At 36.9% G+C, this 72,089-nt stretch overlaps 3 protein-coding genes, 1 long non-coding RNA gene and 1 other non-coding gene across 7 annotated transcripts in view; 2 read left to right on the forward strand and 3 right to left on the reverse strand.

The window, feature by feature from the left end:
- Positions 1-158: 158 nt before the first annotated feature.
- Positions 159-3,509, forward strand: LOC115925953. The gene is made up of 4 exons (XR_004064884.1): positions 159-228; positions 1,718-1,815; positions 2,260-2,399; positions 3,333-3,509. It is a non-coding gene; the product is annotated as an uncharacterized LOC115925953 (long non-coding RNA).
- Positions 3,510-15,650: 12,141 nt separating this feature from the next.
- LOC100888493 (putative methyltransferase DDB_G0268948) lies at positions 15,651-26,811 on the reverse strand. The gene is made up of 6 exons (XM_030990008.1): positions 26,485-26,811; positions 21,109-21,269; positions 19,101-19,329; positions 18,639-18,736; positions 17,609-17,737; positions 15,651-16,060 (listed from the first exon to the last, which is right to left on the reverse strand). The coding sequence occupies exons 1-6, from the start codon at positions 26,590-26,592 to the stop codon at positions 15,958-15,960; spliced, it is 828 nt and encodes a 275-aa protein (XP_030845868.1). The 5' UTR covers positions 26,593-26,811; the 3' UTR covers positions 15,651-15,957.
- Positions 26,812-37,536: 10,725 nt separating this feature from the next.
- On the forward strand, positions 37,537-56,468 carry LOC763581 (polyribonucleotide 5'-hydroxyl-kinase Clp1). Of its 3 annotated transcripts, none has more exons than XM_030990010.1 (12): positions 37,537-37,645; positions 45,975-46,052; positions 46,776-46,889; positions 47,628-47,753; positions 48,647-48,760; positions 51,002-51,200; positions 52,001-52,090; positions 53,151-53,251; positions 53,915-54,053; positions 54,740-54,820; positions 55,119-55,212; positions 55,979-56,468. In XM_030990010.1, the coding sequence occupies exons 1-12, from the start codon at positions 37,613-37,615 to the stop codon at positions 56,088-56,090; spliced, it is 1,281 nt and encodes a 426-aa protein (XP_030845870.1). In that variant the 5' UTR covers positions 37,537-37,612; the 3' UTR covers positions 56,091-56,468. The 3 variants fall into 3 exon arrangements, with proteins under 3 accessions (XP_030845870.1, XP_030845871.1, XP_030845869.1); XM_030990009.1 differs by lacking the exon at positions 37,537-37,645 and adding an exon at positions 44,101-44,351; XM_030990011.1 differs by lacking the exon at positions 45,975-46,052.
- LOC115926246 lies at positions 43,394-43,528 on the reverse strand. Its single transcript, XR_004065040.1, has one exon. It is a non-coding gene; the product is annotated as a U8 small nucleolar RNA (small nucleolar RNA).
- A 7,123-nt stretch (positions 56,469-63,591) lies between the features above and the next one.
- LOC588913 (plexin domain-containing protein 2) overlaps positions 63,592-72,089 on the reverse strand; it is a 44,449-nt gene continuing 35,951 nt past the window's right edge. The window contains exons 12-13 of the mRNA XM_030990012.1: positions 65,781-65,911; positions 63,592-65,001 (exon numbers count right to left, since the gene is read on the reverse strand). Of these exons, the coding sequence (XP_030845872.1) occupies positions 64,714-65,001; positions 65,781-65,911 (419 nt within the window). The 3' untranslated portion in view covers positions 63,592-64,713. The remainder of the gene's footprint in view (positions 65,002-65,780; positions 65,912-72,089) is intronic.

The following is a 72,089-nucleotide window of genomic DNA, read 5'->3' on the forward strand; positions in this document are numbered from 1 at the left end:
CCGCCTCTTTTGGATCATTTGAAGACAAAATAAGCACCCGAGGCGGCTTTTTGATTGGATATGAGCCTCATGAATATGTATTTTATCGATAGTATCGTTTAAGAAACCGGATAATATATTTGACCTCATTACAAAACAAAAAAAAATTGCGTCACTTTAATTATGCAGATTTATGCACGACGCTACGACACTCGCACAAACTGAGAAGAGTTAGTTCATTGAGAATGGGTGAGTAATTGATTGAAATATGAGTAGATTAAGTGACTTTAGTCATCAATTTTGAAAAAGCTGCAATAGTCTTCGTGATGTACGGTAATTTCGTTACATTTGGAGACAGTTCTCAACAGATTTTTGGGGAAAAGACTAGTAAAATATTGCTCTTGAAATTGCACTTTGATTTTCATCGTCATGAAGTAGTTTGACTGCGGTTTGCCGTCATTTCACCCTAGTACTCCAGTTAGGGCCCCGGGGTTCCGGCAGGCCCACCCCAAAGAATTTCGGTGCTCATTTGCATCAAGATCAAACTTTCTAATCAAGTTTTAATTGAGATTTGATCGTCATCATGAATCTAATTCACCGATCACCGATTTAATTTAAATCTAGATTTAACGTTACACCTTAAAATAATCTACGAAGCATGATTTTTTTGATAATCCAAGTGGATTAATTATTGTTAAAATCTTTAGTAGATGTGGACTCTGATGGCTTTACTTATCAATATCGGTGCCATCCGTTCGCTCAGTTGCATACGCGGTCATGCGGTGCGTGTCAACTTTATTTAGACCAAAATTATCTGTGACCATTGATAATCAAACAACTCAAAATCCTATTCATTTAGATGTAAACCTGAAACTTATTAATAAAATATATTTAAAAAACATCAACACTAGTAGGATTTGTTTATTTTATATTTAGATTTTGTGTGGGTCCAGCGTGCTTGTCAAGTTGTCATTATACTATTACTAGAGTCTAGGCCTAGGCCTACTAGATCTAGACCCTAGCTATCAGTGGCGTACGCAGGATTTTTTCAAGGGGGGGGGGGGGGGGGTTTAACATTTTGAAATCGGGCCAGAAACTTCGCAACGACTCAGCCAGCCGCTGAAAAGGCGGGGGGGGGGGGGTAAGAGGACTTTTTTTTGGGGGGGGGGAGTCATCTTTTTTAGGTCATCCATTAGGATTTTTTTTTTTTAATTTTATTTAAAAAAAAACAACACTCAAAAAGGGGGGGGGGGTTTCCAGAAAAACATACACATAAAAAGCTCAAGGGGGGGGGGGTTAACCCCCCCCCCTGCATACGCGCCTGACCCCTATTACTTCTTTTAATATATTAGAGATTTTTTTTCTTCTCCAAATTGTGCAGTTCATGTTGATTAATCTATTTATTTGTGTAAGAGAAGACCCCTAGAGATCTAGTCCACAATTATGTTTACTTATGTAGTCCACTTCTTCTTGTCTTAATACACCAATTCTACTTAAGACTACTTTATATGTATAGGCCATATGAAGCACTTTTTGAAGCACAAGTTAAATCTTCCATTTAATTTTAATTTGTATACTGTGGTCCATTAAATTGGAATGTTGATTTCCACACCATATTAAAATTAAGGCCAACCATGACATGAAAAAAAGCTTTTATGCTAGATCTATTTTTATTTTGTTAAGGAGAAAGGGACGCCTTGATTGTCATATTGATTTTGTTTTCTTTTTGTTCCAACAGATTGAAACTGATGAAGATCAAGCTGGAAGGAGTTAACTGATGAGTAGACATTACAGCATTTCTTATATATGCAAGATGAAGCTGAAAGTGCCATGCAGGTAACATTTTCAGGATATTTAGCACACAAATATTAAACGACCACGTATTAATTCACTAAAAAGGAAATGGAACTAAGTTTATGTTGCAAGCGTATAAAGTGGAGGGTATATTTTATTCTAGTTCTGCACTTAGCACACAAATATTGATATCTTTCCTTTCTTTGTTTACAAAGGGAATTTGTCCTTATTTACAGGAGGTCCTGTGTGTAGAAAAACAATGTCTAATGCACATTCAAGGCACTCCATGATCATACATGTAGGGTATACACAGGACCCCTCATTACTTTTTTTTGTAAGTGGTCCTTTCACTTATTGAGCAATGAAGATGAAGAAGAACACAAAATAAGATTAATGAAAGTCTGTTTATAGGATGTATTATGGTTGATATGTATCTATTATTATCACTTTTTAATTGAAGTACCTACATTGTTTTCTCTTATGTAGGATGATGCTTCTCTACGGTGGATGATGAAGGCATGCTGATTACAAACCCAGGAGAGGAACAAAGAACAGATATTGACAGAATCATATCTAGAGATGTGGGCCTACTACACTTCATACGAGCAAGTGTGCTAATATACAATGTAGGTACCCCCAATAAACTATTGTAGAACACATATCGTGCAGAAAGTTATAGATCTGACAAAGATATTTTTCATTGTCCGTTACTTGTAAAAGAATACTTGACTGCATATCAAAATTGTGATTTAGATTTAAAATAAAATGTCGAAATAGATGAAATATAAGTCTACATTACGTATGCTTCAGTAGCATTATTTCCAGCACATTCACTGGTCCAAGTTGTTGGGTCATTTTATGTCCCATACTTAAAGGTAAAGACCAGTATTGGTAACGCCCCAATTTCAAAAAATGAAATGGAAGCTCTCATTACCAATCATGTGAAAGAATATGTTTTGACTAATACATGATGATAAAAAATTTGCCGGGAAACCGCCTACTAATTCATATATTTGGTAAATTTGTTTCTCTCATGGTCCTGTGAGAGATATAGGGTAGTCCCATATACATATTTCTGTGTATAGTGCTTGTAACTTTACGAAGAATGGGCCAAATGTCTTATCATTTTGATGATTCCAGAACCTTGCAGATGCTAGATGCTAGATGATCAACCTTTTCTGATCGATTCCACAACGTTTCTTTCACAATTCAATCGCATGACCATAACTGGTCTTTACCTTTAACCGAGTATTATTCAATTTTGACCGCGAGTTTACATTACAAGTACATTGTACATGTACCGGTATTACTTACAGTTGTATTTCATACTTGTCTGATCCAAGCTCCATCAGACCTATTGTCTTAATGGGATCATCAGAAATAATCTAACATGTGGTCAGTAACTAGTCTTGTAGGAAAAATAGTTTAGGTTTGCCCACTAGAATCCCAAGTGAATATTAGTCCTTCCTCTTTTTGTCAGAGCAGGTATCAGGGTGTATGTTATTAGTTGTTCTTTATTTTCTTATACACTGTATCTTATTTCATTTTCCATTCAACAGACTTGGGTTATCATCACAGCCCTTCTGAAAACTAGCCTACAACTTCATTGATGAATGCAGAAGACATCTACATGGGACTACGTCTTAAAGATGCCACCCTCATATAATGAAAGAGGACAGTAGAGATGGGTTTAAACTTGAATATTTACATACTATTTATTTATTATTTGTATTATATGTTTGTAGAATACCACATTAAAAAAAGCTAATGAATTTATCATCTTGTCAACTTTCAAATAATTAAAGATAACTAATCATCAATGAATAAACACTAACATTTTAACAATGTCAACTACCATCTTATAGGATGAAACTGAGGGCTGGGCAGAAAGAAATTTCCTTGAAATTTGAGTGATAAAGATCTATCAGTCTATATCAAAGATTGAATTAATCAATCATTAGGAAAACATCTCATTTGAGCTCTGCTCACCAGTTCACCACTTTTCCTGGAGCTACCATAATCTGATAGGAGCACTGACCACTGATAAAGGGATTACCAGTAGGGTCCATGGGGAGAGAGACAGTGGTCAATCATAGCCTAGTTACTGATAAAGGGATTACCAGCTGGTATCTGATATCCAGTCCAGATTCATAGTCTTCTCATCGCAGACCCTACACCTATATTTATAATAGGCCTGGATTCAGTGTGTCTAAAGTCTCACTTCATATTGTTTTTTTTAGCAAGTACTAGCTATTTAAGTTTCTTTTACGTATAGAAGAGAACATTGATGTGCTTGGCAATGGAAAAATGCAGAAGGAAAATATAAAGGGAGGATAAAATAGGGAAAGACGGGTGATAATAAGGAAAGATGGAAATGGAGGGAAAGAAGGAAGAGAAAATAAAGAATATAGCATAAGGAAAGATGGAAAAGGAAGATAAAAAGTTTAAAAAGAAATACATAAGTAAAGATGGAAACAGAAGATAAAGAAGGTTAGAAAAAAAAGAAATACATGAGAAAAGATAGAGAGAATAAAACAAGGTGAAAATAGAGGAATACATAAGGAAAGATGAAAAAGATAAAATTAGGAGAAAATAAAGAATAACATAAGGAAAGATGGAAAAGGAAGATAAAAGAAGGTTTATAAAGAAATACACAGGGAAAGATGGAAACAGAAGATAATGAAGGTTAGACATAAAGAAATACATGAGAAAAGATAGAGAGAATAAAACAAGGTGAAAATAGAGGAATACATAAGGAAAGATGAAAATTAGAAAGACAGAGAAAATAAAGAAGGGCATAAGGAAAGATGGCTAAAGAAGATAAAATTAGGAGAAAATAAAGAAATATATAATGAAAATTACAAAAGAGATGTTGAAAGGAGAAAAATAAAGAATAATATCAGCCGAAAGGTATATAGAACAAAGGTGATAATAGTGAAAAACATGAGGAAAGATGGAAAGGAAAGATGGAAAGGAAACATGGAGAAGATAAAGAAGTTAATTGGACAAATAAACTTTAAAAAAACCACCAACCAACAAGCGTTAACTGGACCAAACTTTGATTGGTCATGTTGCTGCATAATAACCTAAAAAGGGCGACTTGAAATAATCGCATTGTCACAAGTATTTTAGTTTTTCTGCATAAATATAATCATTACCTTAAAACATAAAGGTTAGATGGCTTATGTATTGAACCAAATCATTAATAGGCAAGCTTGCCCAGTACCTCTTTGATCAAACGACACGGCGAATTTTTAAGAACACTAAAAGAAAATACACTGAAAAACGGCCGCTCAGAGTGCCGGGCGCATTCACGATACTGCATGTGGCAAGCTGTTCCGAATTGGGTGGTGGAGTAACGCCTTTAACAGAGGCTATATTTGTCTACCTTACCCGACTTTCAAATGGAGAATCTCACTTTTCGGTGAACGGGGACCAAAATACCCCACTTGCGTGTCTGGTATTACAGACCGCTTTCTTTCCCGATATCTTCGCGTACACCAAGCTTCGTGAGAATGAGCAATCTCAGAATCTGGATGAATGTTGTCCTTGTAGTGTGAGGTTCATGAGTAATTATTGTTATAAACTACGACATATAGTATGGATGATAATGTTTGTCAAGTTTATTGCGGACTATGTCATCCTCATAAAAGTATTAGATAAGTAAAAAGGCCTCAATTAAAATAGTTAAACATGACCAGAAATCATTTTGATGTTAAGATATTTTTGACGCACTTCTCGTCATGATATTGAATTTATAACATACAACGAAACGTGGACATCATAATCATAAAGACGTTCGTTGTGCAGATATGTATTTGCTTATTAATACATACAGTGACAAAAAGAATAATGCGCTATAATCATGAGCAAAAAACCAAGAGGTTTCGGAGAAAGGTAAAAAATCATCCGAGCAGTCAATTAGGCAATTCTTCAACAATCTTTAGTATCAAAAAGTGAAAAGGTTTAACTGTCGTGATAAAAATGAGCTTGTCATAGAGATTTATTATACAAGTGAGCATCGAAATGTTTCTTTAACGAACTGCTATAACATTTTGAAACCAAATACACTTGTGCTGAAATTTCATATCCTCAGTATCGAGAAGCATAATGTTCCATTATCAACTATTGTAAAATAGATTAAGTCCTTCGATGTCTTGTAATGCCCTAATTACTCGGCTAATTATTATCTTTCTAAAGGATTGTAGATTTGAGAGTTTCTGTTTCTTTCGTGTTACATGCAATGGACATTCAATCATCACGGCTTGATGTGTTGTGGGGAAATAAATATTGTATCCTATACGTATACAGATCATATTAAATCGAATAAAAGCTTGATGAAATTCAATTCTTATCTTGCCAGAATCATCATTTTTTTAAATACCGTCTTTATAACGAATTCCAAGAAATATGCCGTCTGCCTAAACAACCACCCCCCCCCCCCCTATTTCAAATTTGACATCTAAGCCCCGGCCACTCCCTGAAATCCTTGATCTGCCGTTTTGGGGGGGGGGCAAGAAATAGGCAAAGAAAGTTGAGTAGACCTTGAGATTACGCACGGAATAAATGTAACGAAAACAATATTTACAACATTCTATTCTTGCTTTAATACCTCAAAAATATTTAACGGTCAAACCAACAAAATGTATGTTTTCCTGGCCTTTCCTTATAGGCCTAGGCCTATATATTTACAACATTCTATTCTTGCTTTAATACCTCAAAAATATTTAACGGTCAAACCAACAAAATGTATGTTTTCCCGGCCTTTCCTTATAGGCCTAGGCCTACACCATTTTTCTAAACGCGTTCGAGTTTACTTCGTCTATGCGAATAAATTTGGTGGCGGAGTAACGCCTTTAACAGAGGCTATATTTGTCAACCTTACCCGACTTTCAAATGGAGAATCTCACTTTTCGGTGAACGGGGACCGAAACACCCCACTTGCGTGTCTGGTATTACAGACTGCTTTCTTTCCCGATATCTTCGCGTACACCAAGCTTCGTGAGAATGAGCAATCTCAGAATCTGGATGAATGTTGTCCTTGTAGTGTGAGGTTCATGAGTAATTATTGTTATAAACTACGACATATAGTATGGATGATAATGTTTGTCAAGTTTATTGCGGACTATGTCATCCTCATAAAAGTATTAGATCAAGTAAAAAGGCTTCAATTAAAATAGTTAAACATGACCAGAAATCATTTTGATGTTAAGATATTTTTGACGCACTTCTTGTCATGATATTGAATTTATAACATACAACGAAACGAGGACATCATAATCATAAAGACGTTCGTTGTGCAGATATGTATTTGCTTATTAATACACGCAGTGACAAAAAGAATAATGCGCTATAATCATGAGTAAAAAACCAAGAGGTTTCGGAGAAAGGTAAAAAATCATCCGAGCAGTCAATTAGGCAATTCTTCAACAATCTTTAGTATCAAAAAGTGAAAAGGTTTAACTGTCGTGATAAAAATGAGCTTGTCATAGAGATTTATTATACAAGTGAGCATCGAAATGTTTCTTTAACGAACTGCTATAAAATTTTGAAACCAAATACTCTTGTGCTGAAATTTCATATCCTCAGTATCGAGAAGCATAATGTTCCATTATGGTTGCATCAACTATTGTAAAATAGATTAAGTCCTTCGATGTCTTGTAATGCCCTAAATGATTACTCAGCTAATTATTATCTTTCTAAAGGATTGTAGATTTGAGAGTTTCTGTTTCTTTCGTGTTACATGCAATGGACATTCAATCATCACGGCTTGATGTGTTGTGGGGAAATAAATATTGTATCCTATACGGATACAGATCATATTAAATTGAATAAAAGTTTTATGAAATTCAATTCTTATCTTGCCAGAATCATCATTTTTTTTAAATACCGTCTTTATAACGAATTCCAAGAAATATGCCGTCTGCCTAATCAACCACCCCCCCCCCCCCCTATTTCAAATTTGACGTCTGAGCCCCGGCCACTCCCTATTTTCAAATCCTTGATCTGCCGTTTGGGGGGGGGGGGGGCAAGAAATAGGCAAAGAAAGTTGAGTAGACCTTCAGATTACGCACGGAATAAATGTAACAAAAACAATACTTACAACATTCTATTCTTGGTTTAATACCTCAAAAATATTTAACGGTCAAACCAACAAAATGTATGTTTTCCCGGCCTTTTCTTATAGGCCTAGGCCTACACCATTTTTCTAAACGCGTTCGAGTTTATTTCGTCTATGCGAATAGATTTGGTGGCAGAGTAACGCCTTTAACAGAGGCTATATTTGTCAACCTTACCCGACTTTCAAATGGAGAATCTCACTTTTCGGTGAACGGGGACCGAAATACCCCACTTGCGTGTCTGGTATTACAGACCGCTTTCTTTCCCGATATCTTCGCGTGTTGTCCTTGTAGTGTGAGGTTCATGAGTAATTATTGTTATAAACTACGACATATAGTATGGATGATAATGTTTGTCAAGTTTATTGCGGACTATATCATCCTCATAAAAGTATTAGATCAAGTAAAAAGGCTTCAATTAAAATAGTTAAACATGACCAGAAATCATTTTGATGTTAAGATATTTTTGACAATTTTAGACAATATCATATTTAATTGTGTCCATGTACTATATCGAACTAGACAATTATGATGAAACTTGAAAGGAACATAATTATAACCAGGAAGTTCCTGATATATAACTATGCTTATAAAGTGAAGCAAGGAAGATGAAACTGGCATCTACCGGTAGCTATGAGAATGGACATAATCCGAACCTATATGAGACTGCGAATAAGACTAGAACATCATGGAGGAGTTCCAAGCAGTACTTATCAAGGTTGGGCTGGCGATGTCCTGGCAAAGTTTGTTTACACTGCAGATTAGGGACTCTAACTCTCTCTTGCTCTGTGGTGAGCTTACCACCAAAATGCACCCCACTTTCGGGTCCAAAGTGGGGTGAAGTTTAAATGGACTGTTTTCGTCATGTGATATTTTAATTATAATTATACATGTTGAAATTCATTTACCTCAGTCTATGGACTTCTGTATTTGAAGTTTTGTAGATTTTACATTAAGCGATTATATTATATTATTGCTGCTTCAAGTATTGTATGTAAGAAGGTTTGAAAGACAACTCTCTAAATGCACTAAATATGGAAACTGCTAATCATCATTGCCTTTTGTATCCAAACTGCTAATTTTAATAGAATCATGTTTTGATACTTCCTAGCTTAAGAAAACGGGGGGGGGGGGGGGGGGGGGGGCTTGTTATCCTCTTCCTGGTGCTGTTTCTACATGGACCATGTAACAGGTTGCAAAAGTGTAAACAATATTATATTTGTTATATGTTTATATTAGAAGGATTTAGAAAATGAAAACGTTTTGAATTATAGAATTACTGTTGCTAGAAGTAACGGCAGTATTGATGTGTAAGGGAATGGGGTGGTTTTCCCAGTGAAATTAATGGTATACCAATGTAAAATTAATAAAAAAAGAGAAAACTATTCTTAAAAATAAAAGTATAAAGGACATGGGCCTCCTAACTAGCAAACCACTTCTGGGTTGTTGTTGTTGCTGTTGTTGTTGTTGTTGTTGTTTTTTTTTTTTTTGGGGGGGGGGGGAGGGGGGCAACCCAATTCAAAATTTCCAGCGTTAAATTCCATTGTCTTTAAACAAAAATTATGTCAAGATGTTGAAAAACAATGTTTCACTTTCCGTTTTCAAGTTAGAAAATTTGAATAAAATGATTAACATATTTTCCGATCTCTCTGGTCTCTACATTAAACATGTTCAAAGCTCCTGCAAAGGCTGCAAAAAGGAAAAGTGAAGTTAATCCAAGTGAAATGTGGACAGTAATGGAGTGAATATGGAATGGTTGATCGTAGTTGATAACGAGTAAACGTAAATGAGTGGTAATAACAACTACGACTGAAAGTGAGACAGAATGGAACTGCAACAGGTTGTTCAGTCAAGCAGGCACGTAGCCACGGGGGGGGGGGGGGGGGGGGGCACGTGCCCCCCCCCCCCCCCAAAAAAAAGAAGAAAATTCCACGATCGGTTGAACTTTTTTAGACCCCTTTTTTTTACCTCGATCGATTACATGTATGTGCCCCCCCCCCCCCCAAACATCAAAGTCTGGCTACGTGCCTGCAGTCAAGACAACAAACCGTTAGTTGCAGAAGATAATTTACGAAAGCCAGAGAAAGAGAGAAAGGGAATCATTAAGGTACGATGAGAGTGGGTGGAGAAAAACCATCCACTGTGCCACATAATTTGTCTAAAATAAGGAAACTTTATACATTAGTATATTTAAAATGTATAATCATAGCCAGAGAATGTGTTGTTATATGGCTTATAGCATGTTTTATTTAATAAAACAAAAACAGACCCAGTTATTGATAGACTAAAAAGGGAATAAGATCGAGACATTAAGAATATCAGTATTTCTTATTCAATGAAGTTAAGGCCACTCCCCCATATTGCGATGCATTCTGGGTATGAGGGGTGGAGCTTAGCAAGCTTGAGATCTGTGAAAAATGGATGGTTATTATCATTTTTTGGTCAACAAAGAGATTTTCAGAAAAATTTTATGCTGGAATATTAATAAGTAGAGGTGTAATTATGTTTTCAAAGGCTCAGTTAGTCGGCGTAGATATTCATAAATGAATGATACACGCCATTAAAACTTTAAAAACAACAACAACACAACGAGTGGAATTTTTAAGGTCCACTTCCCGATGCATCCTGGGTACACCAGCTGTTATACTGGTGATCGATAATACAAGTTTGAGCGCGTATTTCACCTAACGGTGATCGCATCAGAATAATCCACGCTGATTCGCTGAATCACTTGCGTTGCTAGCGCGCAGCGTGATGAATAAATTACCCATAATTCCGTACAGTAGATTATTTGACCTCTCTGATTATGCTGATACGCGTATTGTCTTTTACCATGTAGTAAACATCATTACAGTACACTTTTCGCGGGGAGCATCCTACAGAATGCATAATTCATAAGGCTCATGAATTATGCAAGGGGGCTTATTTTGGCTTCTAATGGATCCGGACAAAATGGCGGAGCTTGGGGGGCCTGGCGCTATCTCATTGCGGTTTGAACAGCCTCTTGGAGCCTCGAGTTGTGGCGAGCTGGCGCGATCTTATGGCTAGCAGTTTTATCATTAAAACATATTTCTTGATATTAAGAATTCAATTCTTGATATCACGAAATCGAATTCCTGATATCACTAAATCGAATTCTTGATATCAAGAATTACCATTGCTTTACAACGTAAAATTATTTCTTGATATCAAGAATTGATTTCTTGATATCAATTAATAATAAAACGGCTTGCCATAAGATCGCGCCAGCTCGCCACAACTCAAGGATCCAACTCGGCTAAGTGGGAGCCCTGCTTAACATTACGAACTGGTCAATTGGTGTGTTCTGTAGGTAGCTATGTTATGCTACGGTTACAAAGGTTCGTACGAACGATAATTTCGTACGAATCTCCCTGTTTTTCCATTGTCTTCCCGAATTTCCATTGTCTGAAAATCGTTCGTACGGCATTCGTAGCAGTTCGTAATGGCATTTGTGACCGAGGCTTTAAATTCATTATTACCTCCCTGTGAGGGCCTTCTCTTGCCCCCGTAAAAAATACGCCGGCCAAAAAAAAAAAAGATTGAGAAAGAGAAGAAAAAAAGGAAGAGAACGTAGGAAGAAAAAGGGAAAAGGAGTCGAGAAAAGTACAACGAGTCGTCTTCTTTCTCTAATAATTTGATAAAAATTTGGTTCCAACATATACGGTATAGTGTGCCGAATGAGAACCGGAACTACCAAATCATGTATATAGATGGCTTTAGCTGCTCCAATTTTCATTATAAGGCAGCAAATAATGATAATAACATTCATAGGGCGCTTATAATACGGGAGTTTCTAAGCACTCATGTGGTATTGTCTAACTCCGTATAATTATTGAACATGTTCACTAGTTTAAAAGCAACAAAATAACATGAAATATTACTAATAGGCTACAAATACAATACAATGGAGTTGTGGAATTAACTACTTGTATGCGCCTCCAGTATGCTATAACTGATTACACAAACTGATAATGCTCGTTAACAGGTTAAATATCCCTGATAAGACCAATCCCTGATAAGACCAATTTCTAAAGGGAAGAAAGTGAAGGAGCTTAATGATCTTCGACCCATTTCACTCACTTGTAGTGTCATGAAATGTTTCGAAAAGATCATGATGAAGTACCTTCTTGAGTACACTTCCCCTTACATTGACCCCTTGCAGTTTGCATACAGATGTAAGAGAGGAGTTGATGATGCAGTATTAACATACCTACATAAGGTATATGCCCATTTAGACAAGGCTAAGACCTACGTAAGATCCACTTTCGTAGATTTTTCTAGTGCTTTCAACACTATTATCCCCCACCTTCTGATAAACAAACTCATTGATATGGAAGTCCCACCCCAGTTAAGTCTGTGGATACAGAGTTTCTTAAGTGACAGACCACAGAGAGTGGTCTTAGGAAACGCCTTATCCTGTCCAAGAATTGTGAATACAGGGGCGCCCCAGGGCTGTGTCATCTCCCCTGCGCTCTTCTCCCTCTACACAAGTGACTGTCTATGTAATGTAGGAGAGTGCAGCATCATCAAATATGCGGATGATACTATCATCACAGGTTATCTTTATGAAGATGTAGACCCATACGTTAAGGTTATAGATGAGTTTGTTAAATGGTGCAATGACCACTCCCTAATACTAAACGTAACTAAAACAAAAGAGATCATAATTGATTTTCGTCGAAACCCCTTCGATCATACTCCGATTTTGATAAATGATTCTCCTGTAGAACAAGTTACAGAGTACAGGTATTTAGGTACTACTATCTCAAAGTCACTTGATTGGACTAAGAACATTGTAGACATCCAAAAGAAAGCCAACCAGAGACTATACTTTATTAGGGTAATGAAAAACTTAAAGAGTAGATAGTAAGTTGATAGAACTGTTCTTTAAGTCCCTAATTCAGAGTGTCCTAACCTTCAACCTAATTTGCTATTATGCAAACGCTAAAATTGTTGCCAAGAAACTACTCGAACGTCCCAGAAAGGCAGCAAAACGTATCACAGGAGCCGATCTAACATCCATAGAAGATCTGTATCAGAAAAATGCCCTCTCTAAAGTAAAACAAATAATGCATGACCGCTCGCACCCACTGAATGAGCATTTCAATTATAACAGATCTGGAATACGCCTGTGCACACCACGAACTCAACGTGCACGTTTCCGAAGATCCTTTATCCCCGACTCCATTCATCTTTTCAATTCCAAAGCAAAACGTGTTTGATTACTATGAACTTACCATGTCAATGTATTAATATAAATGTAATATAATATATAAATTTCAAATATATGCCATGAATATTGCATCCAACTATCAATTACCGTTTGAGCCAGTAACTACAATCTATGTGTCATCAATAAACTTAACAATAAAAACGATGCCCGTAATAATTATACTACTCAAAATGGTAATCGATAATAATAATAATAATAATAATAATAATAATAATAATAATAATAATAATAATAATAATACAATAATACAAATGACAATAAAAATTATTTATGTATCTATTATCATTTTAAGATTTACTATGAAATAATCATTGATATTAAATAATTCAGCTTCATATTTTGTAAAATGGAATCTGATATTACCTCTTTAACCACCATATATACCGTGGCTTACATATATATTACCTCATCTATTGTATGTTTATCATATGTGTATGTTTATCACTGTCATGTAATATTTCATTTATATATCTGTATCGCAATACTCTGTAACCAGTGGAAAACAAATTTCCTGAAAAGTACAATAAACTATTATACTTATACTTATTGTTTGGTTTATATGGAGGTACAATGGAAATTTGAAGTGATGACGTAATACATGCTATATAAAGTATATGCGTGATTGTTTTACGGGAAGACATGATTTTGAAACTTATTTGTAAGCACCTCTCCTCTTAATTCTCTCTTTTCTATTCCTCCATCTATTCTGATGATTTATCTTTTCATTTTGTATAACTCTTTCACGTAGGGTCGTTAAGTTTTTATAAAAGTGCCCCTTTTTACTTCAGATAAGTGCCCCTTTTTAAAATAAGTGCCCCTCCCCCTTTTTCACCTCCGATAAGAGCCCCTTTATACATAGGGAAAGTGCGCCTTTTCACTTCAGATGATGGTGATAATGGTATTTATTATTCAGGTTTAGAGAGGTAGAAAAGATAAGTGCCCCTTTTTACAATAAGTGCCCCTCCCCCTTTTTCACCTCCGATAAGAGCCCCTTTATACATAGGGAAAGTGCGCCTTCTCACTTTGGATGATGGTGATAAAGGTATTTATTATTCAGGTTTAGAGAGGTAGAAATCAGAGGGTTGTTAGATTACGTAATACATCAAATCAAACACTCCCGCAGGCCTCACGTGCTTAGTCGCATGATCATACCTTGTTCATCCTACCAACTTTCACACAACATAAATACTATTACTCCCATAGCAACCACAGCAAACATCACATCTAAAACTGTCCCTCTGACAAAAGAGTACAATATACAGTATTTGGGATTAACCTGCCTAGCTACTATAGCATGGAGAACCGGCTTTTATTCAACGTTACTTTCAAAATACTTGTATTGTGAAACCGGAAATGTACTTCGAGAAATGTATATAAAGATAACGATGTTTAAATGAACACCTGATATTTGAAACTCCATTGAAATTAATAACATCAATCTAACTTAGCTAGTGGATAATAAAAAAGAGAGATAAAACTATAGAAGTCTAAAGCTGTGAAAAACCCTATACCTATCTAACCTACATCTCTAACAATTTAGGTTGCTCTTTTTGGAATATTACTATTTACAGGAAAAATTCATATTTTTAAAGAAAAAAGTGGTGTAAATAAGTGCTTAAATATAATAAGTACCTCTTCACCTCATTTAATTACCCCTTTCCTAGTCTGAGAGGTGCCCCTATTCCTTTGAAATAAGCGCCCCTTCTTCTTTGAATATGTGCTTCTTTTCAGGTACGAGCATTTCTCTTTACCACCTTTCATAAGTGCCCCATTCACCTCTGAGTACAAGTCCACTCCAAAAATAACTTACTTTCAATAGAAGCAGAAAAATCAGACAAACCAATCAAAAAAGTTAGAGCAAAATCGGATAACTAATATGAAAGTTATGAATTTTTGAAAAAGTATGTAAAACTATGGAACAATGAAAATCACTACACATATTGCCAATTTGGTTATCAGTGTGTAACGTCATTCCCTCACTATTTATCAATTGCTTTATATAGTTTAATCACATTAATTTCCCTTTTTATCCCCCAAAACTTGATTCCCCCGTACCTTTGCCAAGGTTATATGATTTGTATCATATTGCGTGCATGACATTTCACAAAAATCTTTGAACTTTGAAGAATTGATACTATTTTCTGAATATTGCATATTCATAATTATTGATTTGTATGTAAACAGTTTATCAAATTTCACATTTGTCATCATGATTTAAGTGGAAAAAACATATAAACATATTATTATCAATCTAACTTGGATGCTGGCGTGAAGATATAAAATTCTTAGGGGGAAAATAGGAAATTTATATTATCAATATCAAGAAAATAATTAGTGGAAAGTGAGGACATGACGTCACAGACTGATGAGTGAGTTCCCAGTTTGTCTTGTGTTTTTCATTATTCCATAGTTTTACATAATTTTTCAAAAATTCATAACTTTCTTATTAGTTATCCGATTTTGCTCAATTTTTTTTGATTGGTTTTGTCTGATTTTTGTGCTTCTATAAAAAGTAAGTTATTTTTGGAGTGGACTTGTCCTCAAATATCTGATAGGTTCCCTTTTTCCTTTTCAAAAATAACCTCATCCTCTTCTCTTAATGACCCTGTTCATCTCTGATAAATTCCCCATTAAAATTTGATGGGTGCCCCTTAACCTTTTTTATATTACCAATTTCCTCTTCTCATACATGCCCCTGGGTGGATGTGGTGTGGGTGCGTGTATGTGTGCGAAGAGGTTGTAGGAAATTATCAGTATACCTCTCGCTGACTTTTTGAAAGATAGAGCTATTTTTTTTATATTTTGAGATGTTCAAAGGTTAGTGCCAGGTTTTCTTGCAAATCGTATAAAGATAGGCATCCATGATGTAACCATGGTGACATCAGGGTCTCCTCCTCCCAGGATTGACATGATGCTGCAGAATTAAAAAAAAAGTAATTTTCATTTGTTTTAATAAGATTAATTGTGACAACGCCACAATCACAGCCAATGTAAATAATATATACATGAACCATCATTTTTAAGTATATCTGAACTCTGCACACTCAAAACGATTATTCATTCCATTTAAAATAACAAATATTGCAAGAATGTTTTGATGTAACAATTTCAACCAAAAAATTATTAAAACCACCCCAACAAATATGTTCTTTCTCAAAAGGACTTGTATTCATGTGTATCATTCAGGCCTACTAGCAATAAAACATTTTCGTTTGAGTAATAGTTATAGTAAAATAATCGTTTCATGAAAATCACTTGGACAACCAACTCAAGTATCCTCCGGACAACTATCACCACAGGATAATTTTCCCGCAGAGCGATTATCCTGTTGCCCACACGCATGGCATAGTTTGCAGGCAAAAACCCTTGTCAGTCGTTGTGGGTATCCATGTCTGAACTATGAGACTACCAAAGACTCTGTATTTTAGCAGCTCCTGACACAGTTAGAAACTGACGTATCTAGGCTCTGCTCAAGGCTGTAGATATTGTGGTGGCAGACTAAGCATGACAGGTGGTTAGTTGTCAGGACTCAGGATGGTATTTTCCTCGGGGTTGTTGTCTATTCAGCAAACACAGACTATAAATTGACACCTTACCACATTTCATAAAGCCTTGTGAAGAGCCTAGATATGCCTATCGGTCTCTGCTGTGTCAGGTGTAGTCTAGTTATGGACCCTTCTATTGATTTTTGTTTTATTCGCCGACTATAAGCGTAAAGCCGAGTGATGGCGCGTGCCGTCACTAAAGATCGCGCCATCACTCGGCCTTTGTATTACATAATGTGATAATTCTTTTGTAATGTGAATTTTATGAGGAAGGAAATTTCCGGAACAGGTTGCATGCAGTGTGTGCGTGTGTGTTTGTATGTGTGTCTATGTGTGTGAAAGGGGGTGTGGTGTGGGTGGGCTAGAGGGGGGGGGGGGGGGGGGTGTCATGAGTTTGCTGGTGTAAGAGTGTGTGACAGGATGGTAATATGTAACTTTAAACCTTCCTCTAATGTTATTTTGATTATACACTGTTACATGCAAGAATTTTTTTCTTCTTTTTCTTTCTCTATGTTCATTGATTGATGTAACTCATGAAGTGTCTTATATCAATGATCTTGTTTTCTATTGCTTATTTTGATAATTTCTTGTTATGTGAAATTATGAGGAAGAAAATAAAATATCATTTAAAACAAAAAAAAATCACTCGGCCTTACGCTTATAGTCGGCGAATAAAAAATAATAAATAAAACGGTCCAGAACTAGACTATGTCAGGTGCGGCGAAGGTACAGAGCATATTGTAGTATCATGGTGCAGACATGGTTACCCACAACGACTGACAAGGGTTTGTGCATGCAAACTACATGTAGTTGTTGTCCGGGAGGAGTAGTCGGCGCAAGTAATAAATATTTTAGAAAGTGTTTAATCTGTCTCTGACATGATACTCGTCATGATTTCTCCTTTGTCTTACACATACCTCATTTGGAAATCCATAAAGTAGGATGTACCAGGGTTGTCCTTCATGAAATTGATAGCGGCAGCGTATGTTTTAATACACTCGATGAACTCAGTCACAGAACCATTATATCGTGTGTCAATATCCACACTGCGCAGTAAGATAATGAGAGGGGGGAGGGGGAAGGAGGGAGAGAGAGAGAGAGAGGGGGGGGGGGGGGGGCAAAGAGAAAGAGAGAGAGGGGAGAGAGACAGAGAGATAGAGAGAGAGACACACAGAGAGACACAGACAGAGACATAATAATAATAGTAATAAGATATTTCTATACCGCAAATTGCATAATACCTCTAAGGCTAAGCGGTTTGGAAGGGAAATAGTTGATAAGTAAAGGAAACAGAATTTGCATTACAAATTACATCAATTCAATTAGCATTAAAAATGACATCAATTCAATTAACATTACAACTTTGCAAATAAAAATAATATTTGTTACCAATTACAAATCACTTACTACCAAAATACAAATAGTTCATAAATTATTAGTATCCTACGTTAATCTACAAAATATAAAAGGCAAAAGTTGCGGGGGCTATTCGTGTTTTTAGCATTGTTTTAAATGTATTGAAAAAAGTAGCATTGCGAATTTGAAGGGGGAGATTGTTCCAAAGAAATGTAGCTGCATAAACGAAAGAACGTTGACCGTATTGTTTGTATGAAATAGTGTGAGACCGAGAGAGGAGAGATTGAGAAGCAGATCGCAAAGTCCGGACAGGAGTGTATCGAGGAAGGAGTTCAGAAAGATATGAAGGAGCGATACCATGATAAGTCTTGAAAGTTAGGACGAGAATTTTGTAAGTGATGCGAGAAGTGATAGGAAACCAGTGATTTTTTTTTTTGAAGAACATGGGTAATGTGAGAAGCCCAAGAAACAAGACGAGTTGCTGTGTTTTGGATACGCTGGAGCTTTGAGGTTATCTTTTTCATAATCACTAATTTAAGTTTACCTCAACGCTGGGTTCTGTTATGCCACCCATATGATTGTGTGCTTTACCTTTTTTGGTCAGCAAACGGCAATTGTAGGGTGGTGTATTTCTCCATCGTATGCTGATAGTCAACTGGTGTGCTGGCCTTCAGATCTTGGTTGTTTGTCTGCATACAGAGAGGTATGGATCCAATCATGAGATCATAATCATGTAAAACAAAGCTGATCAGAAAGCAGCCACGATAATCTTCGGGGAAAGGGGTTACCGATTGTAATACAGTTTTTAAGGATTAAATAGCTTTTCACAACTTACCCAAAGTGATTTAAAATACAAGATACTCTCCATGCATTTTATAATTATTTTTTTAAAGTGTATTATATCCTATTGCATGAAATTTTACCTTCACTCAAAGTCGAAATAATCAAATTTCTTGAAATGTTTTCTTTAAAATATATAGTACATAGAAATTAAACATTGCTCGGAAAGGAAGTACAAAATGTCAGCTTGTGTAGCGATTTTCATAGACTCACATAGTCAAGATATGAGTCGATGCAATCATTCAGTTTCTTCATGATGACGTCATCAGGATGATCGATGTAAATGACGTCAAAGGATAAGACAGCCAGGCATCCGTTAGGTTTGAGGACGCGGTTGACTTCCTTCCTAAACTCAGTCCAGTCGAAGTAATGACTAGCGGTGGCTGATGTAATGAGGTCCACCGAGGAATCTGGCGTTGGTAAATCTTCAGCTATACCAACACTTTAAAAGACAAATTAAAAAATTAAAATTTGTCCAAGTCATGTATTTTTAATGTATTAAATAATGCTCGTTTTTTTGGACCACAGTTATCAGCTGTAATGCCATTACTTAGGAATCACTATCCTGTCTCTTTCAAGGAATCATGGACTTAGTTTTGTGCTTGGCACAAGGCTTTGGATTATTAACAATATCTTCAGACAAGCATAATATGACATGATGAACCCTCCTTATCAACACCAGGGGTCTACAAATATAGTGTTGAAAACTTTGAATTCAAGATGTTCACATCGCTAGAGCCATGTGATAGAAGTTGCTTTATGTTGTATCGACTACAGGCTTTCCGCACAACCCTATCAAAAATGTTGTCTGGCACAACGATCAATTTGAACAAACTTTCATATCTAAAAATCCAAGGGACTAAAAGGATCAATTCTCCCACCCATGGAGGTGGGAGGACACCTCCCTGTTCCACCAAAGGTCTATATCACTATGAATATGACGAACAAAGAAAGCGGACAAAATATACAGTTGCTCAGGTAGTCAAAGGAACATCCATTCACTGCTATTATGTAAAAATGTGTAGAACAGGTGTCACATGCATATTCACCTGTTCTACACATTTTTACATATTAGCAGTGAAGGGATGTTCCTTTGTCTACCTGAGGAACTGTATATTTTGTCCGCTTTCTTTGTCAGTCATGTTCATAGTGTATTCTTCCACCAAAGAACTAATCCTTCCACCGAAGGACCAATTTTAAAACCAAAGGACCAATCCTTCTACCGAAAGACCAATGCCTACTTCAAAGGACCAATCCCTCTACTAAAGGACCAATCCCTCTACAAAAGGACCGATCCCTCTACCAAAGGACCAATCCTTCCACTAAAGGACCCATCCCTCCTCTTATGGTTCCCAACGATTTATAGATGGAAATGACGGTGTTTTTTTTTTACAACTATGGAGTGGAACCAGACTAAAGAAAGTTCTTGGACCGTAAAGTGAGAGAACGACAAAACTGGTACTCTGACATTCCTGAGAGACTTGTAAAATCATGGAGCGGCTACTATATCTTAGCGAACAAAAAAGCACATTTTGTAAAACTTTTAATTTAAAACATCCTTAGCCATTATAATGATTATTTGGACGAATGAGGCAATTTAATACACTCCCTCACTAATGGGAAACCAAAGAGGCATTCTGACTGTACGCATTGCTTTTCTGGTAAACGCTGTCTACACCATTTTTCATTTCATTTTTGTCTTCATTCATTCTTCTGTTTAAAATACATGCAAATGTTAAAATATATATATACAAAGCATTTCAAGGTAAAATACATCGTGCAATAATTGAATTCATATAAGATAACATATACAAATAAACGGGCCATCATTAAAAGCCTATTATTGAAAAAGAAACTTAAATGAAGGGGGAAACTTAATTAAATGATGAAAACCTATTGATCAAAGTTAGCAGGAGGTTTTTGTTTGTAAAGTTACGCATGACTTTACGAACGACTTGTATATGAAGTGCCAGATAGGATGCCCAAAGTTTTTTCTGATATTTCCAATAACCTCAATTAAGTTATGGCAAAAAATATACTTTGCATTAAAAATGTTTGTTATAATAAGAATGTTAATCTACATCTGCACAGTTCAACTTTAGCTGATGCAGTTAATAATGATTGAGCATCCATTTGGCTTTTCATATACAAGTCATTCGTAAAGTCATGCGTAACTTTAAGAACAGCTTTATGAAACACCCCCAGGTATAATTTAGCTTACCTGAAAGATAAATTCTTTGGGTTTTGAGCCGTCTTTGCTACATCTATCTGCGCAGAACTCACATCAACTCCTAAAACCTCATCAAAGTAAGGAGCCAATGACCGTGTAAGCTGACCAGGACCACAACCGATATCAAGGGCCATCTGGAATGGTTTCACCTTCTGTAGAAAAAAGATAATCTCACACCAATTTATAAAGCGTCTTTCTACTACAGGGCGCTTTGAGATGCAATTCATTAAATAATGTTAATATTTAACATTGATACAAGTTACGAAGCAGTGAAAGTGTGCGTCCAATGAATGCATATAGTTTCAGGACAGATATGTCTTATAACAATTATGTTAATTTCGATAAAGTGGAAACAAATAAATTTGAGTGGTTGAATGAAGGTCACTGATGATGCTATTGACCAGGGGGCCGTTTCTCGAAACCAACTCCATGACAGTCATATCTTTGTCTCCGACCTACGGAGATGTATGTCATGAAGTGGATAAACCGTTTCACAAAGCCATGGCAGACATGATATCGATATATCGCAATACTAGCAGCTCTAGAAGATAGTCTTTGTCACGATCCATTTGATTTATCAAGAATAATCCACAACAAGTTTAGGGGCTAAAATTGTTCAAAAAGACATATATACATATAAATTCTCCTAAAATAAATAATAAATAGTGTCATTATCAAATGTAGATCAAACGATTAGCATATTTCTGTAAAGATTTTTAAATTGAAGAACAACCGGTGAGTGTTTTTTTTTGACAGTCGAATCAAAAGTTAGTTGAAGGATACCGTAATGTGATAGTTTATTAATACGTACTTTCTTGTTTATTGTGACGAGGAATTTTAGGCAAAATACCTTTTTTCAGCCAGTTTTTATTCTAGAGTCTCATAAATACTCATAATTGGTTTGATATTGAAAATATAATTTGGAAGAAGTAATTAGAGAGGGAATAATAATGCACATAGGCCCCAAAGGTATGACGGTATCCTAAGAAAAGACTATGGATCGACTATGGAAAACGGTGTGTAACATTCTTATCTCTCTTATTTATATGTTATAGTTTAATGATTTGTGATTTAATGTTTATATTCAGCTTTTTAAAGTTTTGTTTTCTTACTTTTGTACATTTGCATTTCGCATCCCAGATTATTACGTACCGAACTCGTCTATATTTTTCTCAAAATGATAGTGAAACTAATCGTACATTTCGCGGCCCATGGAATGGCAACAAACTGACTTGTGATGGCGCTTTACAGCAATTAAAAAGATATGACGGGTTCGGAGCAGTGACAACTCGCTTGTCGCGGAAGTTGTCGCTCATCTTGGCAAAGACGGCTTCGTGAAACACTTAGTCGACAAGTTGTGCGACAGTGGCGAGATGTCGTTGATCTTGTAGTTATGACGGTTTCGAGAAACGGCCCCCTGTGCGACATGAATGTCGCACAAGACACTCCTCGGCGTACTTTGGTGCTCTTTTGTTGACTACTCTGTAGACCAGTAGGAGAAGATTAACGGAGATCTTATCCTCAACTGCGTTTTGTAGTTTTACTAACCCAATTCTTTCAATCAATCATTTTAGACAAAAATCAATCTTCAGCAATGTTACTGAGTCACTTTAAAGAGAAGGTTGAGTTATGGGAAGAGGTGAAAAATAATTTGTGAGCGTTGTTATGGTAATTATGCAAGTATGGAAGAACATCAGAGAAACAGCATGGCTCTTCAAATGCCTTTCATCAATAGTGATCTGTCAGTTTATGACAGGTTCAGTGACCCATTCAAAATTCTATATCAAGTGTCTCTCCAAGTTTCTCTCCAAGTTCCTCGGTCTTGAGCCAACCGTTTCGTCGTTTCAGGGGGGGGGGAGGGGGGGGAGGGGGGGGGGGGGGAGGGGGGGGGAGGGGGGGGGGAGTAAGAGGACACTTTTTTTTTTGGTCTCGAAATTTGAAAATTTGACATTTGGCTCCGTTGGGGGGGGGGGTCACCTTTTTAGGTCAGCCATGGGAATATTTTTTTTTTTTTTTTTTTTTTTACTAATTAAAAAAAGAAGAAGAAAGAATCCAAAGGGGGGAGGGGGGGGTTAGGGGGTGATGGGGGGGGGGGGGGGGGGAGTTTACACACATAAAAACACCAAAGGGGGGGGGGGGTTCTGTGTAGAGTAGTGCTTGTTACTACCAAGACTGGGCCAAATTTCTTATCATTTTGATGATTCCAGAACCTTGCAGTAGGCCTACACACAAATGCTAGATGATCAACCTTTTCTGATTGATTCCACATCGTTTCTTTCACAATGCAATCGCAGGTCTTTATCTTTAAGGGCGTATCTGCTATTACTGAATGAGATGGAATGTTCAATCTCCCCAATTGTGTGCTCTTTGAAAGGAGCACACAATAGGGAGCAGCGTGATTTAAATTACAAGGAATAGATTTTTACAAGGAATAGAGTTTTTATCGCTCACGATGGCTATCCAGGGGACTAAGGCGGACCCTTGGACCCTATTAGTAAAGACAAAAGTGGTTTTTAATACAGTTTCATGGAGCTTCTAACAACCACTCATGTGGACTTTGTTTTATCATTTACAATAATTTCTTGCTGTTTGCCAGCCTCGAGATCACTGGAGCGAAGAAATGACAACCCATTGTTGTATAAAATTGTCCCTAGGAGAGAGTGTGAGTTTCCATCGCTCAAGACGGTCATCTTAAAGATGAAGTTGAGTTCTGGTCATGCGATTGCATTGTGAAAGAAACGGTGTGGAATCGACCAGAAAAGGTTGATCATTTAGCAAATAAGAATTTGTGTGTATTGCAAGGTTCTGGAATCATCAAAATGATAAGAAATTTGGCCAGGTCTTGGTAAAGTTACAAACACTGTACACAGAAAGATGTATATGGGACTACACGAACACGTGGCGTAAAAATCCTACCCTGGAGTTTTACGATGTTACATGACATATTTAGAATATGAAGGCATTTGAAGAGCCATGCTTTTCAGGGAACATGTCTTATCTGATGTTCTTCCACACTTGCATAATAAGAATGATAACGCTCACAAATTATTTTTCACCTCTTCCCAGAACTCAACCTTCTCTTTAAAGGTTCTGAACTGCTAAAACTCGAGAGGGTCCTGGGGCTCCGCCCAGAAACCTCCGACAGGGGCTCTGCCATGTTGTACGGATCCATTAGAAAGCAAAATAAACCCACTAAATAATTCATATACGTATATATATATATATATATAGGGAAAATGTGCATAAAATTATATTGTGTACGGGTAAGCCTGCATCCGATGACCGGGGTAATAATATTTCTGTAAAGCGCTTAGGCACATCGTTGTGTCGATGTATCGGGCGCTACATATATAAAAACGGAATATCACTATTATCATTAGGCCTATATGTATATATATTTTCAAACATTGAGCAGTTTATCCAAATAAAAAATCCACGTAAGAGGCATTTTGAAAGTTTTAAGAAAATTCCTTCATATTTTAGAAAATTGAGCGTTCTTTTTTCAGGAAACTCTATTTACACGAATGGAAGCGTTGGTGGCTATTTTCTAAAAACTGTAACATTTCTCCTTGGATCAGATATAGACCAAAAACAAGCCTTATTATCTGTGTCATTACTGTAAAAATTTAGGACAAGATTGTCTAAGTCTGAAACCAAATTGAGTAATGCCTGAGTCGTGCCCGGCTTTCCAGCATTCATATTGTACATTGTTCTTAAAGATAAAGACCAGTTATGGTCATGCGATTGCGTTGTGAAAGAAACGTTGTGGAATCGACCAGAAAAGGTTGATCATCTAGCATATAAGTAGGCTATTGGTGTGTACTGCAAGGTTCTGAAATCATCAAAATGATAAGAAATTTGGCCCAGTCTTCGTAAAGTAACAAGCACTGTACACAGAAAGATGTATATGGGACTACGCACACATGCGCGACACGTGCGTTTATCTCTCACACAGCAATAGATAAACTAATTTACCAAATATATCAATTAATAGGCGGTTTCCCGGCAAAATTGTTATCATCATGTATTAGTCAAAACATACTCTTTCACATGATATGGTAATAAGAGCTTCCATTTCATTTTTTGAAATTGGGGCGTTTCCAATACTGCTCTTTACCTTTAAGTTGAAGTATACGATCGACCGAAATAATTTTCAGGCGAATGGCATCCCACGTTTCGGACCTTACAGTTTTCATGTCAGCTTATATTTTTCAGTTGAATGTAATGTATATGCTTTAATACATACTTTGTATATAATTATAGTAATAGACTGTAAAATATTAGTGAGAGCAATACAAAGCGAATATGACTTTTGAAAAGTACAACAATCGATACAAAACCTGGGTTGCATTCTTCCCCAAACTCCGGGGGACCACTCAGAGGTTCCACTAGGCATCCAGCTAAGGGCTGAATCATTTTAGAATGAATTTGATATTTTTTCAGTTAACTTCAATGTGCTTTATATACATTGTACATATAGAAATATACTGTAAAATATAAGTGAGAGCAATTTTTTTTGTCCCAAAAATTTGACCTATCGATATTTCGTTCCGTTGGGTGGGGGGGGGGGGGGGGGGGGTAGGAAAGGTCACCTTTTTTGGGGTCACCCATTAGCACAATTTTTGTTTAAATAAATATTTTTATCACAAAAAAAAATTGAGGGGGGGGGGGGGTCCTCCAAAACACACACACTGCGTACGCGCCTGGTGTTCTCCATGAATCTCACAGGGGTAGCTCAGATCAGGGTTCCTCGTAGAAATATAGCATACCTACAAAGCCTAAAACTTTTATAAGGACTTTGCATTTTTCAATCAAATTTTTAATTTGTTCAGTATTTTCATAATATTGGACATTTTAACTGAAAGCACTCTAGGACTACTCTGTTTGATAAGAACAGATAACATGGACTTATTTTATTCCCTTTATCGATCAATATTGAAGGTAATGTTAGAAGGGGGAAAATGCTTTACATGGCTTACGAGTAAGTTAAATAAAGAAATATAAATCAGTTATTGCAATTTGAAATACTTGAAATCATGAAAGCAAGTTCATATACTTGAAGACGTATTCGTTCGAGCTCCCATCGAGTTGTTATGTCTTAAAAATAATTATACCTCGGATTATTTGTCGCAAGTACCTTCTCAAACATGGAAACATTATGTTTCTCGCATTCAAGAGATATGTACGAGTTCTTTTCTATAATTGTAGTAAAATATAACGTGTCGAAAAGAAATGCTTATCACAAAATCACTGGTAAAAGAGGTTTCTGAATATATACTGTTTGTAATCCAATTGATGGACGCATGAATTGTTAGCTGCATGAAAAACTATAAAACTGCCTGCCGTATATAGCCTTATTATACTTACATATTCAGCCAAGTAATTTATGATTGCTTCAGCAATTTCTGCCGAATAATGCGGTCGGTGTTTGAGATAATTGATAGCTACCTCTTTATCTTCAAAGAAACGATTCATGATGAATATGATGCACACTTCGATTGATTCAACTTCGCAAACTTGGTCAACGGTGTCTCAAAGCAATGAAAGCGATGGCCGCGGACAGTCTCAATGGTTCTCTTTACCTTTTCGGGTGAAGCTGTTACTCTGGTATCACGCGAAGATAAATGCACCCATGTGTGGAATCGAGGTTAAGACACTATGAACATGACTGACAAAGAAAGCGGACAAAATATACAGTTCCTCAGGTAGACAAAGGTTGCGTTTATCTAGCAAATTTTGGCTAGAATCAGGTTTCTCAAACGTCTTTCAGGCAAATTTAGAAGTAGATAAACGCTAAGCCTTTTTCAAACGTCTTTAGATATGGGCACCAGAATCACGTTTCTGAGAGATCGATAAACGCAAAGCTGTTTTGAACCTCACATACAAATATGACCACCCAGGTGTTGTGTACAAGCATACGTGTGAAATTGACCTCCGAGAAACTGTCTGCTTACCGGGTCAAAACAGCTGGGCAGACACAAGGCCTTTATTTTGAATCGTGAAGGGTCGATAAACGCGACATCCCGCAAATCACGATCGTACAGTGGGGTTCGATAGTGGGGTACGATAATGTACATATCTAGTGGCAAGCCTAGATCACTGCTATTATGTAAAAATGTGTAGAACAGGTGAATATGCATGTGGCATATTCACCTGATAAGGATAATAGTATTTCAATAGACAAAATCCAAACTGCATACTTTAGTTGTTGCCAGTTCAACAAACATTAGGGGTATTTCGCAATTCGTATTTTTCGTATTTTCTCTATGGCGTGGAGGGGCGGGGGGGGGGGGGGTTGGCATTTGAAAAATTGCGCCGACCAATATTTCGCTTAATGGGGGTAAGGAGCACTAAAATTTGTTTTCAATTTGAAAAAAGTGCCAACCAATATTTCGGGGGGGGGGGGGCCGGGTAGAAAGCACCTTGACCAGCCCAAGGGGGGATTTAAACCTCATACCCCCTAGATCCGCCCCTGACACGAATGAATCTTCGGTGAGTTTGTTTTCTTCCGATTATTGTTCCTGAACAATCACAACATGAATAGGGATATAACATGAATAATTGTTTTAAAACTTGATGCTAAATTGTTGAAATTTGATAAAAAGCCGTTTTGTGGCTTGGTCGAGACAAGTTGTGCTAGTCGTGTAGTCCCGTCTGTACTGTATTGCGTGGAAGGGAACAGGCCATTTTCGTAATGTAATCAAATTTAATACATACGTCTTTGTGAAGTTCCTCAATACAAATGATTTCATTCACCTGTCTAGGATTCGCAATAGTCAGAACGCAAACTGCATGTATTAAGTGTGGCAACAACTAATGTATGCAGATTGGATTCTGTCTATTTAAATACTATTATTATTATTATCAGGTGAATGAAATAGTTGTATCGAGGCACTTGATTCACTTGGGGCGTCATTGAGAACGCCCGTAGATTTGGCCAAAACCCGTTCTAGATTTCAGGGCCTCAGCGGTCATCCAACTGTTACTATAGTAACTTCTCGATTTTGCACACGAACCGCAGATTCTAATTCCGCAATGAGTTTGCGAAAATTGCCTACTCTCTCGGTCGTTACCACAACACGAATGGGCATTATGGGTTTAGGAGGGAGATGGGAAGGGGGTGTTATTAACACAGATCTAAGGGGGTAAACCAATCGTCAATCTGTTTACTTTTTTCTATGACCTATGTATTAAAACAAAAAATCTTATAAATGATAAAGCGAATCTTCTTTTGGACTATTTATTGCAATCCCTTTACCACGCAGTTCACAATCCGTCATGCGACTTTCTATAGATAATTCTACAGCAAGTCACCGTCATGTACATTTTTTTTTATCGCTCTTGAAAGTCAAATAGCCCTTTCATTTCATTTTAGAAATAAACTCTTATACATTCCTTGATATTTAAATTGCGCTGCCCCTATTGTGTCCTCTTTTTAAAGAGCACAACAGAGCCCTCAGATTAGGCAGCAAGTAGCAAAACAAACCCGTAACACTGGACACAACATTCAATGGGATGATGCCCACATCATTGAGTTTGAAACGCACTTCTGGTAAAGAATGGTAGAAGAAGCATCTGCATAAAAGGATGAATCCTTCACTGAATAGGGATTCTTGCCACTGGCGTACTGGTGGGGGGGGGGGGCGCCAGCCCCCCCCCCCCCAAATCAAATTGAACCATGACTTATTTTCAATTCCATATACAAGTGATGTATAAATGTTCGTGATATCACATGATTTTCAACAAAATGCGCGTTTCTCCATTTTTGTTGCAAACTGACACATTCCCAAATAGCCAGGAAGAGCATATGTTTGTTATAGTCACTAATAAGGGGGCTTATAGTGGCCACTAACAGTAGTATTTTGTTTTAGTAAAACACTAGTAAAAAAAATCCTTTCCAGAAGCTCCTGTGACAAGCACTGCCGGGAGATAACATGCGACCCACCACTCGGGCTGAGCATGCACAGATTTGCGAACGAGCGTTCCATACTTACATCATGTAACACTGCACATGTACGTTTAAGGGGGACCCCCACACTCAGTGTTATTTAGGGTACGCATAATTATGCTCGTACCCTCTTTTGAAAGCACCCCATATCTGAGGACTGCCAACATTTCCGACCCCCCCCCCCCCTTTCGCGGGCTTTTCGCGGGCTTTTCCTGCCTTGGAGACCCCCCCCCCCCTAAATCAGGAAAAATGCTCAATGTACCCTCCTAAATTCGGAATAATTTCCCAGGAGTCCAAAGAGATGAGAGAGAAAAGTCAAATACACCCCTTTTTTTTTTACAAATCTCGGGCCGGACTTTGTCGCACGAAAAGTACCCCTTTACCGGACATTTTGGCAACACGCATGCGGTCATTCCGACCTCTGAGTGGGGGGGGGGGGGGCGGGTAAGGGGCCCAGTCGGGAAGTTGAATTCAGACAAGATTAAGAGTAGAGAACGGTACAACTAATCGTCTTCTTTCTCAAATAATTTAATGAAACGGCAAAGCTTCCGAATTTCGCGGGGGAGGGGGCAACTGAATTCAGACTTGGATTAAGAGTCGAAAACGGTACAACGAATCGTCTTCTTTCTCTAATAATTTAATGAAACGCGAAAATGATTTCAGAAAAGGATAAAAAGTAATAATTAAATTAAACGACAAAGCTTCCGCATTTCGGGTGGGGGGGGGGGGGAACTGAATTCAGACAAGGACACGATCGAATCGTCTTCTTTCTCTAATAATTTAATTAAACTTGAAAGCGTCCGCGTTTTACGCGGGATGGGCGAAAATGATTTTAGACAATGATTAATAGTAATACTTTATTGAAACGTCAAAGCTTCCGCGCTTTGCGCAGAAGGAGGTGAAACGAAATTCAGACAAGGATTAAGAGTCCAGAACGGTTCAATGAATCGTTTTCTCTCTCTAATAATTAAATGAAACGTCATAGCTTCCGCGCTTCGCGCGGGAGGGCCGAAACAAGAATTAAGAGTGGAGAACGGTACAACGGATCGTCTTGTTTCTCTAATAATTTAATGAACCGCGGAAGAGGAAAAACTGAATTCAGAAGGAGGTGAAACGAAATTCAGACAAGGATTAAGAGTCCAGAACGGTTCAATGAATCGTTTTCTCTCTCTAATAATTAAATGAAACGTCATAGCTTCCGCGCTTCGCGCGGGAGGGCCGAAACAAGAATTAAGAGTGGAGAACGGTACAACGGATCGTCTTGTTTCTCTAATAATTTAATGAAGCGCGGAAGAGGAAAAACTGAATTCAGACAAGGACACGATACAACGAATCATCTTCTTTCTCTAATAATTTAATGAAACGTTAAAGCTTTCGCGCGGAATGGGCGAAAACGAATTCAAACAAGGGTTAAGAGTAATAATTTAATGAAACATCAAAGTTTCCGCGCTTTGCGCGGGAGGGGGGGGGCAAACTGATTTCAGACAAGGATTAAGAGTCGGGACCGGTACAATGAATCGTCTTCTTTCTCTAATAATTAAATGAAACGTCATAGCTTCCGCGCTTCGCGCGGAAGGGGCGAAACAAGAATTAAGAGTCGAGAACGGTACAACGAATCGTCTACTATTTCTAAAAATTTAATGAAGTGTCAAATCTTCAGCGCTTCGCGCGTAAGGGGGAAAACTGAATTCAGACAAGAACACGATACAACGAATCGTCTTCTTTCTCTAATCATTTATGAAATGTGAAAGCTTCCGCGCTTCGCGCGGAATGGGCGAAAATGAATTCAGACAAGATTTAAGAGTAATAATTTAATGAAGCGTCAAAGCTTTCGCTCTTTGCGCGGGATGGGCGAAAAAGAATTCAGACAAGGATTAAGAGTAATAATTGAATGAAACGCAAAGCTTTCGCGCTTCGCGCGTGAGGGGGGGGGGGGAACTGTATTCAGACAAGGATTGAGAGTCGAGAACGGTACAACGGATCGTCTTCTTTCTCTAATAATTTAAGAAGTGTCAAAGCTACCGCGCTTCACGCGAGAGGGGGTGGGGGAACTAAATAATAACTTAGTTCCTGGCCCCGGTTTTATAGGGTTAAATTTGTAGACATTTGGACATTGGGCATTAATATATTTGTCGGTAATTGATGGCCTGAAAATGCGTCTAATTTGGTTCTAAAATTGCAAATGCTTCTTACTCTGGGAGGGGGTCAGAACCCCCTCCCAGACCCATCCCGCTTGGTTGCTCTGCTCCCTCGCCGCTAAAGCCTCGTTCTGTCGCTTCATCGTTTCACATAAGTATACTTCACCCCATGCCATTTTGTGCCCCCCCCCCTCCCACGTAAGAAATTTCTGGATCCGCCACTGATGCCCATACCCATTAGACCCTACTTTGAGAACTGTTCAGCGGGGCCTGCATGTTAGAGTGGGGTGATGCGGATTTTTTTTTCGTCAGCCCCCCCCCCCCCCCAAAAAAAAAAAACGTTTTTGCTTATTACGCCACTGATTCTTGCTATACACTTTTACCTGATAATAAAAGATCCACGGGCGTGGTTGTTAAAAGCTTAAACTACATTAAACTCCAATTTTGCAGGGGGAGAGCCTTTGTCGGGAGTCTTTAATAATAAAAGGGATAAACCCTTCACTGAATAGGGATTCTTGCTTTATGTTACCTTTCTTCGCTCCAGTGATCTCGAGGCAGCAGACAGCAAGAAATTGTGTAAATAATTTGCTGTTGCCGGGAGTCTTGCATGGGGCGGAGCCCCAGAAAGTTCTTGAACTTTAATTTTTTTAGGAAATTCCAAATAGTCGTGATGAGCGATAGAAATTGTAATTTCCTCCTTGAGAGTTACATAACCCCTTTCATTTCATTTTAGAATTTAACCTCTCTTTTTCTCTTAAAGACAATTTCATATAACTTCTGTTTTCGTATTGTTGTACTTTCGTCCGCAGACTACTTAAAGGTGAAATTCAAAGAAGATCACAAATAAGTCAACTAATGTATCACTAGAAACTGGTAAGCTAACAGATGGCCATCGTACAAGTTTTAGGTCAACTTCATATAGGGTGATTTATAAAAATACAAATACAACCACCTCCATAGCAGCTGGGATATACGAGAGATTCGCCGGAAAAATAACGATGTTTTAATGACGTCACTATATGGACCAACACTGCCCAAGCAGACGACATCCCATAGAGAATGAACATATTTACAAAGCTATTATTTCACAAATTATAATGAGTTTAGTGTATATAACTGTAATGGCATGTCAAACCATTCAAAGGGGGATATGACCCGATTCTGATAACTAAAATCTTTTGCTTGTAAATACACAGGATAGGGGTTAATTAACAATCAAAGAAACCAGGGGCGGTATTCTGAACATTGTTGTAAGTATTGTGTTATCTTTTGTTGTATCTTCCAGAGATAACACAGCGCTAATATTGTTGTAAGTTGGTATTCTGAACATTGTTTTATCCCTGTGTTATCTCTTGAAGGACCGCCTCTATCTTATCTTTGACCATTGATGACACGCCCATTTTTATGGACCCTACCAATCAAAATCTATTTATATAAGCATGATAAGTAGATCAACCAATAGGAATACTTTATGCCATATCTGAAGATGCGCCTAGCGCATACTAATCTTGGGCGTAATTAGTTATTTGAGCACTTATTACGCGCGTAATCATTATGCGCTGTTGAATGTGGATCATGAAGACAAATCACGCTTTCACTATATTGGTTAAGATGAGAGCATTAAAATAGTCCTATCCTAGCATGTAATATCTTAGAAAGTTCTCATCTGTGATTTTTCCGGTCAACACACAATCTTCTTCTAACTCGTCTATTGGCACGAAGTTGGTTCTGGGCAAAAAATATTGCCGCCATTATATCACCACGAAAGATACAACAACCCCCTACCTGTTGTAAATATTGTTGTAAATACCATGCAAGATAAGATAAGATAAAAGATACAACAACTTTCAGAATACCAATTATCTCGACATATTATCTCCCGTGCGCATATGCAAATGAGAATTAAATGCCACTTTATTAATAATACGCACAATTACAAGCGCACCAAAGTATGAGCGCAGGCGCGGCCAATAAGATGAGAGAAAAGATACAACAAAAGATAACACAAAAGTTACAACAATGTTCAGAATACCAACTTTATCTTATCTTCAAAGATACAACAATATTAGAGATAACACAGGGTTCAGAATACCGCCCCCGACTTTCAAATTGAAAACCCCCGGAATGATATTAAAGACGGCATGTGTTCCCTCTTGAAACGCCGAACATACCCCGGTGTGTGCAGCTGAATATACAATGGCGTCTTATTTCGTTTACAGGCGACAGATTCCTTTATATTTGTATCGCTGCATTTGTCATCAAAATAAACCCATGCGCGGGGATTAGAGTGAGGTAATAGATTATACATTTAGCCTGACGGTAGTGAAGTAAGAGAAAGAACTCGAGAGAAGATGAAAACACAGGAACTGAAAATGTGTGAGATGTCATGAGACATCGTCTGCTTGTGCAAGTCATGTCCATACTGTGATCTCACACATCTCAGCAGCGTTCGGAGAGCTCTTCAGGTGCTATGCCGGGGCTGTATTTAAGCGTTTTGTAATTTATAATAATCATTACTTCGGATGTTTCCAAGCATTGAATTTTGATAACCTAGTCGAATTAAAGTTTCAACTTTGCAATAATGAAAATAAAGTTAGATTTTAAAACCAATGAATATCTACTTTAAGCACATGTCGAGCCAACTCAGTCGGAAATGTAATATGTAGGCCTAAGTGTAAAGTTAAGTTTCATGTTCTTCCTTTTTTCTTTCTTTCTTTCTTTCTCTCCCTCTCTCTATCTCTTTTCTTTTCCTCTATCGTCTTTTTTAAAAACATTATTCTTTCTTTTCTTCTCATTTTTCTGTGTGTGACATGCGTTACGCGTACGTCTATCAATGTCTTAATATAGTAGATTTACATTTTGATGTTTCCCTTTGTAGGTGCACCTTATATTCCAGAAAGTGCCCTATTTTGATGGTGCCCCCCCCCCCCATGTATTGATCTCGATAAAAATAACTTTCTCATTAATTCTATTTCCAATATATCTAATACTTGCACTAATCTCCAATTTAAAAAAAAATCGTCTACACTCTCTCAAGATAATGCAAGGCTATCTCGCGAGTAATCTCTCAATTTCTAGCTTCCTGCTTTCCTCATCTCCCAGTCTCCCTTGCTTTAATATTCCTCGTTACTTCCTTCCAATTGAACTCCAACTTAATTGATGTTATACACTGTATCTACTCTTCAACTACAGGTAGATGCAAATGTTACTCAAAATCCATTATATAAATCACACTCAGGATACAGCCAATTGACGAGAATTGCTTCAATCTATATTTTACATGTATCATTAATATATGGTTTTACAATGGCTATGGTGATGAGTTGTAGGTAACATGTTGATGTGTTTGTTAAAATGTATTACCATGGTGCACCTTCTTGGTTACAAAAAAATATGTGTATGTATTAACGTAAGTTCGTGCCTTTACATATCACAGTAGAAATCAATGTTTATATTTGATGCAGAATAATATTAATATTTGGAGATTAGAAACACAAACAGTTTCCATAACCGTTCAGGTTTTTCAAGAAAAAGTTAAGCAAACTTTCTCCTGGATGTAAATTCACACTAGCGTATAGCACTAGCGAGCTCTCCGATCCAGGCTAGACTTTTCGCGAGCGGTTTCATTGGAATTTTAAGCGGTTTCATTGGAATTAATCGAGAAATTCCCCTCGCTAGCGTGTAAATAAAAAATACGCCGGCCGGCCATACGTAAATGGCAGCGACGGTAACGATGGATTAGGAGGAAGGGGTGCATACGTGAACTGCAAGCGTATTGGGGATGATCATACTATCATTTTAGAGTGTGCAATCTGGGTCGGAATCCAGCATAATATATTTATAAAAAAGAGGTTCACATAAAAGCACTCATGATAAAGCCGCGCCCGGCCCCTACAACATCATTTTGGATTTTCAGATGATGGGGCGGGTGGCAGGGGTAGGGGGCAAAGTTCGCCCCACTCTTCAAGTACCCCCCCCCCCCCCAAAGGGCCACTTTTACTTTGTAAAGAAGTGCCCTTTCCCCCTTTTTAACTCGGATAAGCGCACATGTCATCAACACATGTGCCCCCTTTCCTATCTGATAAGGGCTATTTAGAAAAATGAGGCCCTTCAAAATTAAAAAGTGTCCCTTTTCATCTCTGGTAAATTACCATTTTCATATATGAGAAGTTAATTCTTTTCACTTCAGTGCGCTCTTCACCTCCGATAATTGCCCCTATTCAAATCTGAGAGATGCTCGTTTTACTTTGAAAAGTACCCCTTCCCCTCCTGATAAGTACTCTTTTCATCTATGATGGGTGCCCATTTTCACCTTTGCTAACTGCCCTTTTATTTTGAATCGTGCCCCTTTTCCTTTCTAATAAGGGACCTATCCCCTTTTCATAAATGCCCCTTTTCACCTCTGATAAATCAATTTCTGATGGATGCCCCTTTTCCGTCAACAAATGCCCATTTCCCATACTCATAAGTGCCCTATCTCATTTCTGGTGAGTGCCTCCTTTCAGGTGTAAGAAGTGCCCCGTTTGAACCTTTGATAATTACTCTTTGTACCTTGACACATGCTCCTTTTCTTTTCTAATAAGTGTCTTTATCCCTTTCGATATGTGTCCCCTTAACCTCTCATCATCAGGCACGTAGCCACGGGGGGGGGGGGGGGGGGGCACGTGCCCCCTAACCTGCTCATCATTAGTCTTGCACCTAATTTAAAGCGACTAAGAGTAATTTCCCCTAAAGCTCGCCCGCTCGCTCGCATTTATAGATGATACAATTATAAGTCACTTTAAAACAAATGTTTTTTTCAGTCTTCCGTGATGCTTATAACCCCATCATGATTTGGTTTTTTCCTCTTTATAAGATGTAATTTTTCACTCTGCGACCTCACAGATCTTACATTTTTTTCTCGCTCGCTTTGCTCGCTCGCAAATGAATATTCAGAAAATCACACCCAGCCGAAAGTGTGATGCTTAAGCAATATCTTGTATGATATATAAAGAAAAACAAATATTGAAATCGTCCCTGATAATGGAATCACAATGAAAGGGTATATACCAATGTCTAAAAAAAAATGTATATTTTCGCTTTGAGATTTCGCTTTGTAGGTGCCCTTTTTGTTGGTGCTTTCCACTTCGGAAATAGCTCATGCTTGCGCGCACAGGGGGTGTCTGTGTGTGTGCGTGTGCGTGTGTGTGTGTGTGTGTGTGTGTGTGTGTGTGTGTGTGTGTGTATGGGGGGGGGGGGGGGGTTCCTCTTTAGCTCTGAAGCTGATTTTTTTTTTACCTGGATTCGTGCGATTCGGTTAATACTTTTAGAGGGAGTCTGAGGGGTGATGTGCCCCCCTCTGAAGCTGACATTTTTTTGATTTTTGAAACTGGATTCGTGCGTTTTGGTTAATACTTTTTTTGGGAGTCTGATTTGATTTCAAAACACCTGCAATTAATGCGGAATGGGGTTGCAGCCTCTCTGTCCCCGAAAATTTAAAAATTACCAATATGCATTTGTTATATCTTATCTCGTATATTTTGGTGACAATTAACACTTTTCACAACATACATAAGCTCAAATTTCCGCTCACTCGCCAAATTATTGAACCAGGAAATAGATATTGGGGCAAGAGGCTTCAGCCCCCCACTGATGGAAATGTCAAAAAAAAATTGCGCGCGAGCATAATTTGAAAACGGCGAATGATGATATCGGACAAGAGATGTGACGGGAGCATGTCCCCTTTCCAAAATAATTGTGCCCGTTTGTAGGTACCAGTACACTTTTAAAGTACAGTGCTTCTAACATGACCTTGTCAGTATTGGTAAGTTTAAATTACGGTCTGCGCGAATTTCGAATTTCCGCCCCCCCCCCCCCCTATTGGAAAATCCTGGATCCGCGCCTGCCTCCCCAAATAAAATTAAACTAAATCCTTTTGATTTCTTTAAAAAAGTTCTGTGGGACTGTCATAAGAGACGAAACATAATTTAGTTTTGAAAATACATATATTTTCAACAAATTAATTTTGCCAAACATCGTTAAATCTCGTTGCTTCCACCAACCGATTAGTCTTTTGATTTTGCTCAAAATTTCCTTATAGTTCAAATCATCTTTTATTTTCGGATGACGTGCGAAATATACCCCTAGGATTTGTATATGTTGTACCCGAAGTCCAAAAAAGAGGTAAACCCGGCCTATCACTTTCCTCTCCTAACCACATAAAATTTGTCTTATCCATATTTATCTTCAATCCACTTAACTTTTCAAAGTTTTTGAAAACTTTCTTTACTCTGTTAACAACAAGTATGATCGAATCTCTTGAGCTCTAGCGCCATCTCTTGGCTAAATTTATGCAATCTTGCGTTGATCAATAGACTAGGCCTAATCTGAGAAAGTTCAAGTCGGGAATCTTTCCAAACATTCAAATACGATGGCCGAAGGAGAGGAAATAGAGCACTTGCAAGTAAGTTATTGATACGAATTTAACCCATGTGTATTTTTAACTGACTTTCATGCAACATATCATTGAAACTAAGGACTTTCGAAGTGGAACCCGGCCCAGTTAAAGTCGATTCTATCTAGCCATCAGACGACAGCGTGCGCACGCTGAACTTCTCGGCTTGGACGGGCTGAAGGTACGCTGAAAAGGAAGTCCGGTCGCGGTCGGTTAGGTTAGCATGTATTTAATTAGGCACAAATTTACACAAGACGTCCAACGTCGGCAGATGATCACCCTTGTCTAGATGCTGAACAGGCTTTGACAAGTAGCAGAATAGAAGTAGAAGTAGGCCTAGACCCTCTTCTAGATCTAGACTCCAGTAGTAGATCTAGGTCTAACTTTAGTCACTAGAAGTAGAAATTGCTTGTAGAGTCTAGACTACTGTCTAACAAGTTAGTCTGTACTACTGTAGGCCTAGATCAAGTTGAATTCATCCTGACCCTTGGCTTGGTCAAATAATTCATTTGTCCAAGGAAAACTTGAATTTAAAGGAAGAGAAATGGGCGCTTGTTCAGAAACCTATCCAAAATTTGACCCTTGACTAGAACTCCGGCGTGGAGATCTGTAGTTAGACCGAATTTTCCGTCTCTTTCGTTCGTTAGCCTCTTATTGGGGTAGGGTCGGCCGGCTCTCTCTTTAGAGACGGAAACCGTCTATACACATTCCCTTGATAACGCCACGGCCATTTCAGGTCGTAGCGTTTTGCCCCCAAAATCCCCCAAAATGTCATTTTACCTCGTGTATATCCAAATGTAAATTAGGCCTAGGGACGGTCTAGGCTATAATACATCGGTTCCACTTACTAACTAGATTAAAATAATCCGTTTAATGGTCCCTTTTAAGGAAATTATGGGTCAAAATCGACATCCATGTTGAAAATCTTGCAAGCCGTGTTAAACTCTCGCTGCCGAAGTCATCTAAATCAATCTCATCCCTTCTACTAGTCTACGCCGAAGGCAAAATGATTATGAAGGAAAAACTGTGATAACGCCATTACGAACGTGTAGATGGCACACAGTTTTTCCTTCATAATCATTTTGCCTTTGGCGTAGACTAGAAGGGATGAGATTGATTTAGATGACTCCTGCAGCGAGAGTTTAACCCGGCTTGCAAGATTTTCAAAATGGATGTCGATTTTGACCCATAATTAGGGTGTCTGAACGATTTTTCAATTTTCAATTTGGGATCGTTTTTCACCATTTTTGTTTGATATTTGAATAAAAAAATGTTATCAGAATAATACATTTCAAATTTCAAGTCTCACCGATGTTGCTATCAAAAGTTACAGCCCCTCCAAAACGCTGGTATATTCATATCATTTTGGTCAAAATCGACGAAAAAGACGTCCACGCAGAGTGATGTTGTTTTGCTAAATTTAGCCAAACAGCTGTATCGCGCGATATGCAAGCGTATGCATATCGTACGCATGCTGCTAAGCCAATCCGCGACTTGCAGCTTGAGCTACGCTGTCTCCGCGACATGTGCCATTGACTAGTATGGTTGGCGTTCGTCGCACAATAAACCCGGAAGTGAATGCACGTTATAGTCAATGGCAATATCGCGGAGATGTCTCCGCGATATTGCCATTGACTATAACGTGTATTCACTTCCGGGTTTATCGAGGGAATTGCCAACCATAATTTCAGTCACTATAATGTGTTTCGTTTGGGGTTTCGTTCGTGCGTGGAGATGTTACGCGATGTAACCATGGTTTGGACTGAGCGGAGCGCACGCCCCCTAGTTAGCTGATCCACCAAATAGCGAGAAGGGTATTTTTAAACTGTTATCAGTTGTGATCCCTGGGGGCTAGCGAAAATATAATCACATAGAATTGTTCCTTAGGACTGGGACTACTTATCAATCGGGGCGTCATATCTCAAAAGTGACAAACCTCAGAGTTAGCCAGGACACAATGTTTAAATTGCTGTTTTGACCAAGATATTTTTAAAATTTCGGGGGCTACGCCCCTTTGGAAATATTGGAATTCACCTGCTCTTTCATATGACACCTCATTCATTGATTATCACCTTCAGGATCACAACAGATAAAGGTTTGAATCTCGATTTGAAAAAAAAAAATTGACTTTTTTTGCATGGTCGCGCAATGCACGCAGGCTGCATAGGGATGCGTGTAATCTCTATGGGAAGAATTTTAGCACACAACATCGGGTGCACGATCAGACACCCTACCATAATTTCCTTAAAAGGGACCATTAAACGGATTATTTCAATCAAGTTAGTAAGTGGAACCGATGTATTATGGCCTAGGCCTAATTTACATTTGGATATACACGAGGTAAAATGACATTTTGGGTTTTTTTGGGGGGCAAAACGCTACGACCTGAAATGGCCGTGGCGTTATCAAGGGAATGTGTATAGACGGTTTCCGTCTCTAAAGAGAGAGCCGGCCGACCCTACCCCAATAAGAGGCTAACGAACGAAAGAGACGGAAAATTCGGTCTAGGAGATAGTATGAAGGGGTGACCAAAGTTCGCGGAAATTTTAGAACATAGTCTAGTAGTACAGTAGTCTACATGTAGACCTAGATCTATAACTAAGTATTACAAAAATGTGATATTCGATCTTTGATTTCTCATATTCTACACAAATGTATTTAGATCTAGATCTAGATCTATTTCAATTATTACCAAATGGACGGCAAAGTTTTTTTACTACAGACTGGTTCATCTAGAAAATTTATCGTCAAAGGATTTCGGAGATAGATCTATCAAGATCTAAAAATTTGATGTTCGATCGTGCGTGCGCGCTGCATCCAAAAAAGTCATAAAAACAACAAGACCTAACTTCACGCACAGGGGTTTACAGTTGATTTATCAAAAAATGTGATCCATCAAAAATAAGGTAATATCATGCAAGATATCATACAATCTGTTGGTACAGTTTTGAGGAAGTCTGCTCTCAAAATGAAGATTTTCAGACCCTAATATCAGTGTGTTGATAATTTTTCGTTTGTTAATATTTTCACAATTTCGTACCCAATTCCAAAGGAAATTTCATCTCTGGGTAATTTTATGTTCCTCTTTCCATTGGTGATATCAGATTTTTGAAATCTTACTGATTTTTTGAGATAGCGAAACTTGGGTCACGCGTGAACTTTGGTCACACCACCATACTAAAACATACCCAAAATGAAGTAAATATTCATTAAATGTCCACATAAAGATCATGAGTTAAAATTCGTTATGTTTATTCCCTGTTTCGTGTCAATTTTCTTGTTATTTTTGGAGTATTTTTTGGGATAAACGTTGATTAGACATTAGGGTAGATAACTTCACACAGGCACGTGCCCGCAACCCACCATCGGTATGTACTTGTACACCATTAATTACAACAACAACAAGTATTTTTTTTTGTTTTAAATGATATTTTATTTCCTTCCTCATAAAATTCACATTTAAAAAAATTGTACATGTATCTCTTCCTACCTGATTTGCTATCTAAGTCACAACAAGGTTGCATGAAATATCCGGACCCACAATGCATTTTAGCCTTTTCTTTGTCACAAAACATCACATTTCTGTTAAACTTTCTCTTATAGGAAATGGGAAAGGTTTTCTGCTAATACGTTGTCATTTCCATCGCAGAGACAATACTGATTCAGCCAATTTAGAGAGCCCATACATGTTGTACTTATCGTCATTACAACTTTCAAAAACTCATAACTTTCTCATTTTTTGTCTGATATCATGCCAACTTTCACCTCTGTTTTTTCTGCTTATATTGTACCTCTATAATAGTTTGTTTTCAAGGTTGGATTTCCCTGTAATGATATCTACTACACACACTGCAATAGTGCTGTAAGTCAGACGCTATGTTCGGTGCGGTTCGGCAGAGTTCGGCAATTTTTCACCCGAACTTGGTTCGGTTCGGGGTTCGGTAATATAATAGCAAGCAGCGTTATAGCCACGGCGGTCGGCACTGGGCGGGCCGCCCGCCCTGCTTGCCGGGCCCTACCAGCACGGAGGGCTTCTGCACACTACTTCCGACCAGCACGAATCTGAATATATCTCACATTAAAAAACTGCTCTAAACGTAATTGTTTGTGAAGAAAAATACTACTTACAGGTACATTCGTATTTCCGTCTTGAATCATGTTTTATTTTCAATTTTAAAAGAATCATGTTTTCAACTTGTTGATAAATGATATTTTTTAAAGATTTTCCAAGACGGTTTTTGTCTAATGTTAGAGTCATGAAAGCTGCCATCTTGAATAGAGACTCAGGCTTGTCAATAACTGTTTTTTATAAGTTTTTATTTTCAATAGGAAAAATATAAAATCCCTATTTTTCCTGAATAAATAAATACCATGCTATAATATATTTATTTCATTATTTATATTGTAAAATTTGTCCAATATGGTTAAAATAAAAACATTAATTTTTTGTTGAGTGGCTTTGAGCTGAACCTGTTTTGATCATGCACATGTATTCTTGTTTATGGCTTGCGATCGCGACGTAGCGTGGTCAGGATTTGGGATTTAAATGGCGCCAGTGAAGTTGCGCCCACCACTGGATAGGCATAAATCACAAGGGCGGAAAATTGGGAAAAAAGTAAATATAAAATGAGCAATCATGACATGAAAATTAGGTACAAAATGACAAGTTTATTAGCTTGCAAAAACGTTTACATTTTTCTGCCGAACATCCGAACCAGGCCTTTGCGTTCGGTTTGGTTCGGTTTGGAAATGCCACGTTCGGTTCGGCGGTTCGGCTACAGGACTACCCTGTAACCTTGTTAACTCTTTATATGCAACACAAATAATCTCCCTGTGCCACATTAAAATGACTTTTTTTTATCATGGGATAGATTTACCAAAGGCTGCACGATTGTTCAATTGTTTCCAGTGCAAAATTTATCTATACCAGTGTAATTACCAGAAATGTGTAATTTTGCAAAGCCATGTTGTTGCTCAAAGCAAACCTTTGTTTTGTGCAAAATTTCATGTGTTGCAAACGAGCAACCTTGCAGAGAGGCTATGCAAGGAAAGCAATTGTAGTTTTGCACCCCCCCCCCCCATCCCAATTTACATAGTGGGATTTGCATTTGATCTTTGATATATATGGGTACGTTTATGCTCAATTTTGAAGGTTTGAAACGCTCATCGTAAATGCTCATCGTAATCGCAGTTCCACGGTGTACTGTTTGTGCTCACTTCTCTGGCTCCTCCATGCATGATTCTGGCTGGGTGGTCTTGCAGCTGGATTCGCAAACCTGCACTGCTCATGCTACGTTGACCCAATTTAAAGGCGTTTACAAACGATTGTGCATTTATGCTTCCCAGAATCGCCGATCCAAAACGTACCTATCTGTGAGTTTATGTTTTTCTGTGATTCTACAAAAATGAGAAAGAACGCAACCATGTTTTGAACTAAATGCGTAACAAATGCCTCATTCTGGCCAGAAAAAGCTGAGCATAAACGTACCCTATGACATGTATGCTATATATCAGGATTGACTTATTGTATTCATATATTACCCAAAATCAAAGGTACATTGTATTTCAGCATTGCAGTAATGAAGCCAGCAAATAGGAAAGGCTTGTCAAAGTTGGCCCATTCTAAATTTATGATAAATCAATCCTATTATTTTGGGGGATTACACTAGACTATTCTGATATGAAATTTGAAATTATAGTTTTACATTCACGTGGTAGATGTGTTTTTTTTTCATGGAAGGTTTGATCATCAGTGAAATCAGAGATGGGGCTATGGGGGGTTGTCATATTCCCCACTCCCATGGAGTAATCATTGATCATCCAAGACATCTCATCATCTTCATCTTGCTACCTCCGAAGAGGTAACAGGAAAGGATTATTCCTAACTGATGATGAATTAAAAGAAATGAGAATCCTATTTGTACTAATCTTTAGTACCTCAATGTAATGGTTAGTAAATTGATGTGATTCAGTATTTTGATTGAAAACATCATTATTCACCTTTTTTTTACAGGTATAGTTAGCAGATTCAATATTTGAAAGTATTTTGGAACAATTAGGAAAAATTTCTAGATCTGAGAGACTTGTAGTTGTTGCAAAGTCAGAGAAAATAGGTTTTTGGAGACTCTCCTGTCATGTAATGAATATTCATTGCACCAATGTGCATATTCATTAGCTGTGAACATGTAGACTTTTTATTCAGTTTTTTTGTTATTGTTCAGAAAAATATTCCATGTGGAAAAAAATATCAACATGGTCTGCTGATGTAGAGATAAAACTGGTCTTAAATTGTTTAAACCTAGTTAAGCATACATTATTTACTGAGATGAAATTTAATTCTGATATAAGTAATTTACAGGTTTTTAGTCAAAATGTTTGTATTTAAAGACTACTACATGTCTTGTGGATTGACATGTGCTTTGTGCTTTGTGTGTGTGTTGAACAGTGTGTGTACGGTATGCGCATGCACGTTAGCAGTACAAGGCTGTGTGTGGAATAATGGACAGGGGCCCAGCTGTGTACACTACACGGTGCAGTGCACATGTGCACGAATTTATTTTGCTATGAGCGTTTCATCGTTGTAGGTTGGGCATTGAATACTGTATTACTACTCTCATAATTCCATATGGAATCTCCTGAGGAAATAGCTGTTGAAAATGCAAAAGATTGTTCCAATTGGGAAGAGTTAAAGGCTCAAACTAATCTAGGAGCTGAGGTAAGAATGAATTTTCCACAGTATGTACCTGGGGTATTCATAAATTTATAAAAATTAAATTATGGAAATATCAATTTTCAATTCATATTTGTATATAAATGATGTTGATGATAATAAAAATGTGGAAATAGCATTTATGCATTCATCTTTTAAAATTTTATATTTGATGGTATCTGGGAAATATGGAAAAAATGATCGTTATTTATTTGCACATTTGTGGTTTTTATTTTATTTGACGGTATATATTATATGAGAGTTTATAAATGTTCATTTTAATAGTCGTGTGAATGTAATGACTTAAAGATGTTATACACACAGTCTGCTAGTTTTGTATTGTAATTGTTGAGGAATTTTAATTCTCCTAGAATTAAAAATATAAATTTTTATATGCAAGTAGTCTCTTTAATAATTGGAGGGTTTTTCCCCAATTTTTCTTACATGTATATGCATTTGTTAACTATGCACGTATTACATAAGATTTCCTATAATATAGTATATTTCATAATACAGTCAGACCTGTCGATAGCGACCACCCAAGGGAAACAATCTTTGTAGACAGGTTCCTTTAGTACATGTTTCAATGAGAAACAATTTTCAAGGGAAACAAAACATGTGGTCTTTATAGACAGGTGGTCACTAAAGCAGGTTTGACTGTTTATACAGTGTATATATTTAATAACTTGAATACCTACATGTACCCTGTACTATTTTCGTAAAGTATTTTCATTTATGCACTTTGCCTATTGATAGCTTAATAATAGTTATTGCATAGTCAAAATGTGGGTTACAAACATTTAGTGTTACAAGGTTGGAGGGAAAAGGCTTGGCTGACCTAGCAACATTTAATGTGGTATGCAATCTTGCTTCTGACTATTGAAATATAATTATTTGTAACATTTTGATTGAAATAATTTGTAATGGCACTCAACAAAGAGTCTGCATTACATTGGATTATTACATTAGGAAATTGCCCCATGGATTTGTATGACTCAGAGTGTACATGATGTACGTACAATGTACTCATTGTGAACAATCACACCTGTCATTCAATTTCAATTATGTGAAATAGTTGCCCAGTCAGTGTCATGAATTATTCATGTGATATTGCCTGTGCAGTATGAGATTTGTAATTGTTATTTTTGTTCTGTCATTCTGTAAAAATATTCCTATACTTGGTAGCATTCCTCCAAAAGACCCCGTAAAGGTGTTTTAAACTTATACTATATTTAAGCCTACATCTTTAAATAGTCTGTTTTAAATTCTTCTTCTTTGTTTTCCTGGATAAGAATAATCATCATTGGGCCAAATAAGCCATTATGGTAATTCGTAATATAACAAAATTTATGCCTTTGTGAAGCACCTGTTACAATTCTTACAAATTATTTCATTAATCTTTTGCGAATAAATCATAAACGTATCTCAAAAATTATCTCAAAAATTATCTCAAAAATTATCTCAGAATTAAAATTAATAGGTAGGACATATACATTATGGCTTGCCCTATCTAACAAGGCATAATATTAATTCTTCTCTATACATTATGAACAATCTATTTTTTAAATATTTTTTTTGCTCTCAGCTCTTCTCAAAGTTATTTCTCTTTTTTTTCCCTCTTGCGTACAGGGAGGCAAGGAGTACAACCTTTCTCAAGACAACGAGCTCAGATTTGAAGTAGAAAACAATGAAATTGTGCAAATGGAGGTAAAAGTTTCCTTTTTGGCCTAATAATTGTAATCATGACTTTATTGTGTTACAATCGGACTCTATTGCATTGACTTGTGACAGACTGAAGCATGGCTTTTATTCCTGAACACTTTTCTCCTAAGAATAGCATTTGAAGATTTGTCATAAAACGCACAGTAACCCAAACATATTTTACATCCTTTAACGTTGTGATGTGCAAGCATCTACCAGTATTTGATTAAATTACAAATTCTAAGTGTTAAATTTGAGTTCAACTATCAAAAGGATCAAATGTTGCTGTAGTCATCATCATCATCATCATCATCATCATCATCGTCGTTGTCGTCGTCGTCGTCGTCATCATCATCATCATCATCATCATCATCATCATCATCATCATCATCATCATCATCATCATCACTCTTATTGTTGCATAATAACTGTTACAGTTGCGTTTTACTGTCTTTTTTATCATTCTTAGGCCTAAAAAAGAAAGATGTTGTATTACCCTATAGGTGCCAACACATGGGTCGGACAGTTGAAAAGCCTTTTTTTTTTTACTCCCTCTTTGGGCTGATATTTCTCAGTTTTGAATGCTTTAATACATTTTTTTCTAAAAAACAGTAAACAAAAAAACTTTTTTTAAAAGCCGACCGTAGATTTCAAGATTTTGGGGTTGGTCGCAAAGGGCAATGCAACATTTTTTTATGATTCTTATTGTGTTATTCTGTTTTGTTTCAGATCAAAGAAGGTCTTGCAGAAGTGTTTGGCTCGGAGCTGATGAAGAATAGAATTTATAAGTTTGCATCCGGTTCTAAAATAGCAGTATTCACATGGCAGGGATGCAAGATTCTAATATCCTTTTCACTCATCTAGAAACTAATGGTGACATTATGAAAACAATCAAGTATTAAAGAATTGAAATGGAATCAAATGATTTGCTTCTCTTACAGTATTTTATACAGTTTATAAGACATTTATATCACCAATATTTTGCACCAATAAAAAAAAAGATGTGTTTGTTTTATTATTCAAAAACAGTGTACTGATAATAAATAAATTATGTTATACATGAATTATGAATTTGAGATGAGATATGCAAGATGCGTTATTCTTTAAAACTCTATGGCACTATGAAAGAAGGAAAATTAAATAGCCTTAACAAAAAAATTCATATCCAGTAGTGCATGGAACTTAAAGCGGGACTGCACTACTTGCGCCCTCTATAGAGCAAACAATGCCTAAGCCATGATCCTCTTTTTCTTATATTGAGAGCTGAGTTGATGAGATAACCACCTGTCAGTGACCATGCAGGGAGGTCTAATCCCTCCCTGGTCAAATGTAGTGCAGACAGGCTTTAACTCAAAGTACATGTCAACTACTCTACTAACACTCAAAATCATGTGTACACTGTACCTCATAGAGTGCTGCTTCAGTATTCAAACTTGATATTTTGACAAAAGAAATATATAAAGCCCATGTTTTAATCATTTTGATACCAAAGAACTAAAAAGTAAACTGTTGCAATTTCAAGGCCAAGCTTGGCCTGCTTTCAAGACTTTACATATTTATTCCTTGACTGCTTTCCTGTACCTCCGAGGGAAGACAGAGGTAGCGTACGTTTCCAAAGAGACACCCATGATGGTGTATCTCAACACACATGCAGCTCTAGAACAAATGAGACAACAGGCTGAACTGGAGGCTACTAGAGGACCTAAGGTTAGGAAAAGATTTTACATTTCATTTACTCTGTTTTTTTTCTGTGATTTCAATGGTACTTGAATAGTGCCATATGTTATTGAATCATGAAAGTGCAGACACATGTGTAAAAGTGGAATGAAATTTTTTTTGTCATATCTTGATGAATTTCTCTGTGCATTTGAGTTGTTATACATGTAGGTCATTCATATGCCTTGGTAAACTCTACAAAAGGCCATTACAGAGAGGAAAAAAAAAGAAGTGTATTCAGAACTTGCCTAGAAAGATACGTTCAATGTTTATGGAAATGAAGAACAAATTAGTTCTGTGCCTCTTAACATAAAGGTTTGCGATCAATCGCAAATATGATATAAAGATTCTGATCAGTTAATAGTCAGCCTTAGCCATTACCATTTTAAATTTTGCCATGCAGGTCCTGGATACTGGATAGTGTCAAAAGTTTTTTTTTTTTTTTTTTTTTTTTTTGGGGGGGGGGGGGGGGTGGGGGGGGGGAGGGAGGGGTGGTGATAACATTTTAAAGATAGCCTAAGGAGGACACCTTTTCTTGTGCATTCATCATCATCTAGTGCTTCCCTTCAGAAGGGGTTGCCGGCTATGCACCTCTATCGCTATCTGTCATATACCCTTGCTCTAACCTCTCCATAGTTAAGATCTGTCCATGTCTTGACATCGTCATACCAAGTGATTCGCTGTCTACCCCTTTCTCGTTTACCCTCTACCATTCCTTCCAGCAAGGTCTTCTACAATCCTCCATCTCTCAAAACATGACCAACATACACTAGTTTTCTCTTCTGCACTGCATTAATCAGTTCTCTCTCTTTGTTTGCTCTGTTCAGGACTTTTGCATTAATTCATGCATATTTTTGTTGTTTTTATCAATTTGTTTTGTTTAGGTGATGGTTGTAGGACCTGGAGACGTGGGGAAGAGCACAGTATGCAGATTATTGTTAAACTATGCAGTCAGGGTCGGTAGGAGACCTACTTTCATTGAATTAGATGTCGGTCAGGTGAGTCTACTCTTATTTTACGAGAAATTTCATCCCATAATTTGTGATTGCAAGAAACACACTGACAATTTACTTTTGTTTGCTCTTTTTTAGATCCTTAACTTAAACTAAATTTTTTAATGAGTCTTTCAATAATAGTTATACCGTAAATCTCTGTGGATAAGGCGCACTTTTTTCCGTCGGCAAAAATCAGAAGTCGGGGGTGCGCCGTATACACAGGTACAGGATATTTCGAGTTCTCAAAATGCCACTTTTTAGTGGTTTTCAAAAATCTCTGTGACTCAACATGAATTACATAATGCAAATAAAGAATAGGATTTACTATTTGAAGTTAAACTACGTTCCTAATTTGAAGGGAAGAGAGTTTTTTTGTTTTTTTTCTTCAGTCACGATAAATTATGCCCCTTCACAAAGCACTTTGCCAGCCGAAGCTCTCCCGTGTCTTCAGCTCACTCACCTGTATCATGCAGCTCACTCACTCACGAAAACTAGCCTGTCCAAATTTCTGTTTGGACTCACGAGGAAATTTTTTCTGTCATCTTTAGTTTTAAAAACAACATTGTTACTAGGTCTAACTTAGTTCACAAACACTTCAACTGTGCCTCGTAATAAAATAAAAGTATTTTCAAACACTGAAATGAGAGCCGATCTGATCTGGTTAACAAAAAGCCAAAACAGCCCAAAAAGCTTTTGTGTGGCTTTTTTGGCTTTTTGTTAACCAGATCGGCTCTCATTTCAGTGTTTGAAATACTTTGATTTTATTACGAGGCACAGTTGAAGTGCTTGTGAACTAAGTTAGACCTAGCAATAATTTTTTTTTTTTAAACTAAAGATGACAGAATTTTTTTTTCCCCGATTTTTTTCTTCTTTTTTTTCCAGAATTTTTTTTTTCCCCATTTTTTTTTTTGTCCTCAAAATAGGGGTGCGCCTTATACACGGAGATTTAGGGTAGTAATAATCTGTTCTTGTAAAGCAAGTAACACATTGTGATATAACGTCCCTATGCTCTTCGAAATAGCTTTGGAAGTTATTACCCTAGCTTTAGCTCTGGCAGCCGTTATCAGTGCACAGTACATTTTAAGGAATAATTCTACCAGGCACTCATTTACTTCACCCGGGTGGAGTGTTGCAAATATAGACAAACGTCTTGCCAATGGACGTTTTTTTTTTGTGGCAGGGATTTAAACCCCATACCTTGTGGTTTACAGTCCGTATACTTATCCACTGGACCACAACACCTCTACTTTTCCTAACCTTTTCAAATGGATCAAATCTTGATTGAACTGATAGGGATGATAGTTTATATGATTATCATAATTGATCATACATGATATATGCTACCATGACACTAATTCCTAATCCAGATCCAACATTATACATTTATCCTCAAACTAACTTAAAAATACAACCACAACCAAAGGCCTAAATTATATCCTTAACAATATCAAAAGCATGGTTAAAATGGAGCCTCAGACCTGCCAACCAGTACGATTTAGTCGTATTTAGTACGATTTTTAGAAGCAAATACGACAGTACGATTTTCCTCAATATAATACGATTAAAAAAAAAAAAAAAAATTTAAATAATTTTTTTTTTGGTGGTATTTTGTATGTGTGTGTGCCATTTTCAATGACAAATTGCCCATTCTGTCCTATAAAGTATCCTACAAGCATCTTACATCGTCAATTTGGCGATGTTCATTGGATCATCGAACACACCAGTCGTGACGAAATCATGCATATTCAACCAACGATCCTTTAAAAAATGTCTCCCTGTATGTAGGAACTGTAAGACGCATTGATCCGCGTAACATTCCATGTTTATTTTTAAGAATACAACTTTTGTCAGTAAAATACAACTTTTGGGATTAAAGAATACAGTTTTTGAACTCCAGAGGTTGGCAGGTCTGGAGCCTTAAGTTCAATTCATTTTAGTAAGTAAATGCTGCATATCAAATCTGATGTTTAGTAAGTCACTTGAAACCACAGGTGCCCAAGATATGATTGGGTGATTTTTTTAAAGTTCTGACCCCCCCCCCCCCCAATTTAAAGATTCTGACATGGGGTTCATGCATACGAACCATAAAATATGTAACCTGGGCCCCAGTGATACAAGTTGATATGAAGCCCCCACTCAAAGGAACTTTAGTAGAACATGAGTCATTTTGTACAAGTGTTGTTACTGTATATACTCAAATTAGTCTTTTTTTTCCTATTTGTTTTTATTCTTTTTCCCTTACAGGGTTCTGTGTCTGTGCCTGGTACTGTAGGAGCATTGCTGGTAGAGAGACCGGCCGATGTAGAACAAGGCTTTGCCCTCACTGCTCCGTTAGTCTATCACTTTGGGGCTACCTCACCCGGCGCTAATATGAAGCTCTATGAGATCCTCACAGCCAAGCTCGCAGAGGTCTTTGCAATGCGATGCAAAACATATTCAAGAAGTAAGAAAATAGACTGACTTTTATTCTACAAAGACTTACTTACTAGGAAATAAGATATACTTCCTACAGGGCTTGAAACCATACATGTAGGTGCCCAGGACACAATTGGGTGCAAATTTTTAAAGTTCTGAAAAGTCCTCCAACTATAGAAATGCAGTTACATTTATAAATAAACTCAACAATAAATTTAATTTCTTTCATTTATTACAGTGAAATAATCAAAATCCCTGGATGCATACCAATTTCATACTTATTGAATATGGAATTATTCATTATTAGAAAAGACAATAATTGTTATAATCTTGAGTTAAAGTCATGTAGAGTAGAAACAACAAAATGGTTCATTTACTTCAAACTAAATCAAGGCATGAAGAGCTTGAATCCCCCCCCCCTCCTCCCACCCCCTCATCTGCCCATCATTATAGTTCTGATACCTGTGAGAAGGTACTTCATATGCTTGAGCGTTACATGTGATGTAGGGTACAAACTAACAGCTGACCTGTAACTGGTAACAATATTTATATTGATGGGCCGGAAGAAATACTACATGTCGCCTTGAGATGGTCATTTTCACTATTCTGAAGCCAGTATGACTGATATCTTGATGACCTTTGACCTTCCTCTTTGATATTATAGTTGCTCAGAGCGGGTATGTCATCAACACATATTGCTGGGTACTACTTTTTATTAGAGCACTAGAAGTTTCACTGTGATATAGATATTTTTACTACTCAAGAAGCCAGTATGATTGCAACATCTTTATAACCTTTGACCTTTGACCTTCATCTTTGTTATTACAGTTGCTCAGAGTGGGTGTGTCATCAATACATGTGGTTGGATCAAAGGTGAAGGCTACCAGTCTCTCAAATATGCAGCTCAGGCCTTTGAAGGTAATGATCAAGCGATGGGATACAGGTGATGCCATAATAGACCAGTTCATGGTTAGCACATGTCCCAAATGACCCTGAATATCCACAGATCTTCAAAACATGAAGAGGTTCCACTTTGTACATTCTGAAATAATCACTCCTACAGCGATGGAGGGGCTACATAAATAGCCTTTGTTTCCCCTTTTCAAAGCATATACTTGCACCTGTGTATCATGGAGTGCACTGCTTGTGCATAATGATTACATAACTTTCATGAGCATGTATCCAGTATTTTGTCTCTGTGTATTTCACATTTTGTTCTGCAATGACCTTTATCTGCTCATGCTCAGACTGCAACCATGAACTGGCTTATTGGAAATAATGAGACATTTTGATAATAGTCTTATGAGTAGAAGAGTAATTTCATAGTGCCATGTTGATCGGTGGTCACTGTGGACAATCCATCATTTTGGTTGAAAAGGGACATTAGTTATGTGTTGTTCAGGATATCACTTTTATTTCCTGTACATCATGCACCTGATCCTTTCCATTTACCTCAGCTAGAAAGTAGAATTGCAAAATGACAATTTTTTTTTCAATGATATGTTGACCCATTAGGCTACACAATTCCAGGTTGTCTCTAATTATAACATGGAATTGTGCGTGAAAATAAATGTGTAGCATATCTCAGATTTCGATGGATTTTGAGTTGTTCATGTATTCAGGAAAACATTGTGGAGTACATTTACTGTTCACCTTTGCAATGTAGAGAAGATAGTTTTAGGCTGAATTTTCCTGGCTCCTGGTTGAAACTATAGGTGCGCTACGACACTCTGTCATGTTTTTGTTCACAGAGCATTGTTTTTTTAAAGGGCTATTAACTAAGTCGTGTAAGAACTATGTTTTAATATTACAAGTCTAGTATTTTCTACCCAACAGTTGATGTGATCATCGTGCTATGTATGAACGATGCTTTAATATTACGAATCTGTTTATTTTCTACCCAACAGTTGATGTGATCATCGTGCTATGTATGAACGATGCTTTAGTATTACGAGTCTGTTTATTTTCTACCCAATAGTTGATGTGATCATCGTGCTAGACCAGGAGAGGTTATACAATGAGTTGGTCCGAGACATGCCTTCATTCGTAAAAATCGTTCTACAATCCAAATCTGGTGGGGTAAGTAACTAGTAAAGAAATGTCCTTCATTAAAGGGCAATAATATCATGGTATCTGGGGGGTGTTTCATAAAGCTGTTTGTAGAGTCATGCGTAACTTTGCGAACAGCTTTATGAAACACCCCCAGGTCTCTACAAAAGATGCACTTCTAAAGAGCTTTGGGAAACAGTGCCTTGGCGTTGGCGTAGTCAGTTGTATTGCTTGAGATTGTATTGTATTGGTTTGACAATACTAGCTCAGTTTTCAATCTATTTCTGTGCATTACTTGGCCATTAGCACTTCTTGAAAATGAATGATACAGTATAGATACCAAAGTTGTTTGGAAGATATAATTTTTCTGTAGTCTTGAACATACAGTTTAGTTTTTTTATTCTATGAGAATTAATTTCTATGTAGATCAGGGCCTGTCTTATAAAGGGTTGCAATTAATCAACTATGTACAAAAGAGATAAGAGACTGCAAACTTGCAATTGATTTAGATCAAGCGCAACTCTTTATAAGACTGGGTTCTGGTCTCATCTTATAAGGAGTTGCGATTGATATCAATCGCAAATAAGTTTGATTAATATATAATAACTCTTTATGAGACAGGACTTAAGACTTGAGATTACCTTTAATATTTCAGTACGAACTTAAAACTTGTTTCTTCTTTTCACTTTTCAGGTGGTAGAGAGATCTCAGGGTTTCAGGCGATTTACAAGAGATGAGAAAGTTCGAGAGTACTTCTACGGCTTTAACTGCTGTTACTATCCTCACTCCTTCGAGGTCAAATTTGTTGATGTAGAAATCTACAAGGTCGGAGGTATGATCTAGATCCCACTTGACTTCATTTGATTGTATGTCACAACTTATTTTAGGGTCTGATGCACATGAGCCCCAAACTCGTTGACCAGTAGGCTCCTAAAAATCTGAACACGACGCTGGATTAAATCTTCAGTCCAAAATTAGGGTTTAACAAAGGAAATTGTCTGAGGTCTAAGTTTTTCTTTGTTATACATGATCTTAGATCTCAGGTTGGGTGAAACTGAAATACAAGAACAAGTTCAGACAAATTTTCAATATGAAAATAGTAGCCATCTTCTTAGTTTTTTTCTTCACTTGTTTGTTTTATTTTTTGTAGCTCCTGTAAAAAAACTGCTGTCTACCTCTTGGAATGAAGTCAGGCAAACTAAACCACTACCAGTCACTTATTTCTTGATTTTTTTTTGTTTCTTGTAGCTTGTGAACATAACCAAAATCAAAATGTTATTATAATTCTTTTATTAGTTTGAACATATTTGTGGCTTACACCCAGTAAATAAGATCAATTGATAGATCTGTAATTGAAAAACAAGTCAGAAAAAATCTTGGAACCAGCAGGATTTGAACCTGCCATCTACTGCTTGCTGGGTGTAAGCCACAAATATGTTCAAACTATTGAAATTTCTCCCAGGAAGCATTACCTTTATGAGAATTTTTTTTTTTATTGATGTGTTTTTTCACCTTTAGCTCCTCCTGTACCTAACTCTTGCCTACCTCTCGGGATGACTCCTGAAGACAACCAAACTAAACTAGTTCCAGTCAATCCAGGTAGGTTTGTTGTTGAAAACTTTATAGTATGAAATTGATTGCCCAACATACCAACCCGTGATGATGTCGGTAATGTGACCAATGAAAATTCCCACTGCAAAACCACAAACTTTCACGAATTGTAAATGCCTACAGTTCCTGTGTTTATAAAAATAAATCACAAATTGCAAAGCTTCAATGTGTTTGAGTGTATGTGTGTGGGGGGGGGGGGGGGCGAGGGTGCAGATTAAAGGTTTAAATGGTCCTTGTCATCACTTTCAATGATTTAAGGGTGACTGTCTTATCTTCTTTTATTCAGGTCCAGAAATTGTTCATCATCTACTTAGTGTAAGTCTAGCTGATACCAAAGAGGACGACCTTCTATCTACCAATGTAGCTGGTTTCATTGTTATGTAAGTATCAGCAATTGGTTTCATATACTATTTGGTTTTCTCCCAAGGGGAGGTTCATTTATCTTTAACCCTTTTTCGACAGTAATTCCACATTTTGTGGTTTTGCTCTATATTTAAAATATGCCAGGTATATAAGTAGAAGGGCAAAAGTTTGTACACACTCTGCATCCATTTTTGTCTCACGACTGCATTGCTTTTGATGCCAGGAATTTAAAAAGTGACGATAAGCTTTGAAAGTCTTGAATTGGCAACATGTAGAGAGATTTGAAATCGTTGTTTTTCTGTCAACATTTGCCATTTTTTCAATTTTTTATACCATTCTTGCCCATGTATATTGATTTCAGAGACATAACATTGAGTTTTAACAATGTAGCAAAAACAGACAAATATTATAGTTGCCAATTTGAAGATCAAGTTAGCCCTGAAAATTAATCCTGCCCTGAAAGGGTTAATGGACCTTTTTGCTGAAGTTCAAAAGATTGGGAAGGGTGGGGATTGGAGAAGGGGGAGATAATGGTTTCCAATCAAGGCATTAGAGCAATTGATCATAGCAAAATCGTGCACACTCCTAAAAAAATGAACATAAAAAACAAGAATAACATGAGACTACATACATACAGTATTTAAAATGTTTCTTTGCTATTTTCTATTTACTACCAAAACTGTGCCTGAGCTTTAAACCGTCTTATACACAAATATCTTTCTCCTAGTAGGTTTATATCAACCTCATTAAGATATTCCCCCTCATCATTTTCATTTTCCTCAGCACCAATGTGGACATGGAGAGGAAAACATTCACAGTGCTTTCACCTGCTCCGAGACCATTACCACGGCGATACCTTCTCCTTAGTGACGTACGATTCATGGACATCAAATGAAGCAGAATAATTTATGGACAAACATCAAGAATTCACATGATTCTATTGCCATGGATCGTGCAAAATGGACAATCTTCATTCAATTTTTTATTTCATTGTGCCCTTTGTTGTGTGCAAATAACTGGAGGTTTTGTTGGAAGTCCCTTGCCTTATTTTCATAATGTCAATGATTTTAATATTCACAATTTTATACTCAGTCCTTTCGTATGTTTATAAAAGATGGTGTAGTTACATGTTATATGTATTTCTCATAGATTGGAACCCAAAGGCCCTAATTCACAAAGGAGGTTTAGATTTATTTAACCCATGGTTTAAACGCTCATTTACATAAACCATGGTTTAAAAATTAGTGCAAAATAAGCATACCTTGCTTTGCGCGTGTCTTGTGACGCGCTTACTTTGCGCTTATTTTAAACCAAGGGTTAGGTAAATGAGGGTTTAAACCATGGTTTAAATCTAAACCTCCTTTGTGAATTTGGGCCAAACAGTCTGTGTCGTCAGTGGTCTTGGACAATGTGGACCATCAATGTGACATTTCATGCGCCTCTCTGTGTTCACTGACTTTCCCCGGAGTCGAAAGTCATTTATTGGTCAAATATTAAGAAAACTGAAGAAGAATTCCAGTGAAGTAAAATATACTGATACTTAAAACTGTGGCTTGTAATAGTATTGGTTTTGGTCTACATTAAGCCTGTATAAAAGATCGCACCAAACAATGTTTAGACATGAAAATGAGCATCATTATGCAAAACGTACCATTCAAGTTTTTCTTAAAGATTGGTGGATTTTAAGTTGTTTCAATAAGTTTCTCTTTAGGGTGCCCATTTTTACATTTTTATTAGTTTGGGGTTAAATATTTTTTTATTAACTCACATGCATTACTCTCGTGCTCACAAATACATTGTAGTAAGATTTGTTTTTATCTGCATGTGAGGTTTTATATGACATGTTAGGGTTAGGTTTATTGATTCATAATGTTTTCTACTGTTTCATTTCCCTTAATAATTTATTCTATAGATTATACCATTTCAAAACCTAGTAGAAGAATCTGATATTGTTTTCGGATGACTTTTATAATGCCATTTTCTCAGGAACACAAGGTTGGATGTGTACATGTATGTGATGTGAGCTTTAAAGTATTCTCCTTGAAGTTGATCTTGATGAAGAAAGGAAATTCCTATAAACTTTACTTCCCTTCATTGAGTGACAAATCATTTGCTATATTTGATATTTAGAATTCCTTGTTTCAAGGCTTACAGGGAGATGTGAGTTGGTCTCGTAGTATTGTCCATGTTACGGTCAGCTCTCTGTCTTTGCCTACAAACTGACTCGGCAGACTGCGGTTCAAGACCGAGTCGCGTCTTTTGGATGGTGACGTTAAAGGGATTGGGTAACTTTGTCTCAGATTCTGAAACAAAATCCTGGATTTAGCTCAGGCTGCAAACATAATTATAAACCTTTAGGTCAGTCAGGAACCCCATGACTTTTACAAGCCGATCACCTGTCTGATTATCAAGATATTTATGATTGGAAAATCAAAATCAAATTTGGCGTTTTCCTAATGGTTTTCTCAACACTACAGTCTATTGGGGAACATGAATATGGTAAAACCAGTCACTCAAAGATTTTTACTTTTTTGAGGCACTTCTTGAGACACTAATAACATGTAGGGGCCGTGCATCTCAGATTTAACATTGTTAAACGATGCCTTTAACGGTCGGTCCCCAGACGTAAAGAATCGTATCTGATTGATACATGTCTGTAAAAAAACAAATTACACACACACCCATATATGTGTTCGAGTTGGTCTTGGGTCAGTTCCATGTCTTTAGTAAAAAAAAGTATAAGCACCGTTTTATCATTGTTATTATTCATGGTATTCTGAGATGTTGACACGTAACATCTTTATCTAAGTATCCCCTGTATTGCACAGTACTCTTCTATACCTCAAAGTTATAACAGCAGGTCAGAAAAGTTTCAGATGAGTAGAGTTAATTTTAATTGCACAATGACTCAATATCACAATTTTGCTGATTTTTTTGGGCGGCGGCGGGTAGGGGGGGGGGGGGGGGGGTCGTACAGTCAGAGCAAATGAAAGACAATATTTTGTACGAGTGTGAATCGCCCCTTTTTGGGGCTGAAAATACTTTGAGAATGTTCAATACATGTGTTATGATAGATTTACATTTACATATGTAGAACCAGAAGTTGCAATCACATTTGGCTGTTCATTAGTTGGGCTGCATGGGAAGAGTACAATACGTCTGTCCATGACGCTGGCTTCACATTGATTACTACATACTGGTATAGTAATGTGAATTTACATTTCATGTGATATTTATATGGACAATGTACGCCTAATTTGTTGAAAATGATTGACAAACAAATGTAAATAAACAAATCAATTATGTAAATATTGTCTACTGTGTAATTTTGTAAAGTGTAAATATCAAAGAAGGTTTGCGATGTGACTGTTCATGAATGTATCACGACTTGAGAACGCTGCTTGTTTAGACACAAACAAAATTAATGGGGTGCCCTTTTGTGTAACTTGTTATTGTAACTTGAATACATGCCACTCATATGTGTTAAATGTATGAGTGAAAGCAGAAAAATCTACAGTATACACATAAGTTTAAGAAAGCCTGTCAAAAAGCAACAAAATATACAACTGTATCAAAAATGATTTTAGAAACCTCCCATTGGCATTTTGGTTGTGACAGGTACAGTTAACAACTAAACAATTCATACCCTAAACAAAGTTTTTGTAATTTTTATTATTTATGTAATTGAAAAACTGATTTGTTCTGATTTATGTTTCTTGAGAATGTAACATATCAAGGCCTACACCTTAAAGTATTCAACAAAGGTCCTAATTCAACCAGTCCACCTTTCATTCTGAAGTTAGCAAAAAAAGTTAACTATATGTGTCATGTCATGCTACATGTAGGTGGGTTTTTTTTTTGTAATCACAATTTTTAATATCATAGTAGAAACTCATATTTGATGAAGTTTGAAAAGCACAATAGTGTTCTGTATTAATTACTCATTCTCACAGATTTCCAACCTAGTTTTTGTCAAAAGTGAAAAATTTATTAAATATCCATCAAGCATTCATTTGAAGAAAAATAATTGGAAGAGACACCCTAAACCATTCTAAAACCATACTGACATCCCTCCCTGGCCCCCCACTCTGGGAACGGAGGGACTGCATTCATGTTCCCCAAATCTCTGGTAAAGGGGTACTTTTCAGGCAACAAAGTCTGGTTTGTAATACACTAAAAAATTGGCCCATATTGACTTCACACACCAGACTTACGGGGGTGCTTTCAAAGGGAGGGAACATGCATACGCGTACCCTAAATAATACCGAGTGGGGGGGGGGGGGGGGGGGAGCATCCCTCAACTTTACACAGTAAAAAAAAATCAATTTTGAGAAGAGTTCAAAGAGTCGTTCTGGTCCGGGAGACGAGTCTGTGGACCACAAGGTACAGGGTTCAAATCCCTTTTGCAACAATAATATTATTTGGCAAGACATTAATCTACATTTGTACCTGGCAGGAATTAATTCCTTCGAATGCTTGAGCGCTGAAATTGCAGCCGTGCTAAAACCCCACTATTATCATTATTATTCATTATAGAAATATTTGTTGAAATACTTCATCCAACTAGTCCATGCAGTGAACTTTGCTATTTAAAAAAAATATATCTAAATAAAATCGAGAGAAATGAAAACGAAGTAATTCTGCACAATGTTTTCTCTGCCTAAAAATAGCAATCTCTTTATTGAATAAATCCACTACAATATTTGAATTCACATTTAGATATCATAAATACACGTGAGTGCAGATTAGATGTATGAATAAATCTCTGTTTTCGTGCCAAAATATACAAATAGATCTCAATCAAAGTGCTATAAAAATTTAGTTATCCATTTTTACATTTTTTTGTATAAAGTCTATCTACATTACACAATACACCAAGTACCCTTTTTTCTAAAAACACATTGCTCTATCCAACATGTGAACCAAATACAACTAGATCACAAGTACAATTCTTTTTCTTTCTTACAAATATACTGTCTAGTGCTACACACAGATGAGTGACATGACATATAACATACACAAATGATAGGAGAATACCGCGGGTACAAAGTTTTACAAATACATTGCAATCTATGAATCACATATAAGGTGGTATGACGAATAACATATTATTAAAAGAAGTATTTGGGGGTATTTCTGTCATTGCCTGCTCAAAGCCAGAAGAGAGTCAATTAATAAATTAATCACAATAAATGCTCTCATGACTCTCATTAGACAATACAATAAATTATCCTGGCTACTAGGTTGTAACTAGAATCTAACAACAGTCTATATATAGCTTGTGCTTTGATGACTTTACTACATAAACGCATACATGAACATTGCAGACTCGGTACGAACCTTCAATATACATGTACATATATATCAGATATGGTGTTCAAGTTTTCCCCCAAGACTTAAAATAAAATTTCATACAATCCTAAATTCACACAAAATAAAGAACACAAAACATGACCACATCATACTGAAAGAACCTAATAAATATTATTAAACATATTTTGGGGGAAATATGTGAACATTTTCCAGAAAAAGAAAATGAAATTGATATGCAAACTTCAGTTTGATAAAATGTCATCTTTTGAGTTGAACAGTGAAGGGTAAAATGTTTATTGATTGGTTCACAACTTAATCCATTTTTTAAGCCAATGGATAGTAACTGAATGAATTTTGAATGGGGGACAGCCTAGAGAGAATTCATAAATCAACAGCTAAACTTACATACATAAATTTAACAACTAAATTCATAACCTTACCAAGTTATGTAATTTTTCAAGTTAGTGACAAAAATTGATTTGTCCAGACTTATGTTTATTGCGAAATTGATATATTTAAGGTCACATCTAACAGTATTTAACAAAGGCCCTTATTTGACCAGACCTCCTTACATTCTTGAGTTACCAACAAAAAAAATCAAATCAAATCAAATTCACAAGGGGTATGAACAATTTAGCTGTTAACTGTACATACAAGTACATGTAGATGCACTCACGTAGAGTAGAGATATTAAGTATGAATGAATACAATAACTTCAATAAATACAGTTCAAGTACTACCCGGTACTCCTAAATCTACTTCTAAACCAAAATACATGAATTTTGTGATTTTAATTTAAATGGCCATTGGCCTCTGTATAAAAATATATAATCTTTCTTGCAGAATTGCAGAAATGACTCTGTGTACATTGCATTATGATTTCCCATTCACGAGTACATTGTATATATAGCAGAAATATCATTTCATAATCAACTCAAATTTCAAAAACATTAACAAATTTTTCCAAAAAAATATCTAGTTTTATAACACAACAAACGCAATGATCATTTGAAAATTACAAGACTAAGTAAAGGAGCAACAATATGGATGATAATTATTATAATATGTGATAGTTTAGACTTTAAGAGTCATCACTATCTTAAAAACTCACTCACTGGCTGCTATTACTCAATTTGTGAATATATTACCATGTACTCAGTCATTAATAGCATGTAGCTCTACCCAAATACATCGTTTTCATTTAAAATTTTCAGGGTTAAAGTTATGAACCTCATTATTCAATAAATTTTGAGGATCTTTAATATTCAGGTAATTTCAAATTATTCATAAACAATTGGAGGTTGTGTTTTCCATTTCTAATATACTGTATTAAACACACGTGTATCTGTATACAAGATGTTTTTCCAGATATTTATACGCAAGTACGATATTTCATTTCACACAAAAAGTGTCAAGTCATACAACAAATCAATTGGACTGCAATGCAATAAGGGTGTAAGGCACAATCAGCTATTTAGGGTATATTTGGTTCAAACAATCTATAACTAACAGAACCTTACAGTTTACATCTTTGAAAGGTGACATAGATGTTTTTCCCATGAACAAACACTACTAATAACAGTAAATGTATGAGAATAATGTATGACATTGACTCCACAATCATGCGTAGTAGTGACCCTGTTCAGAAAGGCAGGTTGACTTATGAGCTGATACAACGAAACAGCGTTAGAATTAAACATATGAAAACAGCAGATTTACTAGATGAAGCTAGAAATGTTAACCCCAGCTGGCAGCAATAGAGATCAATACACTAAACGATATGAAGAGGATAAATTCATGTATGTGGGGTCAAAATTCTACAATCTCTAACCAACAATATGAATATTGCTTCTACATGTACTTAGGAAAGCCAAAGAATTGCCTCGTTCTTGGGTAATTAATTCAATTTCACTTCATCGTAACAGAGTATTAGCACAAAATAAAATGAAGTTACAATGTTCCTTACAATTATCATTTGTAAAAATAATAATAATGATATGTGTTGTTTACCCAGGGTAGCCTCATCAGTATTAACACTGTTCTCCCTGAGGGCCCTGCAATCATAAGTATCACCCCGGCTTTAGCCGAGCTACCATGAAAAGGCGCTCATTTCAATATCAGAATAAATAGAATATTATTTGCATTAAATAACGTCACACTGCTATTTCTTCAAATTACTCAAATTCTCCCAACAAGAGTTAATCAATCTTAATAATGGACTAATGCTATAGCAGTCAGGAGACTCACAATGGACTGTAACATTCTCATGAAATCAGAGTTTTGTCAACTTGGTCCTTTATTTAATTTATTTATTCTTATATCTCTAAACATGTGCATGTACATGTATTATTACCAGTATCTATATATACATATACAACTATAGGAAATATATAGTTCTAACTATTCATCATATTATACAATAGAGGGAAACATCCCATAATAAATAAATTCATTTCATTTTGATAAAAACCCTAGATGGTACGGATAACACTGTTTAGTTCTATTGCATCTGAATACCTTTGAATACTATCAGTCTGTTTCAGCCTCACAACAATCTACATGTACAGTATCTATGCATCTAAATTGACCGGTTCAGCCTACCGTAATTAACGGTGTATAAACCGCCCTCGCGTATTAACCGCACCCCTCTTTTTCGCCCTTAAAAAAAAAAAGAAAGAATAAAAAAAGTTTTTTGGTTTTGCCGATTCTGTCGGCAGCAAGCCAGGTCCGTGTTAAAAAACACACGCGGGAAGGCCTTTCATTTAACTGCGAGGTGCAGCTGAATGTGTAAGATCATTAATGTAAATTTAAAAAAACAGTAGAGGACCTAGGATAGAACCTTGTGGTACGCCGTGTAATAGAAGAACAATTGGAGGAATTATTATTATAAACTACATATTGAGATCTATCAATAAGATTACTTTCAAGCCAAGGTGACAGACAAATTTGAGTGTTGTTCTAGTTTCCGAGTGGTGATTCAACACACTGATTACTGAGCTGGGAGACATTGCCAGGCATAGCGCCAGGTGGAGGGAAATAAATCAAAACTTAAAAAAAAAAGAAACCGCACCCCCGACTTTGAATTTTTTTCGGCGGCAAAAAGGTGCGGTTTATACACCGTTAATTACGGTACAATAATAATAATAAGAACGATATCTTCTATAGTGCCGGTGTCAGCCAGCTCGGCGCTCATGGCGCATGAACTTCTTTTTCTCAAATTCTCTGTGATTAAAGAATACTTCCTGAAGCATTCAATCTTAATATTTATCATTTGATCATGGTAATGTACATTTCATTTCGATAACTTCTCAGTTACACTCTATCAAAAAGTTAAACCTCATGCCCATTTCTAGCAGTTAAATCCCCAATTACCAGCCATACAACACAAAATAACCCATGATTCATCCCTGGTATATAATATGTTAAAGTGTTAGACTACAGTGCATGTGAGTTCAATTTTATCGAAGCCACATAAACCAACTAACAACACAGTCACATTTAAATGAATCCCCTTAGAAACCCCTCCAAACATTTCCTTAAAGTAACAAGTATATAGTACTAGGAATGCATTGCATTAATCAATAAAAAAATTAATTGCATAAATATTTATGCAAAAATTCTCTTTTTGTTGGTTAAATAAATACCATGACATCGTTGACCAGTCGAAAGTGTACAAGGAATGTTATAAGTGTACCATGTTTTTGTAAATACCTTGTATTTAAAAGACATTACAAATCCAATACAGCAATCATACATGTAGATCCCTGATCATACATGAATATACATAATTCCCTCCAATTTTCAAAAAGATTGGTCGCAAAAGTATCTTTTACAAAGAAAACAAAAATCCTGGGTTTTAAATGGGACCATATGAATACAATTAAGTTCCACATAGGGCAAACTGGTGAGACAAAATATAAATATTTGGTTGATGGAAAAAAAAAGAGTAACAAATACTCTTCTGCTCAAATTTTCTATTGATTAAAAAAACAGGACACTCTTTAACAAAATGACAAAGATGTGAATACGTGTACATTTTTTTGGTTTGAAAAGTATCCCTAAACATACAAAACACATTGAATAATTAAATGTAGAATAAAACTGAGTACTAATCAAAGACAAGTAGAAATTTAGCAGTAGTGATCTACCGTGTTGGGATGTCAAAGGCAATAGTTTGAGGATGATTGATACTCTTGATACGTCTATCAACACTCTGCTGTTTGGGCATGAGGGTCAACCCCGGTATCGACCGCTGGCTCTTCTTGACCACCGACATCCCCGTTACCGGCGAGCGTGGTTGCCCCTGGTGCGCCGGTGGTGGTGATGATAGAAGGCGCGCCAGACATCGGGGGTGTAGGGATGGAGGGCGAGTCCTGAGGAGGGGAGTAGGCAGGGGGTGGGGTAGGCTTGGACTCCTGCATGTTACCAACGATGCTCTCCTCGTAGTTGTCTCGCGGGTTGCGACGTACGAGGTGTCGTACTCGCTGCTGGATCTGCAAGGGTAAAAAAGATGAACAAATTCTTTTACATAAAGGTTCGAATCCTTACCGCAATACTAACATTCCTTGGCAAGATGTCAATCTACACCCCCCTCAGCCTGACCCCCCTCCCCCCACTCTTTAAAGGTATAGTACGCGTACTAAAAAATCTAGGTAATAATTTCTCAAGCTCTTTGGAAGTGCATATAGACATCATATTGTGTGATAATTAAGCACTACAAAAAGATAGCATTTTTGTCATTGTCATTACTATTACGAATTATAATTAATGGTTACTTATCATGCCAGAGAAGGGGAGTGGAGTGAAGGGAGAGAGGGAAGGAGGGAGGGAGGGAGGGAGGGAGGGAGGGAGGGAGGGAGGAAGAGATGATAAGAGGGAGAGAGGAAAAGAGGAAAAGAGGGAGAGAGGGAGGGAGAAAGGGAGGAAGAGAGGGGGAGGGAGGGAGGAAGAGATTGAGGGAGGGAGGGAGGGAGGAAGAGATTGAGGGAGGGAGGGAGGAAGAGATTGAGGGAGGGAGGGAGGAAGAGAGGAAAAGAGGGAGGGAGGAAGAGAGGAAAAGAGGGAGGAAGAGAGGGAAAGAGGGAGGGAGGGAAAGTGAGATGAAGGAAGGGAAAGTGAGAGGAAGGGAGGGAAAGCGAGAGGAAGGGAGGGATCGCAACAGCTAGCAAGAAGAAGAGTATGAGTTAGAAGGAGATAAACAGGGACAGAGACGAAAAGAGACAGCTAGAACACATCTAAAGATTAAGTTTGATCTTGAAGATTTCCACATTACCTGAACAAGTTGTTGACCAGACCTAGATGAAGGGTTCTTATATGAGTAGACCAGGCATCCAATCAAACATAAGGCAATCACCATCACAACCACAATCAGGATGATGATAACTGTCTTATCTATAACGTGTTCTGTTGTAAGAAAGAAAGAATTGGTATGTCAATGCTATGAAATGTCATAGCAACACCCTCCAAATGTCACCTTTTCTGCATGGTTAGATGTATTTTGCTGACTTGAAATTAGTAAGCCAATTGAACCTTAAGATGAGCAAGTTCATCCTCATATATCATGCATGATGATCAAAGGTCAATTATATAATTGAAAGCTTTCCCATGAAGAATATGACAGTGACTCCCGGCCCCCCCCCCACTCAGGTTTCAAAATGACCGCATGCGTGTTGCCAAAATGTCCTTTTCGTAACAAAAGAAAAAGGTCGAGCCGTATTGACTTTACACACCGGACTTTTGCTGAAAAGGGGGGGTGCGGAAAAAGGCTCGTATACAAAAGAAAAAGGTCGAGCCGTATTGACTTTACACACCGGACTTTTGCTGAAAAGGGGGGGTCGGTTGGAACACGCATATGCGTACCCTAAATAACACTGAGTGGGGGGGCCGGGCAGTGACTTCTGTAAGGCTACACTTAGCAACAGATATTTAAATGAATTCTACTGGATATCTACATGTACAAGTGTCACATATCATTGGAAGGATTGGAATTTCTCAAATCAGAAAAATATACAAGGCAAAAATCATTTTTAAAGCAATGTATTGGTGGTTTTGAGCCCTGATATATCCCAGTGATATACATGTACAATAGAGTAATAATTAATACCGTACTCGACCAGCATTCAGTGTGAATATACATTGCTTGGCTGGGGCAGTTTAATAGGGAGAAGCTGCATCACTTGCTAAGGAAACAGTGAGCTATCTCTAAGGTCATTTGAGTGATACTAACCCATGCACTATAGCAGTGATATTTACAAATTATTATTACGTAGTACTATTGTTTTTTTAAACAGAAAATACAAGTCTAAAACACTTTCAGTATATAATGAGCTACATGTATGTAAGCAAAAATAATTCCATGTACCGGTACCCATACTAATTCATTTCTACACTGGTCTAGTGAAGAGAAAATGTTCCAGTACAGATAGCAACAACAACAACAAAAAGGTCAGCAAATAAACACTGGGTTTTGTAAGTCTGTAACTTTCTCTACTTTCTGTTAAAGCCCCACTGCACTACTTATAGCTGCTTGCGCCCTCTATATAGCAAAAAATGCATAATCGGTGCCTGTTGGTTCCCCATGATCCCTTTTTCTTATGTTGATTGAGAGCTGATTTGATGACATAACCACCTGTCAGTGACCGGTCTAATCCCCCTGGCCAAACTAGTACAGACGGGCTTTAAGCATGGGGCAGAAAAGTAATAAATTCATCACAGAAAATGTAGCTTTAACAAGACAAAAGCAACTGCGTCTTCTATATGCCTCCGCCTTAAATTAAAAACATATAATGCCTCCGGGACCATGTTGGATGGGCGGAGGCTTTAAAAATTGAGCAAATTTTTATCTAGTGCATTAGTTTAAATCATAGAACTTGATAAGTGGGGAAAATGAGTTAGTGCAGCAAAATTAAAGCGGCAATTCAACCGTTCAAAAAGCAAAAAAAAAGTAAAACAGATTAAGCAAACATGAAAAAAGCTCAAAAATTGTCAAAAGAAATGTACTACAAACATATATCTGATATACATTAAAAAGTATCTCACTTAAAAAAGAGAAAGAAATAAGAAAAATAATTGCCATCTGCAACTCACAAGGGAAACATTTATGTTTGGAAACAATTATCTTACAAGCCATTATCTATTAAAATACAAGCAATCTTTAACAAGCAATCTTACAAGCAGCAATAACAGCAAGTATTTTGAGAAACTCACCATGAAATAGAAAATAGCAAAATGGAAAGAAAGTAAAAGAACAAAAAATTAACATTTGATAGAAATCCTTTTAACCCTAAAAAGGCCGGGCTATTTGAGGTCTTGGTACGGCCGGGGGGGGCCATTATGGCCCCCTTAAGATCTCGACCGCAAAGGGGCCGATCGCCACGAAAATTTGCACGCATGTCAAGTGAAGTGTATAGAATAATATGATAATTTAAATTTTTTGAAAAATTCACTCATTTGCATATTTATGGTAATTTGTGCAAATAAAGTCATAAAAATATAAATCATATATTATTCATATTTAAAGAGAAGGTTGAGTTCTGGGAAGAGGTGAAAAATAATTTGTGAGCATTACTCATTCTTATTTTGCAAGTGTGGAAGAACATCAGATAAGACATGTTCCCTGAAAAGCATGGCTCTTCAAATGCCTTCATATTCTAAATATGCATGTAACATCGTAAAAATCGGGGGCCGGCTTTTTACGCCACGTGTTCGTGTAGTCCCATATACATCTTTCTATGGACAGTGTTTGTAACTTTACCAAGACTTGGCCAAATTTCTTATCATTTTGATGATTCCAGAACCTTATACACACAAATTCTTATATGCTATAATGATCAACCTTTTCTGGTCGGTTCCACACCGTTTCTTTCACAATGCAATCGCATGACCAGAACTCAACTTCATCTTTAAGCGCTCTTTTTCACTACATATATTCATTAGACCATTCTGAATAATAATACAACAAAAAAATTTGGAAGAGCCAGCTTATTCCTTATGTTATCCCTTGATTTGATAATTTCTTATGTATTTCATTGTTTTTGTTGTTTTATTTCATTTCTTACTACAATTCAACTAATTAGACTCCCAAAATAACCTCCTAAACTTTAAACAAGACCCAATAACCCATGTTTGATCTGTTTTTAGGAAAAAACCTGCTTGCGATTAACAATAGGCCAAGTGAAAAATTAAAGTAACAGGGCTCACTGGGCAAAACTTATCATTGATGGTACCTTTGCCATCAACGTTAACTACCATGGAAACCTTGATTTTGATTGGCTGTTGAGCCCTGTAACCATGGTAGGTGCCATTGATGGCAAAGATACCATCAATGGTAAGTTTAATGCAACAGGCCCTGAATTATGTGTAGAAAATCAATTTTAAGGCTTGTTCAGATATGGCCACATTTTTAAAAACATGCAAATGAGTGGCAACTGTGCGCAACAAAGTACTGAGCTATGTATTATGTAAGATACAGAAATCATAATAAGATTTTTGAATGCCATGGTTTTGCCCCGCCATATCTGAAGGAGCCGGCATACTAAAGACAAATTACACAAATTCAGCCCAACATATTTGTTTTAAAAGAAACATTTTGACTCTTTTTAATTTCTGTTTTCTGTGTCATGGAGACACTTGGTGAAAAATAAATATCATTCAAATCCCCTAATGTTATATTTGTACCAACATGTTGTCATCACAAATCTAATACCTATACAATGTATGTGGATAACATATATATCAAAGTTAGGCGAGACTAGACCTGAAAAAGCATTTCTTGGGTGAGAACCAAGAGAGCATGAAATACATTTCTAGTGAAATGAAATGATGGCAGCCATCATATAGATGTTGTTCTGCATACAGGGACGAGACAGAAAAATTCCCCAAAAGAAGGAAGATCACTTGGGGTTCCGGGGGCCGCGTCCCCTTTCTTCAGAAACGTCCCCTTTCTTCAGAAAACTTTAGAATATATATACATAAAAGGACATGTTTTCCTTGCATTCAAATTCTAAATTTGAGAAATATTTGTTACCTAGACTCTATAACATTGTTCAGATAAGAGAGATTAAAAAATTAAAACATCTGTTCCCCCCACCCCACCCCGTCTTGAAATCGGCGGAAATCCGCCAATCCGCGGAGGAATCTCATCCCTGTGCATACACTGAAGATGTAAAATGAAATGAAAACATTTAGTTAGTCAATAAAGCCTGCACAGCATGGAAAATAAGAAGGTCTAATGCAGGAAGGCTGTAAGTGCTTCGTATTGTCAATGGAAGTATTTGCCTTCTTGAGGGCAGCTCGCTGATGATATATTTGTTCACTTTCAACTACTCTGTTTTGTGTGGAAGTTGAAAAACACATTTGAATTCCATAAAGGATACATCACATGTATATACTTTCAGTAGGTTATAATCATTGAAATAACCGGTTAGCGATAAAACATGTTCATAATATGGTTAGCCTTTGCATTTTTTCACATACTAGACTTTTAGGAAAATCAGTATTTCATTTCACGACAATGAATTACAAGTGCTTTATGGTTTATTCAAGAAGAATGAAAAAGAAGCTAGAGAATGAAACTTAGAAAATGCAACAGTTTAAAGAGTAAAAAAGTAATGTATTATCGTGAGATGTAGAGGTGTTGTGGTCTAGTGGATAAGTCGCTTGACTGCAAGATGTCAATGTACATTTGCCACTCTCCACCCAGGTGTTAATGAGTATTCCGTACTGCTGGTATGGTGCGAAAATTAATGTAGTTTGCTCAGCATTGTGAGGGTCTGTAAAACAACGCCTGGCTGAAATGCTCCTCAGGGAGTGGAGAATGTGCATACATTGTGTGCGGGCAAGCTTAATTTCGATGACAAAGCGCTTAGAGACTCGTTCATGTATTAAGTGCTATTTAAAGGCGGAATTTTATCAAAACGAGAATGTGCTGCTTACTTCGCATTTGATTTGCAGCTGACCGTGGTGTAGTTATAGTTTCAAACTGTGTCGTAACAGTTGAGGCTGTGAAGTGATACATAATACTTGTAGCTTAAATTCTTCCATTCATGCAAATGCTATTTCAAATGTTCTTCATGCAGGAAAAAATGTCCTACCAACCTAATTTACGATTCTAAAGTTTGATCAGTGCCTTGAATATAGGCAGTTCATATTTTGTTTAAATCCATCATATTTCAATATTGCGTATAGATATACTAATCCATCATTTTTAAATATTAAGTATAGATCTACTGATCTCCTGTTGATATATTGACAATCATCTGATGAATTTGTGTGAATACTGTAAACACATTCGGTACCCTGATTGCAATTTATTCATTTGCAATTTATTCATTTGCAATTTATTCATTTGCAATTTATTCATTTGCAATTTATTCATTTGCATGAGGCCTATTAATTGTCACATGATGCGAAATGAACTAATTGTGCAGATGTTATTTACGATGAATAGATATGTATATCTTTATTTATATTATCTTTATCGGTTGTCTACACTCATCATGTATGCTCAAATTATTGTGTTTTCAAGGATATTAATGTATCATTATCAATTTATGTATCCATTTTATCTATTCTAATTGTCAACAAACCTAATTGGCATTCTGGCCACAAATGATTTCTATCCAAAATAAAATGAAATACTGGTAAATAAATTCTTTGAATATATGATTTTTCAAAAATTGTAATGAAACAAAATTAGCATACAAAACAAATGAACTATATGGAATGTCTGTAATACCAGAACAAAACAAACATAATTATAATATTAAATCATAACTGTAAATATCATATTGATGATAAAATGTATTACGGCATAAACAGAACCATTTTGAGGGAAATATATACCTGGGCAGCCCATTAGGCAGTACATTCACTGCTTGTGTTTCTTCTTAATATTCTTTTTCCTGTCACAAATCTTACCAATAGTTTATCATAATATTAAAACAACGATAAAATGCAAACGAAAAGAGAAAACTCTATAACAAAACCAAACCAAAAACGATAAAAATGTAAAGTAAATGAAATCTTTGAAGATAAAAAGAGTAAAGTAGAGTTATGACCCTACAAACCTAGATGAATTGCATGTATCGTAGGTGACCATGACGTTCTAGCTTTAAACACTGGAGTAGGTCTTGGATTGTACGATGACGAAGGCATTCTATTTGTTACTGTTGAGGCTGCTGTGCATAAGATACAAACTAAACCGTAGTACGATGTTCACAATCTATATCTCCTGCATGCACATCTCAATATTTAAGTAATATTGACTGCCTTCTGGGCAATACGACATATATCGCCCGAACTGTAGGTGAGGGTGATATATGACAAGTCGTATTGCCCTGAATTAGGCAGTCAATATTACTATTATTAACCACATCAGACATCTAGAGCAAACAAGAAAATCTTACTATCTTATACTCTTAAATTATGTAGGCTACACAGGGTTTCCTAGCATTAGAAGTTACAAAAACATTGTCAAACCAGCACTGTTCATCCAGTGTTTGACAGATTTTCGATACACTGCAAACAGTTTGCCTAGGGTGTGATTGTTACGTCACAATGGAGTTCGCGCAAAGTGCGCATT

This window comes from Strongylocentrotus purpuratus, unplaced genomic scaffold (genome assembly GCF_000002235.5).
Source record: "Strongylocentrotus purpuratus isolate Spur 01 unplaced genomic scaffold, Spur_5.0 spur5_scaffold_19, whole genome shotgun sequence".
NCBI classification, from domain to species: domain Eukaryota; kingdom Metazoa; phylum Echinodermata; class Echinoidea; order Camarodonta; family Strongylocentrotidae; genus Strongylocentrotus; species Strongylocentrotus purpuratus.

What these genes read in the sequence shown, in the direction of transcription:
- LOC100888493 (XM_030990008.1), bottom strand. Translation starts at nt 26,592, where the DNA reads ATGAATCGTTTCTTTGAAGATAAAGAGGTAGCTATCAATTATCTCAAA. An exon ending in CCAAAGAATTTATCTTTCAG is followed by an intron (nt 19,330 to 21,108) that starts GTAAGCTAAATT and finishes TGTCTTTTAAAG; the next exon opens with TGTTGGTATAGCTGAAGATT. An exon ending in TTTATGGATTTCCAAATGAG is followed by an intron (nt 16,061 to 17,608) that starts GTATGTGTAAGA and finishes TTAATTCTGCAG; the next exon opens with CATCATGTCAATCCTGGGAG.
- LOC763581 (XM_030990009.1), top strand. Translation starts at nt 44,262, where the DNA reads ATGGAATCTCCTGAGGAAATAGCTGTTGAAAATGCAAAAGATTGTTCC. An exon ending in ATGAAATTGTGCAAATGGAG is followed by an intron (nt 46,053 to 46,775) that starts GTAAAAGTTTCC and finishes GTTTTGTTTCAG; the next exon opens with ATCAAAGAAGGTCTTGCAGA. An exon ending in ACTAGTTCCAGTCAATCCAG is followed by an intron (nt 54,821 to 55,118) that starts GTAGGTTTGTTG and finishes TCTTTTATTCAG; the next exon opens with GTCCAGAAATTGTTCATCAT.